We start from the raw sequence: 60,033 nt of genomic DNA, 5'->3' as shown, positions 1-60,033 counted from the left end.
GTAATAATTCGTATATGAGTATTGCAAAAGTCACTATTATAGCCGGTCAAAGTTGCATATTCATCCAAACAAATTCGGTAAGCATTTGCCATGTATGTATATGGCCTCCACTTTTGCATGCATATGCCAGTTAGGCGCATCATATGCCAACCAAATTTTAGGGCATATGATGTTGTATATACGCAAACATTAAATCGCATAACAAGCGTATATACATTTAAGTCATTTATTTTTACAGGCTCAGTTACATAGGTTTAAAGGAGCCGAACAATATATACAACATCATATGCCCTAAAATTTGGTTGGCATATAATGCGCCTAACTGGCATATGCATGCAAAAGTGGAGGCCATATACATACATGGCAAATGCTCGAGACCTTAGGGATAATCAAATGTCGAGACCTTAGGGATAATCGCGTGTAACCAACGACCGAACTCATGTTCGCTCCACATGCGCTGCCAACTTACGAGCGTGTTCTGACGAGGAATGTGGAAAAAATCATTATAAGCAATTGGCCTTTCAAAAAATGTGCCTTCTGAAGCGCCAACCTTAGCTAGCGAGTCCGCTTTCTCATTCCCCGGAATCGAGCAATGAGAGGGAACCCATACTAAGGTAATCTTGAATAATTTTTCGACCAATACACTCAAGAGATGTCTTATTCTTGTTAGGAAATAAGATGAGCGTTTATCAACTTTCATTGAGCGGATTGCCTCTATTGAACTGAGGCTGTCTGAAAAAATAAAATAATGGTCGATGGGCAATGCTTCATTTATTTTTTATTTATTTATGAAAGTTAACGTTAATAACTATTTTTGCTGCGAACGGATTTTAAAATTTGCATACCAATTGAATCGGAAATTTTCTAGGATTTGTATTATATGCTAAACGTTATAATCCTATAGTCTGTTTATGGTTTAAATTGATGAAAATTGAGGGGCTCAGAATGCAAGAGGTGTAAGTGGCTTGATCGTTTTCTCTTCATCAACTTTTTATTTAGTTAATAACTCAACTGCAAAAGCTTTCCAATTTAAGTTTGCTATAGAATCCGATAGATGAGGTTCTGACCTATTTTCCACGTTGGTAAATACAGCTGGGAATGTATTTGCAGCTAAGTTATGACCCAAAGAGAGAGTCGATGTAGAGAAATCGATCAAATCACTTACACCCCTTTCATTCTAAGCCCTAATTCTTGGAAGCAACCCCATTCCCCATTTGTTCTATCAATTTGTGCGCTTTCCCGAACAGAGCTGTCAATAATACCAGGGACAGACATACAGCTGTACTAGCGTTGTACGTGTACAGCGCTGTACAGGTACCCCCGTAGCATGACAGACATACTTTGGTTGTGCATTGTATCGCATGTCAAACTGAAAATCAGAAAATTGACCAATTTTCACCTCATATTTCAATTAAAAAGGTTTTTATTTAGCGTCTAAACTATCAAACACAACAAACAAGTTTCCAATCTGAGTTATTGACTCAAGAGAAAGTCAATGAAAAGAACCAAGTGTTTTGATTCGATTTGTTTATGCTACCCACCACTAACCGTCTATGGCGCTGCGCACAGTACAACTGTAGCCATGTACAGCGGTAAAATAGGTCGGTACAGGTACAGCGATTGTACCGAGTTGCTTGCATGGTTCTAGCGCTGTACATGGTGATAGACATACAATTTTCGAAGTACAACGGTAGTACAGCTGTATGTCTGTCATAAGTACAATTGTAACCATGTACAACGGTGAAACAGGTCGGTACAGATACAGCGATTGTACCGAGTTGCTTGCATGATTCTAGCGCTGTACATGGTGACAGACATACAATTTTCGAAGTACAACGCTAGTACAGTTGTATGTCTGTCATCAAGGCGTTGTACTATAGGTGGACCGCAATGTCAAAATTGCTGTTCGGCCATTGCTCGTGAAAAAACAAATTTGTTTACAAAACAAGTCGTATCTTTTGGTGACAAATGCATTCGTTGGCAAAATAGCTGCTCGCGCTTTATTGCCGAATCATAACAGTGCAGAAGGATGTTTTAGTATATCTTTTCGCCTTTCTTTCCAAGCAAAATGTACTTCTGTTTGGCTCCCATCGGCGGGGAAAAGAATACCTTCAGCTTAGGGCGATGGTGACAAAAAATAACGCTGATTGTGGCTCCACTGATTTCGCTCAGGGAGGAGGAGAATGCTGTGCATATACCGGGAAGGAGATCCGGAATAGGCCGTTACAAGTAATTGGCTAGAGCAAAAGGAGGTTGTGCACTATATTCCACGAATGTATATTTGTTTATTTTTTCCTTCAATTATTTTCCTTAGCGAGTTGACATTGAAATCATAACCACACACCTAAACAAAAAGTAAATAATTCTGAAAGTTACGTCTCACTACTCGTCTCACGTCATGTCCTGAAAGTGTCAAGAACGAAACACCTATAGTTCAGCATCTTGGTCTCTCATAAGTATAACGGGCAACTTCTGCAGCCGCTAGAATAGAAACAACGAAGCAGATTGGCGAAAAAAGAATATTGGAGAAATCAACTCCACCCTTACATAATAAGTAAACTGTCGCTAGCATATGAATATTGCATCTCATCTGAGGAAAATTCTCAGAATCTTTCTGTGTCCGAAACAACAAACGTCGCTTACTATACTCGTTTTGTGTTTCCCCTCGAGCTGTGAACGCTAGCGAATATTTCACTTGAAGTGCATCTGGCATTAAATTTAAAACCAAAAATTAAAACAAACATTTGAGCCATGGCAAAGCAGGCGAAAAAAGAGAAGAGTGCAAATTATTATAAGTCGCTTCTAGCCAGTGTTGGCTTTGTGTGTGTTGCTTGTTTTCGTTGCGCTAAACATAGAACTTGTTCATTTCCTGTACATGTGAATAGCACACCTTCGATACTTTTAGTTGCCATTCGTATTTGCTCTCGTGTGCATCGGCTCTGTTCTGAAGCAACAAGATCCTAGCTTTGTTGACGGTTTTGACCGTCGAAACGATTTTCCTAAACGGTCATTCTCGCGATGTTTCATTTTTATCGCTGCAACTGTGTGCATCTGTTAGATGCTTGTTGAATGACGATGCACGAAAGATGCCTCTCGTTAAATACTCAGTGCAATGCGTGCATTAATATAGAGAAACAAATTGCGACATACAACCAATTAGTGTATTGTTCTCGCAAAGGCAAGTGAGAATCGTTGCTTCTCGAGATGACTCTACAAAACCACGCAAGCCATTAAACCTTTCCAGGGTCACTGGAACTTTCGACTAAAGAGTTATTTATGAAATTTCGACGTATTCTAAAATAATATCCGAAATGATAAACCGACAAATAAAAAAAAACATTGTGTAGTCCTACGTCCTAAGCGGTCGTGTCTCGGGTACAACCCCTCGAATTTTTTGGAAAGCTTAGGCCCTCAGAAATGTTGTACTAAAAGGATTTTTCGATATTTGATTTCAGTGGAAAGCTACAGCAAAAAGTGTGGAGTCACCCCATGGAATATAGTATTGCTGTACGAACTTTTAAACCTGCTTCAGTGAGAAGCCACCGCCAGTTTTAATTACACCAACAGTAGCAAATATTCAACTTTAATTGCACCAACAGCTGCAAATATTCAACACTTTTCAAATATTCAACTAATAATTAATTTAAATGAAACTTATTTCTACAGACAAAACGCACACATGCAAATACAAGAGAAGGAAATAGAAATAGAAAATATTGAGAATCAAGAAGAGAATCAGGATTTGTTCGATATTATCCCATTAATATCGTACAGTCCAGAGACCATTATCTCGAGCATAGAGGATAACAACTCACACATCGTGCCGAATTCCACAAGTGGTGGAAAATGATGTACACAAAAACCGGCTAAAAGCCGGCCGGATAAAAGAGCTCAAAAAGAAGTGTTACGGATCCCACTGTGCACCGTGACGTATAAGTGAATCCACTTTCCATTCCCTCGTAGCAGCGATGAAATTGCGATGACTGTGGACGGCACACGAAAAAAAGTGACGTTTGGTTTTCATGTTAGGACATGTGAATTGGAATATTTTGAGAAAGCGAAAGTTCAAGTTAAAGCGTTGTTTAAATCTCTATTTTATTTGGTGGTAATATTTCGGAATAGTATTATTACTATTATCAGTAGTATTCCATCCGTGCAGTAAACGGAAAAGGAACAAATATCGAAGTGTTGACCGCATATCTGCTGAGGTCGTAGATCAGATACCGCGAGCCTGTAACGAAAAGAAGAAACACTATATATGTAAGCATTTATCACTATTACTTACCTGCAGGAATAACTCATACACAATAAAATTACAGCTTTGTAGCTGCTAAGTAGGCAACTAAAAGAGTGTGTTATTCTCGCCCGGGTCGCGGTAACATTCTACAAAGATACTGCATCTTCAGTTCTGGGTTTCGAAGAAATCGGTTCTCTAGCATGAAAAATCGCTTTAATGCCAAAGCTCGGCAACTGTCCAGTTCGGCTGCATTTTCCTTGAGCGGAAGTCTCACTACAAACCTTCCGCTAGCGTCACGGGAATGTGTTGATACGAAATGTTCTTCGCAGCGTTGTTCTTCGGATGAAAATGTAGTAGCATCTGCTAATTCTTCGACCTGCCAAAATTTCTGCATCGATTCGACTGATGCCACTTGCGAATATAGGGTATTTACGTTGCTGTTCACAGTTCCTGTGACCAGCCATCCCAGATGAGAGTCTCGTAAATCGGGGATGTTTTCTTCATTAGTGATGTGATCAGGCTTCAACAGAATGAAAAAAAGCTTGAAGAAGTTCGGATCTGCAAGCATGATGTTAGTCGGAATGTTCCATTCTTCGACGTTTATCAATACAGGTGGGATTTTTCCGGTTATTTCCGGCGTCACTAAGCATTCCAGTCTGGCGCGGTATTCGCTGCATCTCGATTGGAAGTCTACTTCCACTTTATCTCGTGCGATGGTTCTGAGGTTATTAATTCCAGTGATTTGTACACTGGCTCGTTATTTCGGAATGCCAAGTATGTTGGCCATTCGTTCGGTCAGGAAATTGACCTGAGACCCACTATCAAGCAAGACGCGGCATTGATGCGGTTGTTTATCTTTGTCCATAACCAGAACGACAGCGGTGAGAAGCAATACTGTTTTCGTAGTTCTGGCGTGGTTGCAGGAACAAGTGCTGAGCACGTGTGTTTCATTTGACTGCTTCGTTGTTAAATCTTCGTCGACAAGAGTTATCTTCGATGTGCAAGTTTCACTTTTAGAGTTGTAATTCACGTTCGACGTTACTTCGTCTTCGTGCAGCTGTGTATGATGACGTCTCTGGCATTTGCGACAGCTCCTTGGTGATGGACACTCCTTGGATCTGTGACCTTTCCGCAGGCAGCTGAAACACACGCCCGTAGAACGAGCCTTATCGATCTTCTCCGATGCGGACATGGCGTTAAGTTTGTTGCACAGGAAGTTGCGATGCTGTTCACTACAAAAATCACACTTGTCGGTAGGTGGCTCTTGAATTGACGTAGCTGCATAGGATCGATGACTCACTCCCTTAGTGGTAGTTTTTAGCTTCTTCGGATACGAAGGATAATGAGCATATTCGCACCTTTCTAACACTTGGCACTGGGATTTCAGGAAACTAATTGTTAAGTTGTAGTTCGGCAACTCCCCCGGCTTCATCGTCTGTTCCCACTGCTTGCGGGTGGCTTTGTTCAATGCTGACGTCAGGAGATAAATAACCTTTAATTCCGATACACCGATCAATTCTTGCTTCAAATATTCGAGACTCTCGACATGATTATTGCATTTGTCTAGTAGGTGTCGAAGTTCTATATGGGATTCGGTTTCCATTTTCGGCAATGTTAATAGACCGCGAATGTGCGTCTCCACTATAATACGTTTGTTTTCATAACGCTCGGTCAATATTCTCCAAGCGTGCTCGTAATTGGCCTCGTTGATGGTTTTTGCGTCCAACACTCCTGCAGCTTTATCGGTGAGGGCCTTATCCAAATGGTATAGCTTGATCGCGTCCGAATCTCGCGATTGAGCCATGACGTCCTGGAACATGGCCTTGAGCTTTGGCCACTTCGCGTAATCACCATCGAAAGTCGGGATAGGTGCTGTTGATGGACAATCACTTGCGGGCTTGCTGGCAATGGAACTTGTGGCTTCTCCATTCGTATGAGGAGTGACTCGACTATGGCAGACGTCTCATCGAACAGTTCCTCGAATAAAATATACTCCTCTTCCTGCCCATTCATTTCGTTTTCGGGAACGGCTGCAATAATCTGACTGTGAAACCCCAAAAATTCATCGTATGCAGACTGCAGTTTCCTTGAAAACACTTTTAACTGCGCCAGCGTCACAGGTGCCTCTTCATTTTCAACGGCATCGTGCATACGGGACACCTTCTGCATCACTTGATTCCGCTGCCGGAATAGAGGAACCAATTTTTCCATGGCTTTGCTATCACTCACTGTTGAATCGTCTTCAAACCCTTTAAATCCTTTCGATTCTTCACTACTTTTGTCCATTTGTTGACCGCTATTTGTGGGTGTATGACTCATCGGCATTTTTAATTTTCACTAAATTCTTCCGAGAAGCTTTGTTTTTCACCCAGCATCTTTCGCGCACTGTTCGGTTTTGACGTAGGACTACGTCTTTCATTTCTATACCGGGGTGTAAAATCAAAGTTTCGAAAACGAAAGCGTTACGCCGAAGACCGAGATTTTGAGTGTTAATAGCTCCTAAACAACTGAACGAAATGGTATGATAAACACTTCATTCGAAAGATAAAATGTCTACGCGTTCTATACTTGTTACTTTATGATCCAAAAACTTGTTTCAATAGTCTTAAATTTGCTTTCAAAATAGGCTATTGAAATCACCAATCGGTATATAAGCGAGCGCCGCTCGGAAATCCACTCAGTTCTAATTGAACAGCGATTGGAGCATGTTGTCGCTGTTGTGGTGAAGCTCTTCATTTATCATGAAAGCGCGGATGAACGGTGTCACCAAGAGCCTGTTTGTGCACCTTAGGCCAGAAGGGAATCCATCAGGAGGAGAGTGATGCTACAAACGGTTCCCCGGGATGATCTCGAAGCAGCCGCTACACACAAACACATACACGCACGGAATTCTTTCCGTTTGGATCGAGAAAGATCCGGAAAATAATCTGCCAGTTCCTCTAGGAATTTAGAAATACATTCATGTGAAAGTGTTTATTTGAATGTTTTCTATCCATGTAACACTGTGACCAAATATGTTTCAATCAAGTGCTATTAACAGATGGTTATCGAGTTAGCATTAACCACTGGTGGGCTTCCAGTATCGAGGAAAATGTGGAAATATCTAATCGTTACTGAAAATAATCTGCCAGTTCCTCTGGGAATTTAAACTTACATTCATATGAAAGAGTTTATTTTAATGTTTTCTATCCATGTAACACTGTGACCAAATACATTAGGTTTTGTGATTTTTCAATCAATCGCAATCAACAGGATAGCTTCTGAAGATTATTCTTCCCCATCAGTAGGATATTTCCGTATCCAATATTGGATGCATAAAACCTTGTGCCTCCAACGTAACGCTCTCGTTTTCGAAGTTCTCCAAATATTCATTCATTCAGAATGAATTCAGATTCAACTTCATACAAATGATCTCTAAATCAACGATAGTCCTACGTCACCCTTGCGGTTATACCATAGATATAACCCGCTTCCTGTTTTTTTTCGGTAATTTCTCCACACGTCCTCGGGAAATGTACTCGGAGGATCCAAATCCGGTTCGTTAGGACCAATGTTCAGTCCGGGAACAAAGACCGCAAGGTGGACTGTACTTTTCGGGATCCTCCAAGCTCGGAACCTGTCGGTTGAACGGTTGGAGCTCTCGTCGGCTGTTGGTGTTCGGATCCGGGTTCGTGTTCGTGTTCGGATGTGATCGGAAAGCCTTAAAAAAGGCTGATCTATAAACTCTTTCGTAATTTGAAATGTAGAGGAAAAGATGGCGAAAACTTTATAACTCTTTAATATATTTCTTTCTCCTTCTACACTTCTTCTATATGTGGTTCTGCTGCTGCTTTTTGTTCTTCTGCTTCTGCTGGTTTTTTCTGCTGCTGCTTGGGCTTTCCTCCTGATGTTGTCGTCGCGGTGGTCGGTAAAACACTGATGATTCTCGGGCAGCGCTCCTCGCTTTTATAGCGAGCGCGAATTGCGTTGTTGTTTTTTCTATGCTGCGTTGGTAGTTTCTGGGAAGCGTGGCAAATGATATTGATTTTTCTTCCGTGGGAACGGAACAGATATGGAACATTTACATAGGTAGAACTAACCTCAACGTGATACATAGCCTTTCGCCAGGGGATATTGATTCACGCAGTAAAAATTTTTCAAGTTCACCTTGCATCAAAGCCAATATATCAAACTGGGCAGGGCACATTCGGAGAAAATTAAAAAAATTATTTAGGATCTGTATCACGCAAAGTTGGAACGAGATTTAACCATGCTCCTTGTTCCCGTTACTCCCAAACAAGAAGCCTAACACACCAATTCTGGGTACTCTTGCGTTTCTACTTCGCCTTTTTTGTATTTCTGAAAATACGCGAATCAAAGTTTGTCGTCGATTCGTTTTTCCTTTCTGATTTCCTTTATCTGATTTTTAAAAACTTATTTGTGCAAAACAATAATAAATAATGAGCTGTCACTGGAGGACTTTGACAGAGTCGCCGACAGATTTGAGTTTGACAATTTCGCAAGTTTTCGTAATTCTTTGTCAATACTTTAAGCAAAAACATTTCGCAAATGAAAATTTCGCTCATTCTGAAGGGAGAACATTTCGCAAGAACCAATTTCGTGCCTGAAAAATCTCCTCATTTAAAACAAGCATTAGTTTCATCAACGTCGATCTGAAATCCCAACACAATGCATTTTTTCCCGATTTAAATCTAGGAAACTTTTCACAAGATATAAATAAATTCCTCGCAACGTTTCGTGTTCATTTCGGTGTGGAAACTACGCCAATACGAATAATCAATCTTGCCAACATATTTTATTGTGTCAAGCAAACTTTTCAGTAATTTTCGAAGAAATTCATAATAATCGGGTGGCATTTGTGTGACCAGACCAATTGCACCGCACACAACCCGTTGTCGGCGTCGTTCGCTCACCAATGTTCTGCATCACGAGTGAACCGGGGTGAAATACATTCACCATATCACCGAGATGGAATTGAGCAACCTCTGGCATTTGCTGTCGTTCTTCGTCCATTGTTGTGGTCCTTCAATTAAATATGTACAAATTTTTTTAGTATGATGAACAGAGCTACGGAAACCCTACTTATCCATCTTTTAAGTAAACAAATAGATTGTTGCTGTTATCCGCCCAGAGTGATGCCTTCCTAATATTTCTACTGGTGTCATCCAATTTGGTTGATAGTCACAAATCCTTATCATCAGTCCACTTATACAAACGTATGGTTGAACTGATGCTAGTTAATACTCGGCCGTTGAACTCAACGAGGGAATAGCACGTGCTCTTGATTTCCTTCTCGCTAGCTTAAGTGAAGTCATCATTCGCGTAGTGATAGATGATAATCCGTCCTACTTTGGGTTCCGGTTCCTCTGGATCCACCGAATCCAGACTTGAAAACTGTGCACAATATTTTTGATCAAATCTCAAATCAAAATAGAACAGAAGTGTAAAAATGTAAACATCTGTCATCGATGTCGAGAGTAAAGTTTATCCAAATACGGTCGTATTACAGAAAAGCTTTTTCTATAACGACGTATCGTGAACGATGAATGGATATACGGATACGGCCGTAAATGAAAATAAGAATATATCTCTAAATTTGAGTTTCTTCGATCGGTAAATTTGTTTTTTCATAAGAGAACGACAACAAAGACTTGATAACAAGATTTGGTTAGAGGGTGACACCCTAGCCACTCGTCCGGGTGTCACATAGTCACGGTACGCCTCTGGTGTTTTCACTGGTTTGGGCGAACTCAACTTTAGCTGCTCTATTACATTCATCAGCATATCCTGGTTGGGAATTTGGTCACTGTGCGAACTGGCCATTTACCAGGAGTCACCCAATGCGCGGCAACTGCCACCACGACTTACCTCAAGAACGCTGGCTTCGCAAAATGATGATTTCATTCGGTTATTGTCACCCACCACACGAACGATGTCAGCAACGAAATGGACTGGTTGGGAACCGAACGGAAAGCCGACGGTTGAGGGGTGCGTGGATGGTGTGTCGTTACTCACATATCAGTATGATGCATGTTGAGTAATTATATGATTGGCAGTTTAATGCCACACAGTCACCTACAAATAACCGGATAATATATTACCGCACAGTAAATTTCTTACCCGTACTACTAGCTGGTACAATTGAAATTACAGCCGATTCATCGATTCCAGCGGATGTATTGTTGCTATCAGCACGGTGAAATTTGAAATGATGACTGATTTTCTTTGCTGTTGCTAGAAATCACAATCATCAAAGCTACTAATACCGTGTAGTAAAATGTATCAATCGTTTGTAGCGATGCGTATTGCATCAGACATTCATTTTACATAGGTTGGTAATATGTACAGAAAATATTTACATTCTACTAATATTGGCATTGCTAAAGATGTGGTAGCTTCTTTTAGTAACAATTTTTATGGATGTATGGGCTGAGCCAAATCTCAAGACAACGCGAGTTGGTTTTTTTCGCAGCAAAAGTTTGGGAAGTTCTCCCCAAGGGCGTGACTTTAGTTTGTCAATAGGTGAGATTTGAAGTCGTGCCCTCAAATGTTATCGATTCGGATATCAAAAAGGAGCTGAAAGTAAGGTGGCTTCCAGAATGAAGCAAAAAACTTAGTTTTCTCACGTCACTTGCCTCGCGGAATAGAGGGGTCTATCTTCCTTCGCTTTTTTGCAAGTGATCTCACGTTTCATTCTGAAGCTTGTTTTTCATTCCTTCACATTGAAGACAAATTTACGCGGATTTTTGCGAACTTTTTGCGCTAACTAATCGGAACCAAGACGGGTCTATGGTACTAGGTGAGGCCGTTTCGTCACTAAGTAGGTTAGGGGAGCGGTATATGAAAACAGTACGGAAAATGCAGAAGGGGAATTATTTCCTTAAAGCGAGAAAGAGACAGACTGATCTCGAGCGAGCTTGGGCATAAGCTTATTGTGTTTTGTTTACAAACAAAACACAGTAGACTTCCAAGATGGCTGAAGAGTGGTTTTAGCAAGTTGGCCCACCTTAGGATATACTTCTACGCGTCTTGATCGGAACGAAGCGCGGGATCTCTTGCGAAAGAGCGAAAAAAGATAGAACTTTCCAAGCTTTTGCTACGAAAAAATATGAATTCGCATTGCTTTGGCAGTTGTCTCTGCCCACATCAGATTAGACTTTTCGCAAAAATTTTAGTTCAAATTGGTTCTCAAGAACCAATTTCGTACCTGAAAAATGCGAAAAAAAGTGCGAGATCAACAAAAATGTAATGGAAAAACCAGCCGGGTGACGTCTTTAGAGAATCCCCATAGAACTGACAGGAGCCAACATATTGGGTATCCCACTGACATTTTCCCTTTATTTTCATATGAATTGGGTATCCCACTGACAGTTCTGCTTGAGATTTTGCTAACGATCCTAGCATCAATCATAGCACCCGGCTGGGAAAAACCCAATGGCGATAATATTGCTTATTGCATATTACTAGTTGCTAGTTGTTTATTGCTCCGGCGTGCGAGCCGCCTGAAAATTGAATTCACTCCATTGCTGCCTATCTCTGAAATCAAGGCCACTAGTTTTGTTTGATATTTGCGAACTGGCACCACTACTCGGGTGTCAATCAACAGCTAGAAGACAGCAATGCGAATGAACGCCGCTTTGTATAAAAAGCAATTTTATTCATCAAATTACAGCAAAAGTTTTTGTAAAATTGTGGAACAACAGTATACGGCTTGTGCACTAGAAAGTGCTAGTAAGAATGACGACCGATGGTGAGAATAAAGTCAAAATAGAGCGACGCAATCAGGACGAAGAGGATGCTCTGTTGAGTCAAAACAGCTGTGGCGGAACCCCTGCGAAGGAAACCGGCGGCAAAGCACGAAGCCGCACAAAACTTATTTTTGAAAAAGACAAAACTAGTTTCATGCAGGATCTACAGGCATTCCATGAAAAATACGGGTAAATATAGCTGCGGAGGTAGAACGCTTATTTTTGTTTGATATGACCATTACGAATACATTTACCACAATGTATAAATTGCTGTGTTATGAATATATCTTTAGGAAGAAAATATGCTTATTTCGCACCAAGTAGTAAAATTGCAAAAACAAAATGTGATTAAGCAATGATTTCGACATATAATTTCTTAATGCAATTAAGATCGACGCCTCTCGAGAAAATAATAATAATAATAGTGTTTTAAGTAAATGGTAGAAGGTAATATTCTACATTCGTCAGACATCCATATTTCACCCCTTTACACATACAAAAATCCTATATGATTGTAGAAAAATAATAGAATGAGCATTTCGATTTTTTTCAATTCTATAAATTATATTAAAAATGTGATATGCACATTTAGGTCCATCTATTCCCTGTAATAACGATAAACCACTTAAACATTGTTCGTTATTCCTCGTTTGATTTGTAGCATGTGTATTGGAAAACTTCATGCACTCTAATGATGTTTTGTTGTTTTCCAGCACGCCCTTTCTTCATCCTCCAAGAATCAGCGGCCACGATGTCGACTTACATCGTTTGTATTCGGTGGTCATTGCTCGTGGAGGATGGCTAAAGGTCAATTCGCGTGAGGACTGGGATGAAGTGATTGATGATTTGAAGTTGCCCAAGCGCTGCGTCAATAACGAAATTGTTGTTAAGCAGATCTACATCCGATATCTTGATAAATACGAGAGAGTCAACTTCCACGGCGAGGAAAAGGATCCCATTGAAGAAGAGGATGACGAGAAACGACACAACAGAAGATGGTCGGTCAGAATGTTACATTCCGTGCCTGCAGTATACAATCATTCACAGCACAATGTTCCCGAATCGATGAGAGCATCGTCGAACTTATCTTGTGATTTGTACAAACCTAGCGAGTATGACAAATTGATACTCTCCTTATTGTCACCGTTGCCAAATGAGCAGGATTTTGCGATTAATGTTTGTACTTTGATGTCAAATGAGAGCAAACATACTTTGAAAGTGGATAAGTGTGCAAAATTAATATACGTCCTCTTGGCACACGCTGGCGTGTTCAATCACTACACATTGCGCGAGATGTTTGATGAGTATTACACGCACATTAGGAAGCATTCCTTGCAGCGATTTTGGAAAAATTGTTTATTGGAAAAGCCACATATATTGGAGCTGTCCTATGAGGACTGTTTTCTAAAGATGGAGCTGGACCCAACCGAACTTATCAAGAATATTTACAGCGAAGAAGCGGAAATGGATGATGATGATTGCGGTAAACTTAGTGTGGCATCTCTGAGAAGTTTTCTCAGTTTAGGAACAGGACTAGGCACAAATGATTACATTGGTCAAAGAATTCAGCAAATCGCCTCTATATTCAGAAATCTTAGCTTCAACGATGAGAACATGACGGTTTTAGCCAGGAACAATTATTTTCTGAAATTTCTGATAATGTGTGCTAATTCTCGTTGGGGAAATTTACATCACATGGGTTTAGATATGTTGGGAAACGTTGCAACAGAAATTGAAATCAATGATCCTCAAACGGATGAGGTCAGCAGATGTTTGATATCAACAATCTCAGATGGATTAGAAGGAGCCGATCGAGGTATCATTTTGAGCTGCTTGGAAATTTTGAGCAAAATAGCTCAGAAAGAAAGCAATGAAGACAATCTAAATCGCTTCCTGAATCAGAAGAATTACGATCAAATTTGTCTGTTTCTAACGTTGAGCGATATTATGCTATTGTTATATACATTAGAGTGTATTTACTCTTTGACATCGATCGGTGAAAAGCCTTGTAATGCGATAATGCACGTTACCGGTATCATAGACACGCTCGTTTCACTTGTAACTGTTGAGGCTCAAAGCTATGGACCAGACGCCTGTATTTTGATGAGGGTAGTGGAAACAATTCCTGGAAATCTGGCAGGCTATTACCCAACGAATCCAAGTTCAACCACAGCCAGTCATCCTCCGAGTCCTAACCCGACTCTGTTGACATTGCATTCTAAAGAGCAACCTTCCTTACCAACTCCCAATGTTCCAATGTTGCCAGAAATCCCAAAGATTCCTGTACCTACGAAACCGTTCGTTTCTCAATCGCAGCAATTGATAAACACCCAAAGCAGTATTCAAGTTACTAACGTGGCTCATCCAGCGGCATCTCAATCGCCACAAATACCAATTAACATAATCAGTCGCAATGATCCAAATCATACTCCTGCAACGCCACCGAGAATATCCAGCTCAGCAACACCGGTTCAATTGACCAGCGCTTCGTCGCCTGTCCCGACGGGAGGACCGATCACGGTTGCGGCGAAGCACGCACAGCAACAGCAGTCACAAGAGAACGAACAGTTTGCCTATGCCTGGCTGAAGGCAACCTTCGAAACAACTGCTTCGCTTGCAAGCAAAATAGAACAGAACGAGGTGTATAAACTGTATTTGGCTGCGAACACTAAAATTGGTCGTAAAGCTGTGGTGCCTCCGTCTCATTTTCCACGCTGTGTTAGAACGGTGTTCGGAGGAACGGTCGGGCCAACGCAAATCCGTATCGAACAGAATGGCACAGAAACGAACAACTTCTACTACGAGGGCATTAATCTGCGTGCGAAGTCAGTGGCAATGGTAAGTGTTGTTTACTTGGTTTGGAAGCGATCGTAGTTACATTTAATCGATATGCGCTTTATTCCCTCCAAATACCTGTTAAGAAGTAGGGGACGTGCGGGTAATACGGACAGTTATATGAACATGTGGTTGATTTGTATAGTTACATTTTGAATTTCCGATTTCTGTTAATGAGAACGCCTTCTACTTGTTATTCTATAATATTTAAACCGCCCTATAGCAACGAATATTGATCAAAAGTGGAAAAGGGAAACAAAAACCGAAAATCATATATGATTCCGCGTCTGGATGTAGTTTTAGCGGCTTCGGTATTAACCATTTCGAGTGGTTTAATATCAAAAATCAATTCGCTGATGGTTATATTTCGGATTGTGAGATAATAGAGGAGCGATATTAGGTATGTACGGAAAAGTAAATTCATTTGTGAGTGGAAATTCAAATTCTTAGAGTAATTGTACTGGTGGGATGGGATGAGTGAGATGGACTGTGAAAAGTCTGTTTTATCTATTACTAATGGCGGGTTTACATTAGGGAGATCTATAGCTATAGATGGATTTATTCACGTGAAAATAAGTGTAAACGGGTGAGAATAAATATGATACACTTATTCGAGGTATATATAATTTGAATAAATTCAGCATATGTAAACGCTTGTGAATTTCTCACTGGTGAGAAATCACTAAAGTTGGATGCAGTTCTACTTTAGGTGAATAAATTCACCGAAAATATGAATATATTCATTATAGAAGTTCACGCTAGTGTAAACGGTTGATGCGATTTCTATAAATCTCATCATATTTCTTCACATGAATATATCACTGGTCTAAACCCACCCTAAGGAGTGCCTCGCGTCTATAAACGGAAATCAAATCGCCAAAGGTGGACTATTTAGAAGCTGACTGGAACCAAAAGCAAAATAGTTGAGAGCGCTGTCCTGGTGGAAAACAACACCATTCCTATTATAGATTTAGCGATTTCTGCTGGCCCCGGTAGAAACTATCCAGTATCGGTTCGCTAGTGTTGTCGTCTCCCTTGACCCCCTATCCAAGCTCGAGCAAAAATTTCAAAAAAATTTCTATTATAGATTTCTTGCCGCTTCTGGTCAATCGCCTGTTTCAAACGGTCAAGCTGCTCACAGTAGAAATCCGAGTTGAGGGTCTGGCCATAGTTGAGCAGTTCATAGTGGATGATTCCCTTCCAATCCCACCAAACACACAGCAAAACCTTCCTGGCCGTCAATCCGGGCTTGGCGATGGTTTGGGCCGGCTCACCGCGCTTCGACCACGACTTTTTTCGCTTTAGGTTGTCGTACGTGATCCACTTTTCATCACCAGCCACCATCTTCAAAAATGGATCGAGTTCATTCCGTTTCAGCAGTGCATCGCAGGTGTTGATTCGGTCTAAAAGATTTTTTTGCGTCAACTCGTGTGGCACCCATACATCCAGCTTTTTTTGGAATCCAATCTTCTGCTAATGGTTCCAAACGGTTTTATGGTCTATACCCAGTTACTGGCCAATCGAGCGAGTGCTCACATGCCGGTCTGCTTGGATGATTTCAACGATTTTATCGGTTTCCACGACGATTGGCCTACCAGTACGGGGTGTATCTTCGACAGCCACCACACCAGTACGAAATCGATCAAACCAACGTTGTGCTGTGCGAATCGTTACAGTATCGGGTCTATAAACTACACGATTTTTTTCGGCCGACTTCGTTGCAGTTTTACCTCGTTTTACCTCGAAATTCGTAAAATATGGCGAATTTCTTGCTTGGGGACTCCATCTTTGACGCGCTATAACTTGAGACTGAAAAGGACAATCACAACACTGTTGAAACGACACTTGTTGCACAGATTGTCGTCTTTAAATAGCCGTATAGTATGACCCGATGCGATAAGTACAACACAAGATATGTTTAAGTGTTGCCATATACAGTAATCGTTCGCTAACTGGTCCTGGTTTAACTGGTCTGCTGTTTAACTGGGCGAACGTTAACTGGTCCTTGGACCAGTTAAAAAGCAGAATTTCGTAAACAATCGACGCCATATTCAAATGGAAGATTTGCTGTGAGGGGCATTCGAATGTAATTTTAAATGTCATGAAAATTGACATTATTTTCGCACGACAAAAACATTGATTAAACTACAGAAAAATAATTTACTCAAATCATATGTCATACCTGTTGTCGCACTCAATGCGAAACTTCCATTGGAATCCTTTTGTTTATCCAATTACAGGAACAATGCGAAACAAACAATTCATTGAAGTTTCCCTCGATTTTATTTGACGTTTAACATGCCGGACCAGTTAAAACGCGAATGTCGATAAGTGGTCTTCCCTTTTCGCCCAGTTAGTGAATGTTTACTGTATTGACAATATACGACATTTCTTCTTCCCCAACCCAATATTATAAAATTCCGGATTTTTTAATTTCTGTTTTAATGCATCGTAACATTCGGTTGGAGCGAATTTCATGATTTTGCATTAGACAATCTGAAAAATGTGTTTTAAAAGCGTAAAATAAGTCTTTTAAACTCGTCCAAGATTGTGTGGAGAGTCTTTTATCGTTGATTCGTGCAAAATAACGGCGCTCAATTCCATTGCAATTCAGAAACAACTTGAAAATTGTGACTCTTTCGCAATACATGCCCGTAGTACCAAATGCTTCGTATACAGCCGATACACAAGAACATCTTGTTGGATTGATGGACTTGCTATCAAAGCGGTGAGAAGAATATTCAGCCCAGAATTTGATGGACAGTGAAACAGCATCGACATCATATCGAATATCATCTTCATCTAATTTTAGTAAGAATTTGGATGACATGAATATTGAATTCGACTATGGGTACTCCGTCGATGAAGCAAAAACTTTCCTCGACAGAACAGAACAAAATTCGTTGTTCTATATAGCTGGTTACATCAGCGGGAAAGAACAGTGTAAGCAGTGTAACAAGCAAGGATGGAAAACAAGGGAGCATGATGTGATTTACGATTAATCGCAAACTGCACACATCGCAATCTGTGCAAACTGCGACTAACTATTAATCCTCACCCATCATAACCAAATGATTTTCTCTCGGTAACTCTGAGTTGACCAAAGCATTGCTAGACTGAAACTAGTTCGAATAATTGAGTTACTCTCCTTCCTCGTTTTGTTTTCAACTCCTAACAAGAATTTGCTCCATGGGAATGAGTGTCTCTATGACGTACGATTCTCGCTCTCTCGTCCGGGCGTTCAATTTTCCTTTCCGAGCGCGTTTACTTCGATGAAACTGGGTAAAATAAAAAATGCGCTACAGCAGATAGGACGACTTTAATGTTTCATGTTTCACAGAGGATTTCTCAGATGGTGTTCAAATTAATCTACAAGAGACTACAAACAATAATCCCCCTCAAATCACTAATTTTATGAGTTAATGTAAACGCGTTATTGGCCAAGGCTATTACGATATCGAACACGTGGTCTTGCGAGATATATTTTTCCGTCTGCCCAAATACAGACCACTTTTTTCGGGGCCGAGTAAACTGGTGTCTAGAAAAGACCTTGATTACCTTGAATTAATGAAAAAAACATAAATTAGCGCAAATATGTCAACATGTGTTTTTTTGTGTAAGCACGTAAATATTTGCTCATATTTTTTTCGGATTGTGGCACTCTACATAATTTGTATGCAGATAGACTATCCACAGTTTGTGGGGGGATGCAATACTCATACAACTCAAATGGATAATGATTATCTGCTATCACAAAGCTGAGAAATTTTTTGACGTTTTGTTTTACTATTGATTCATTCAAAAAAAAAAGCTTTATTTTTAAATGTTTTCTTATCCTGAGACTGGCTCACCATATTGCACTGCTTCTAAAACCGTAGGCTAACTTCAAGGATATTTTTTATTCATTTTCGGAGAATAATCAATAGAGTGCCGTGTTATTAAACATCAGAATAATAGCAAAAACAATATTACGATCATAAGGTGTTGGACAGGTTATTCCAGACGACATTGGAATATATTCCATCTGATCATCTTTAGAAAGGTTAATGACCTTCAAAGGATAAATTTATCTTGAGCACATTGAATTGATGTTCATGACTTCCTGTCGGACGTTTATTCGCTCTGATAGTAATTGTGTGGTCCTCACAAAGCATATATTCCAATGCCGTCAGTTCACTGAAATTATTCGCATACCGTTTGATGATAAGGTAGGATGTTGATAATCATTTGCTGCGATACCTATTGTTCCAACAGTATTCATTCGACAATATGAAGACTGAATACCTGAAATTAACCAGATTCAACCATGCAAATCTGCGGTCAAAGCAGTATGTACACTTGAGAGATGCAACAAGTTTGAAGGGATATAAAAAACATTAATCGTTCGATAAATCTACTGCCACATATGTCGGAAGTCCACGATACATGAATATCATACGTCCATACTAGTTCATTACATTAATTCGCAACGAAGAACATAACCACACAGAATTGAATTAATCAAATATGTGATCCGTTTTATCTACAAAATAAAAAAGGGTCTGAAATTCAATCGAATTCGAAAGGTATTTCATGAAGTTACTAATTGAATTACTATTGGAAAAAATATTTGGAGAGAAATGTGAATGTTCAGAATTATTGGAACGATTTTGGGCGGGATGAGATTCGCCCAAATCTGCTGGTAATAAAATTAATCAATTGCATCCATTACCCGTCTGCTGTTTATCGGGCGGGAGACGACAGCAAAATAAAATCGACACGAGACTGAGTCAGCCACTCACTGCGGTCTGTGCAATAGAGAATTAAAAATCCCTCGATGAGTGTCGTAAGATTTCAGTTGATCGTCTCTTGTTACACTTTCCGATCAAGAACTCATCATCCGCTCTATGGAATGGGATTAATCGTTTGTGGCTTGCACTCACGATAAAACTTGAGTAGTAGAAGTAATGCTTCGAGAGTGCAAGCAGTGGGGATTCCGCTCTTATATTGCTTTTTTGAGATCTTGGTAGCTCACAGTTCCAAGTATTCTCTCTGTGTACATATGAAGAATAAAAGAGCCTCGCCTGCTGGGGGTGATTTAAAAACATCCGACTAGAGGGATATACTTATTCATTGATCGTTGAATGTGATTTTTTACCATCCCTGGTAACAAGAGATTGCTAGTCAGCAAAACACAACCTGTATTGTATCAACCTTCTCTATTTTCATATTTACGAACTAGAGCTAACAACTCTCCCATCTGCATAGTGAATGATGAGACTTTCGATTTCTTCTTAGGGTGGGTTTAGACTAGTGATATATTCATGTGAAGAAATATGATGAGATTTATAGAAATCGCATCAACCGTTTACACTAGCGTGAACTTCTATAATGAATATATGCATATTTTCGGTGAATTTATTCACCTGAAGTAGAACTGCATCCAACTTAAGTGATTTCTCACCAGTGAGAAATTCACAAGCGTTTACATATGCTCAATTTATTCAAGTTATATATACCTCGAATAAGTGTATCATATTTATTCTCACCCGTTTACACCTATTTTCACGTGAATAAATCCATCTATAGCTATAGATCTCCCTAATGTAAACCCGCCATTAGCAATGAAAATTATATTCCGAAATATGAAATCGCATTAGGGACCTAACGAAGCTAAATTGACAAATGAGTGTTTTACCGTTCACTTTATTCCATTGTGAAAAAACATATACATAAACTTGTATATAATTTCTTCACATTTCCTTTAAACTAAATATCGTAATATTCATTAAATTCGCTATTTCTAAATTAAATTCAAATCCAACGCTATTTATTTTTATTGGTAAAATATTGTGTGGTATTTGGAAGAAAATGAAGTAATCGGTCTTTTTTTGTATCTTTGATATGTATTTTATCGCTCTACATAGGGACTGTGTCAGTTAATTCCCATTCTCATGTTTTGTTTTGTTTGTTTTAAGGTGCCAGTAGGGGCTTATTGACAGGAGCAAAGAGTTGATTTTATGATCTGCGCAAGTTATGAAAGTGAAAGTGAAAAAAGGAAATCGAATGTTGATCACGAATGGAATCATTAGGGTTTGGGTTATTTTCTTAAGGAATATAACATAACAAAAAGTTTTTTTTGACATACAACTACGTCTTTCATTGAGGGTGAAAAATCACGAAACAGGTCACGTTTTTATGAAATAAAGTTAACGTTAATAACTATTTTTGTCGTGAACGGATTCTGGCGGTTTACATTCCTATTTCCTCATACATTTGTTATGTCCATTTGAGTGCTTTCCCGAACAGAGCTGTCAATAACGAGCAACTTTTCGACGAACAACGAAGCGGAAATCATAAGATGTAAGGTCTCCATGAACAAAGGAAAAGAAGAAGAACGAAGGAGAATATTTGCCTAGAGTATAAACAGTGGATCTCACAGAGGAAAAATTTCATTCTTCGTGAGAAAATGACTGAACAACATCGTTGCTGGGCGAGCTGTACGGCGAGGGGTCGAATGCGTTTCTCAAGGCAATGGGGGTGGAAGAGTAATATGATGGATAAAGTAAAGTTTTCCAAGGGCATTTTTGAAGGTTAGAGACGAATGAACTGAAGAAGTTTGAAGTCTCAAGCAAGGAAGGAAGGTATCGTTCTGTATTCAAAGCAATGAATATCGCTTGTTCTTCCTTGTTTCGTGTCATCACATGTCTTCGTTTACTTCGTTACTTACAAATTACTCACTCGCTGATGTCTCTAGCATTGCAATCGTTGCATTGAACTGACGCAATTGCATTAATGTATTGAGCTACACAATTGTGTGGGGAATCTTCAAGCTCACCAAGAAAATAAATGTTCTGGAATTTTGTCAGTGATTTGGTGATTTGAGAAGAGCGCACAACGGAGATAAGTGTTTGTATATTTAGATGCTTCAAGCCATCGATATATAGATAGTTGTGTGCGTATGTGCGTGCTTCATTACCCGTACGTAAAAATAGTGCATCTTCGATTCGAAACCACATTTGTAATAATAAATATAAACGAGGAGGGGAGATAGCGGGAGAGAATTATTTACGCTAGGGTATTAGTAATGAATCTCTGCTGAGGCAAATATTCAGCTTTTGTCCAAGCAGTTAACATTGTTTGTTTTCTGTCATCATAAAGGCTTCGTTGGTGCCTTTGACATTGCATCAATGCATTGAACTGACGCTATGGTGAAACAGGCGTTGAGGTTGTGCACCAAAAAAATATTTGGGGAGTACCAAGTTATTCAAAAAGTTATAAGTGATTAATTTACTTGGGTTCGCGTGCAGATAGAGTTTATTTCGGTTATTTAGTCATCAAGACCGTAAATGTCGTTCTGGATTTTTGTATGTGATTTGGTTTCGCTTGCCAGTAGCAAAACTTTCTCCACTGAGGATGAAAGCTGCGCTTATTTCGAGCATGTATTGTTCTGCGAGCACAAGAATGAATCAACAAACAATTATCGTCAAATGATTCCACAATATAAAAAAAAAATTCAGGGCGACCAAACTGGTAGAACGATTATTTCATATTTTCATAATATATTTCCATTATTTCATAATTATAAAATAATATCCGCAGTTATAAACAAGCGACTTGAATTAAACTACAGCGTAGTTCTACGTCAACAATACGGTCGTGTCTTGAACACAACCTCCTATAATTTTTCTAAGTTGTGTTAGGGTCACAATTAAAAAATGTTTTTCTACTCTAACTTCTATATTTCAAATTCTACGTGCAAACTGTTTTCAGAAAACTTTTAGAGATTACAACGACAAACATTTTTCGATGCAGAACATGTCAGTATTTCAACTTTACTCAAAGTTATTGATTTCTCAAAATCTCATCATTTGTTTGTCTTTCTTTCTGGGGCAAACATAAAAAATGTTTATTGGCGGCATTAGAAAGAGCATATTTGACTCTACATAATGTGGTATTTTCAAAACTATGTTATTTTTTGTATTTGAGTAATTTAATGTTGAAAACATGAATTAATTATTAATTAATAATTATTAATTATTATTAATTAATAATAATGAAGGTCCCGCCTCATTCCCCTACATAGGTTTGAGTTGGTCGATTATCTAGTTGATAATTAATTAATTCATAACAAGTTTTACAAATAAAAACGAACTGATTTAATTTGCAGATATGAAATCACCTCTTTGTGATATCGGTATTTCACTTAGCTTCGTCTATTCATAAGTTTCTTCGGACATGTTTGTAAGAAGTCACAGCAAATCTTTCAGTTCAGTCAAATCTCAAGAAGAAACGCTTGCTGTCCCGTCAAGCTATCCCATAGCATCTTCTGAGTTCACTGTAACCTGACTGCCAAAATTGTCAGACTATTAACTCTTCAGATTAATCGAACATTTGACCCGTTGGATGAATTTCAGGTTGTAGCCTATCCCTTCATTCTGACGGTTGTCTGCTTGATCCTTCAGAAATAGCTATTGAGCCTTCTTTACTTGACAACAGTCTCGTTCCCTCGATCTTAAACGAACCCCAATCATAGTTGTACTTTTTTTTTAACGAAACTAACATATCCAATTCCACAATAAGAACAAACTCTACCATGTTCCAATCGTTATCACAATTCAGATTTCTCATGGCTGCATTATCGCGCGCGTGCTCAAACTTATGTAGACTACTTTCTATTTTTTTTCTCTTTTCATTTCTATAAACATACAAAAAATCCTTCATTATCATTGGGACGAAGATGGCAGTTCATTCTTTCATACACATACACAAACACAATTCGTTGAAAACAACTTCGTTCATTACAATTTAACCATTTATATTACATTTTTTATATGTGAAATACACTGTCGTTTAAAATCCACTAATGTGGTTGCTCTTTTAATGTGCCTAGGCATCGAATTGAAATAAGTTACACCTTTAAAAAATAGGGAGTTCTGTGTGATGGAGCGCTCATTTCAATGTTGTCAAAAATAGGGCGACCAAAATTTTTGGTGAAATCAAAAATCTAACTTTCTTATCTCTATAGTTAGGGTTACTCATAGTTCGACAATGTTGTAGCCACATTTATTTTAATAAATTTTATAGAACAAGAAAGTGTTTCTTTTAATATAACTGATTTAGCACTTTTTCTCTAAGTTGCATTCGGGCAACCATGGAAAACGGTTTTTTTGGTTTAACTTTCATATTTCAAATGCTACATCAAAAATGTCTTCGAACGACTTTAGAGCTTACCAAGCCAAACATTTTGCGATGCATATCAACAATATCTGAATCCTACTCAATGACAAAATGTCAATGTCAATGTCATTTCAAAAAGTCATGATTTCAATTTGAGATTACTCAAATACAAAAAATAACATAGTTTTGAAAATCTCACATTATGTAGAGTCAAATATGCTCTTTCAAATGCGGCCAATAAATATGTTTTATGTTGGCCCCAGGAAGAACGATAAACGAATGAAGAGGGAGTATTTTTGGAGAACAAATATCAATAACTTTTAGTAGAGTTGAGATATTGACAAGTTCTGCATCGAAAAATGTTTGTTTTAATAAGTTCTAGAAGTCTCCTGAAGACAGTTTGCATTTAGAATTTAGAATATAAAAGTTAGAACAAAAAATCAGTTATTTCATAGTGACCCTAACGCAACTTAGAAAAAAGCGCTATATTGGTTATTTTAATAGATAGAAAAGTGTTGTTCCACAAAGTTGCTTAAAACAACATTGCCGAACTATATTTAGTATATCTATAAAGAAAAGAAAGTATTTTTTTTATTTCATCGAAAATTTTGGTCATCCTATTTTTGACAACAAAAAAATTAGCGCTCTATCCTATGCAACAACTTTGTCGAATACCGTTTTTGTCTAGAAAACAACTGTCAAGATGAAAATTTCCATCAAAATGCGCGCAACCATTGTGCATTGAAGACAATTAATATGGAATAATAGCTGACGAGGCGCGACCAGCCTATTCTAATGTGGGTATTGCAACAATGTCTCCACGCGTGTGCCAGATTGGGAAGGTTTTCGCTCGCTTATACTCTGTCTGCAATCGATAACGACCAAATAGGAGAAGGGGGGGGGGCATAGTGGTCACCCTAAGTAATAAGCTCATTTTCGGCGTCCACATACCGCTTCAATTCGCGTTCTTCGAAGAATATTATAGTTCAACTCATTGTTGTTCAAGATAGCAAACGGCTTTTACTATAAAAAATTAAAATAGTACATTTTTCTTCATTAGGAAAAAGATGAGAAATCGAACATTTATTTTGCTTGGAGGTAAAATGGTCACCTAGTGGGGGCAAAGTGGTCACTCTAACATATCAAGCTAAATGGGTTAGATTTATGCGTTTTGTCGTTCAAATTTGTTCAAATCATACTTGATATATGAAATAAGCTTGGTCTATTGACCATTCTCATGCGTACGAAAATGTAGTAAGAAACACATAACGTTCCGCATAATGAGGCTTGATTTAGTTGTAGTGGCATATTTTCCTAGGGCCAAAGCCACAAAAGAAACCTCTTCAAGAGCAAAATGTGATGAGGTTTATCAGCTTTAGTAAACAGAACATTGTAAGTAGTTATTCACCTACGATCACTTTGACCCCAAAGTGATTTCTATGCTGATTAATCGCTGAGATCAAACAAAATATCTGGTCACCTATCCTATCATATGTGAACAGTGATCCAAACTGATGATTTTGTGAATATACCGGATTGAAAAAACTAAATTTCACGAGAAATTCCTTAGATACCATGAGGTTAGAACTACGACCGAATTGCTACCGAGAAAGTAATTTCTGTTTTTATTTATATTTTGACATGCGACAGCTCTACTGAAGTACAGGGTGACTCAAAAGTCATTAAATTATTCAAACATAATGTGATTGTCAATACGGCATCTATAGTCAATAGTTATACTACCAAACAAGCAGGTGACCACTTTGCCCCCCATAACCAATTTGTCCCCACTACCCCTAGCTGACGTTGGAAACTTCTTGGAAAGGGCAGTAACAAGGGAGCTTGTGCTACTCACAAACACATTTGTCTCCTTACTTCTGCGAAACGCAAGGTGCGTTTAAGTATTTAATTTTTCCAAATTTTTCGTTTTTTCTTCCTGTCATTAGGTTTTATATAAAGATTTCCGGGAATATTCCAAAATATTTCACATAAATTCAAACAAGATTCACAAATAATTAATCGTTCTAAATCTCATCTATTTCCTCGTTCTTACACAAACTTCTGCATTACGCAATTGTTTTCACCAGAATGCATCAGTAGAAAACACCACTGGTAATCTTACTATCAGCAAACAACCAAGGTCAACGCAACAAGGCGAAAGCAAAACAAATTTGATATCGAAAACTGATCCATCAAAACTTAACCAGCAAACATCCCTAGATAATAAACCGCCTCCGAAAACATCCCTTAGTAATAGTAATTCAAATCTAACAACTGCGAGCACAAAGCCTATGGTAAGAAAAGTTCTCACGCTTCACGTATTGTTATATCATCTAACCAAATAAATAATTCCAAAAATATCTGATTCGTCGATTCTTGCATCTAATTATCAACAGCAACAATCTAAGGTACAGCCAACCAAACCGTTGCTCCATAAAAATCCCCTTCAATTAGTCGGTGGTGGAATTGGCGCAACCTCTCTCACGAGCGGATCTTGCAAACAGATTATAACGAGCCAAGTCGGAGGCAAAACTGTGGTAATTAACCATTATAGATTGGTGTTACGAAAGAATTATTTGTCACTTTTGTTGAAATCTATCTTCTGTTACCAATAGAGGAGTTCACCGTTTTCTGTTTGCATCTCTATGACCATGTAGTGAAATTATGATTTATGAGATTAATGCATATGTGTACTGTCAAATTTCAAGTCTATGGTTGAGCCAGCTACATTATTACATTTTATGTTTATATATTATTCCTAGATGCGATTTTGTAAGTTTTGATTTGAACATTATCGAATTTTTCTATTTTCCAGCAAAATCAACAAGCCCAAATACTGCAGCAGGTTTTGACGTCTAGCTCGGGTGAACAAAAAGGCAACATCATTGTTGTCAATCAAACAACTATCTCACCCCAACCCTTGGGGTCTGTAGCTGCATCACCAGTACCTTCGCAGCAAACAACGGGCACTACGACGATTATGAACCAATCGGGTACAATCTCTTCAACTACGACGAATCCGTCAGCGTTGATCAAGAGCCTGCTCGCCAACAAGGTAACAACGGTGACGAGTAGTAGCGAATCGGCTGCTATCAGCACCACCGGCAGCATCGTCGTTCCGTCAACCAGTAGTTTTTCGTCTACTACCACTAGCAACACTAGCATCAACCCTTCTACCTCTTCTACTAGCAATTGTTTGATTGCATCGAATGTTAATGTGCATCAGGTAACTCTTACTTAGAGATAAACAAAAAATAACATTTTTACTTAGAGAATCCTTGTGTGCATGAGTGTGTGTGTCGTTTTCGAGTGTTCAAATTCAAACTGTAGAAGTAAATAACGAATGGATTTTTTTACTAACTACTTAAATTGATTGAAATTTGAATTGTTACTAAAACATGGCATGGTTTTGTGAAGCTTTCTCAAATAAGTTTTTACAACCTACGCAGCAATTTGCACAAATTGACATTGTCAATTGTTGGTTTTGCAGTATTTCAGCGATTAACAATTAAAAAACACTCGATTTTTCTCTCTCCATGGAACTCATTGCGTTGAAATAACGACAAGAAAGCCAGAGGTTCATGGCTTGGAAGAATTACCCTTGCAGTTGAAAAAAGATCATTGAATATTATGTGATTGATGCATTAATCATTACTTACTTACCTTTGTTAGAAGCTCAGATTCTTTGTGTGGACACCGACTGGACAACATCGTTGCTGGACGGGCTGGATGGCGAGGGATCGAGTGCCTTTCTCAAGGCAAGAGGGCGGAGGTGGTAGCGCTGGAGTAAAGTAGAGTAGAGTTTTCAAAGGGCCTTTCTCAAGGCTAGAGACGAATGAACTGCAAAAGTTTAAAGTCTCTATAATACAATACCTTCCTTCCTTTGTTAGAAGCTATAAACCTGAGCGGTCTGCAGCTTCCGCCTTGACCCGTGTCCAGGTCAAATTTGGGTACACTTCTCATCTCGTTTGTGATACTAGGTTGACTAATTCATCGAGAACTCCCTTGCGTCTCAGGGCTTTTCAGAGGTTATCGTGTGTTAGCGCATAAACCGGGCTAACTGCGGTTGGAATGGTTCTGGCTAAGCACACTGTGGAAGTTAAAAACACAAGAGGTTATAGTCCAAATTTTCTCTTTATTTCACTAATTACGCATCACTTGGTAAGTCACTTCCACGTTGATGGTAAGGAAAAAACTGGCAAAGATGGATGATCTGTTCTGCGTTCCCTTTGCATTTGTCAGAAAGTTGGTGGGGTTTTTGTCCTGTCGGCTTCGCTCGGCTCGATCGGGTGCTGTTCGTTGTTATGTTGCTGCTACATTCATCTCGCTCTCGCACGTGACTAGGTGATGCGATGGAATGGAATAGACAATAATTGCTTCGGGTGATGATCGGAAAATGTGTATTGTAGATAAATGGAGGTTTCAATTTATATCGTCCTGACATGTCAGAACACGTTTTGCGCTCGCTGCGCGTGGCGCGAACATTCTCCCGGGGCGAAATGTGACTAGTCCTTCTCTTCATTTATTTGTAATTACTCGTTGTCCAGAATAGAAAGATGAAATAATTTGCTTGTTACACGGCGAAACACTCCGGATGCAGTTTTTACATCTGCTACTTCAACTACTGTTTCATTATCTGGGTATACAGCTATGATTTTTCCCAACATCTATGTTTGGACACGTGTGTTGTTTTCAGCTATGATGACTATCATGCTCGGCTGTATGTGTGGACGTTTCTTCAAGCATTTTACACGAGTTTGTAGTTTGGAGGAATATTCCGTGGACCATCGCTTCCAAGAATGGTCCCGTAACAGGATGAGATATTGCCAACGAGATAACCGATTTGATTGGATGTCTAAATAAGAAGGTCTAGGTACTGGTCCCAACGGTTTTTTAGGATGAAGATGGGCTGGAGTTATTGACTCATATACCTCATTCGAAGCATCGGCAAACCCTATACGAGTGGAGTTTCGTTCAACTATGCATGTAGGCATGTGGAGTTCATTAATCTCCGGAAATGAGTCTCGAAACATAATCCATTCTCGAAGCAAGTTAGTATCAAATTTGTCTTCCCAATCAATTTTGGAGGTCCATATGTGCTGCATCAGTGTTTCAGCAAGGACCAGTATAGAGGAAACAAGTCCTAACGGATCAAACAATCTAGCGATTTTTGACAAAATGTACCTGTTAGTGACAAGCTTGTCATAACGGACATCACGGGCATTAGGAACTTCAAACCAGAAGCTATCAGGAATGGGATCCCACAATATTCCGAGCGTTCGAACTGATCGATACACAGAAGATTCATCGAATGTAGTGTAGGGTTCTCGATCTTTCACTTCCGTTAGAGCTCGGTTGCTGCTTGGATCGCTTACAGTTTCTCTGAATGGAAGGTGCACAACGAATTTCCCGGTTTCACGATGTGTTCGCTGGAAGTGCTCTTCAACTTCTTGATTTTCAAGATCTTCAGTTACTACGTTCGAATGTATTTCAGGTTGTTGCTGGCTGTTGTTGTAGGCACCTGTGACCACCCATCCAAACACAGTCTCTTGTAGTAATGGTAGATCATCACGAAGGCGAAATTTTCCCTGCATTATTACATCGAAGAAAAATTCAGCTCCAATTAATAAGTCTATTCCATCGGGAGTATCGAAGCTTGGATCAGCCAGTTGCAATCCAGATGGAATACCCCAGTTGGTAACATCGATCCTTGCAGATGGCACTGATCCAGTCACACGAGCTGCAATAAGACATTCCATCACTTTTTTTAAGTTGCTGTAGTTAGATTTAACTGTTACACATGTCCTTTTATTAATGACAGTTTTGGAGCCCCCGATACCAACAACAGGAATATTGGTAGGATGCATAGTTAGATCAAGAGTTCTCGCTACAGATTCGGTCAGGAAGTTGACCTGCGAACCAGAATCCAGTAATGCTCTATGCATATGGGGGTTACCATATCTGTCGAGAATGTTTACAGTAGCCGTCAGAAGTAAAGCTTGCTTTGTCACCTTCGAGATGCTGAAACAAGAAGTATTTACTTGGTTGAACTGTGATTCCGGTTCTAGTGATATATCGATATTTTCAGGATATGAGATCGGTTGGTGCACAGTAAGGGGTGGAGTAGTGAATTGGTTCAGGTGAAGTAAGGTATGGTGTTTTTTGGAACATTTGCTGCACGTTCGTTCGGATGAACATGCATGAACACGATGGCCTTTGCGCAGACAATTATAGCAAGCATATATCGATTTTACCTTTGCAATTCTCTCATGGATACTCATTTTTCTAAGTACTGGACACTTATAATTGAGATGTATTTCAGAGCACAAATCACATGCGACTCCAGATGGCGATGTAGCTGCGTTGGATGATCTTATGTCCTTTAACGGCATCGAAAATTTCTGCTGCATCGGCTTATCGATGGGTACGAAAGATGTAGCTTCACATCTTTCCAAAATTAAATAATGATTTTGCAGGAAACCAATTGTATTTTTATAGTTGGGCAGTTCTTCTTTGTTTAAAGTTTTCTCCCAGCTTTCACGCGTATCTCTATCTAGTGCGGAAGTCAAAATATTAACAACAAGAAGTTCTGAGATACCGAGAAGTTCCTGACCCATGAAGCGCAGACCTTCGACATGACGCGTACATTCGTCGATGAGATCTCGCAATTCTTTGGATGATTTCCTGGTCATATGATTGAGATTCTTGATACTCTGGATATGTGTATCTACTATGAGGCGTTTGTTATCGAATCTATTTTCTAGAATGCGCCACGCATGCTCGTAATTATTATCTCTGATGGTGGACGCATCGATGACACCACTGGCATCACCAATCAGAGCCTTTTCCAAATGGTACAACTTTATAGCATTTGATTCGGTGGAGGTACTCATAAGATCCTGAAACATAGCCTTGAATTTAGGCCAATTTCGGTATTGGCCATCAAATGTTGGCAAGGGAACACGGAGTGCTTGTTGATGAATTATCACTGGAGGCTGATTCCTACCTGTGGGGTTCTGCAGACCACCTGGATCTGTGACATGAGCTTGCAGAAGCTCCTCGATAGTGGTTGACACTAAATTGAAACGGTTCTCAAAATCACTGTAGATTTCTTCTTGAATATCAATCGCTTCATCGGGAATAATAGCCATTACCTTGCTGTGGAAACCGCTGAACTCCGAGTATGCCGCATCGATATTTTTAGTGAACGTTTTCAGCTGCGCCAAACTGACTTGGTTCCCTGCAGCCATAAGCGCATTCTGAACACGGACAATCTTCTGATTCACTTGGTCACGTTGACGAAATAGAGACGATAATAGCCTTTGGCTGCCAGAATCAATAGCAACCTCCCATTCAGCAAAACCTTTAAAACTTGCAGAATCATCCGCACTCTCTGTAATTATCGGCACTGTTTTAGAGCCTTCAGCACTGGTGGACCAAATGTTAGCGCATAAACCGGGCTAACTGCGGTTGGAATGGTTCTGGCTAAGCACACTGTGGAAGTTAAAAACACAAGAGGTTATAGTCCAAATTTTCTCTTTATTTCACTAATTACGCATCACTTGGTAAGTCACTTCTACGTTGATGGTAAGGAAAAAACTGGCAAAGATGGATGATCTGTTCTGCGTTCCCTTTGCATTTGTCAGAAAGTTGGTGGGGTTTTTGTCCTGTCGGCTTCGCTCGGCTCGATCGGGTGCTGTTCGTTGTTATGTTGCTGCTACATTCATCTCGCTCTCGCACGTGACTAGGTGATGCGATGGAATGGAATAGACAATAATTGCTTCGGGTGATGATCGGAAAATGTGTATTGTAGACAAATGGAGGTTTCAATTTATATCGTCCTGACATGTCAGAACACGTTTTGCGCTCGCTGCGCGTGGCGCGAACATCGTGGTAGAGGCGGTCGAAAGCTTTCTCATAATCGATGAGCACCAGATAAAGGGACTCTTGTAATACATTAATCTGCTCGATAATGATGCGCAGCGTAGCAATGTGGTCCTTACAGGCTCTACCAGCTCTACCAGCTCTAAATCTCGACTGCTGTCTTTCACAGGCATCTTGGTACTCATCCTTGCTCCGTTTAGGTATAGTAAAACATCATAGAGGAGGCGGAAGTTACCGGTTGTAGCGGCTCTCTCCCCCTTGTTAGGAAGAAATTCAGCTCACGATCGCTTGTCCCGTCGACACGAGCGCTTTACATCCAGGTCGAGGGAGCGATACCGACGACGAGCTGCATCTGTTCCTGTGCTGGTTCTTTATCGCTCTATCGCGGCTTTGGTGTCCCTTCTATCGTCTATCTTCTTCCAGGTGTCCTCCGAGATCCATACTTCCCTCCGGGTGCGCAGTTCACCCAGATTATTCTCGTTGGTTGCGATGAAGGCTTTATTGACGGCGGTCCACTGGTCCTTGACTCTGCCCCCAGCAGGAACATCCTCGGCTCGGGTCGCAAGTTCTCTCATCTATCCTAGACCGTGGCGTACCATGACGCGCTCAAAGTCTATGATGTCAGAACCTATCTTCGAGTTGAATTCGCCCATCCGTCTACGACGGCATTTAGCTGGCTGTAGTAGCTCTGCTTCTCCTGTGACTCGGCAGCGTAGTAGGGCTTCGCATCCGTGTTCTGAATCTGGTTCCGATCATCCTGTTGCTTATAGACTCCCACTTCAAGAGTGCCGCGTGGGCCCGCACACTGATCCAATTCCACAGTGGTGTGGAGTGTTGTCACCACGTATGCCAGAGTACAGTAGTACCTGTCCCGAAGGTAGCCGGTGTTCGGCCAACGGACTTCACTTAGCCCCAGCTTCATGCGTCTCGCCTCGCTTACTAATTGGGCCAGCTTACCCTACTGCGCCAGGGTCAAAACATTCCATGTTCCTATTCGTGCCCGGTGTTTCATGGTCAAAGTCGTTGCAGTTAAATCAGTCCGCATTGTTCTAACTTGGGTTTCCGTAATAGATTGTTGATTTCGGGTGCAATGGATTAGCCCAAGGACCCTGTCCTCCGCGACTGGTTTGACATCTTAGCTATAGCTTCGGGGGAAAAGCATTTCGTATTCAGCCAGACAGACGCTGCTTGAGTCGCACATCTATAGTGAACAGTCGCTCGGAGTTGATTGTAGTCCATTTAGTGCCACTCAGTCCGCACCATGAGGGGGTGAACTACCTTACGGGCTACAGGCTAAATTAATCATTACAATATATTATATTGTGACCACTAATATATGAAATAGTTCTATGTTACGACTATATGCTCTTTAGGATCTCGTTATTGGTTATTGGTAAGTTTACTTCTGTTATGTATAGAGTTCAGAATATTCAAATTCTATTAGACCTTGTTAAAAAGGTAATAAGGATTTTTCTTGGACCAATATTTTGGATGTGAGAATAATATTCGTCCCATTCTTCTAAAAATAGTCACATTAGCCTGTTTAAGAAATTAAAGGATAAATTAATCAAATCATGCTGCATCTGCAGCTCTATCTTCACCCATCATTTAGGTATTTTGCGGATTTCTTACCAGAAAATGCAAGCTTTGAGACATTCTTATTATTATCTAAATATTGATAACTTCATAAGAAGAAAGCAAGTTATTCAGCAAGGAATGACACACATTGCGGTCGACAGTTGATGCAGCACATAAGGGTGAACGAACTTAATGAGAAAAATGCGAATGGATGGCACTATCCTCAGGGATCCATCAGATAGAGCAAACACGCTCGGGGAGTAATTTTCGGGATTGTTCCAAATCTCAGGACTCGAGCTCATCCGGCGACAGAGAGTGGGCACCAGTTCTTCTTTGACCTTCTGTAAATCCAAGATTCTGGACAGGATGGCATACAGACGTCTGATAAACTTTCTCTCCAAAAACAGAAAATTGGATTATCGGCAGTTCAACTTCCACTCGGGTAGGGTACCAAAACGTACCAACAGAAACGGTCAGAAAATTGAGATGGTAGAACTATATACTCGTACGTGGTAAGGGTGAATGTCACTATGCTTTGTTGGGAAGAGAATAAGAAGGAAATAAATTCAGCGAGAGCGTGTGGTTGTGACGAGCGCGCGCCGGTGATGGAGCTATCTTTTTGTACGCAATTCTATCGAAATTACGAGAAAATACCATTTTTTATTTTATTTTGAGAAAACTACTCACTTTTCTCTAGTCAAATCTTCACCTTGCGTATTTGAGCTGAAGCAAAATGGTCCACAATTGTGTCTAAATCAAGGTCTGCTAGCGATTCTTTCTCGATCGACAGAATTGCCAAGCCATTGAGTCGGTTTTGGTTCGTTTTAGAACGCAGATAATTTTTAATCAATTTAAGCATGCTGAAACTGCGTTTGTACGATACGCGATCTGTGCCATTTTTACTTGAGTATAAACCAGACTAGCTGGCTCTATCATTCCAGAACAAAAATGGCTCAGTCTGGTCACGGTGCGAGGGAGGGAGAACATGCCTTTCATTATTATTCTCATTATTTCAGATATTAGGCCGTATGAATAAAAACAAAATTCACCTTTACTTTACTTCATTCGAGCAGTCGAGCAGTGAGATTAAGTTTTTACTACGTTTGGTATGAATAAAAGAAACAACAAAGTTATTTACTTTTCAAAAATGGATGTTTAGCTGATTTCGTATGAATAAAACAGCATTCATGAAGTATTTACTTCGTTATTATCAAGTATGCTCATGAGCATACTTTGGATCTGAAAACACTATCATTCGTTTTGATGTCATATCCGATTTATGTTTAATGCTGCTATCTTGCGCTTGAAGTTAAACAAGTTAACGATCCGCATTGATGGCATTGTGCTTCGTTTACTAGTTTGGGGGAGCGTAAAAAAATTGATTGATTTTCAGGCGGAATGAACACGTTTTTAAAATTTAAATTATGAATGAAAAATAACCTTTACGTAGCAATTTGGCATTCTGTTTAAATGAAAAACACTTTTGTTTGCAAGTGGTGAAAAAATCTTGTACGAATATTGTTTTTGAAGACAACTTTATATTATAATGAAAAGTTTCAGTAATGATGTTGGAAATGTATAGACAAAGGGTTAAATAAAAGTCGGAAAAAAAGTGTTTTAAGTGATTAAATAACATGATGTGAACATTTTCATTCAAATTTTAACATTTGAAAACTGGCTTCGTGTCTTCTAATATGATAGGTATTACACTAACGAGATAGGAAACTATGGTCCCTAATTGAAAGTCGCCACCAGACGTCGACACTATTCCTTTTTCATCGCGATTTCACGCGTTGTCCAAAAAAAAAAAACGTTTTGAAACGAAACCTAAACAATCAGTTGATAGATGTTTGACAAAGTAAAAACTATGTTCGAATTCGAAAATCAAATTAGTAAAGTAAACTTTTATTCATACGGATTCAAGTAAATACTAGCAAAGTTTACTTTACTTGGAAACGGGCAGAATAAGTAAATACTTTTTTTTTATTCATACGACCTATTATCTAGCAGCAGTGTCCAACATTTTCGAAGACGAAACATAAAAATCGACTCTTCTCTCAGTCGCTTCGCTTCGAGTACGACTCCTTCGGTATTCGCCGTCAACATGACTAGTTCATCAGTCATCCTCGCTCTTAACGCACATTTCTAGTCAATTCAATTTTAGCAAATGGTCATTCTAATTCACTTGACGAATGAATACAAATCTGCATCTTCATTCAACCTGACTTCAATCCACCGCTACTACTCCACCCTGACATGTACACCCAGTTTTTTTACGTGGGGGATAAAAACCGTAAAAACCGCGTTAATTCGAAAATCCGCTAAAAAAAACCATGTCACCTAATGATAGATATCAAATGGGAGTATTCTTATGTATAACGGAAGTAAAAAGTTAAGTGTTGCTCGCTTCCGAAAACCCGTAGTTTTTTCCTGCAATTTTGTTGGTTACTGGTAGCTATAGTTCGGTTTCCCTCACGAATGAGGTCATCTGCTGTTGCTAGAAGATTCCCTAGTAATTTGTACACTCTTCTGCCGATGCACGTGCAGTACCACTGTTGGACCGTCCAGAGCTAAGTAGACAGGAAAAGACATTCACCAATCGCTGCCCGTAAAAACTCCGTCCCGTTGTACCGCCCGAAAAGCTCCCCGTTACCCAACACCTAAAATCCACGTAAGAATCGTGATTAGGTGATAACCGTAATTTGCTCAGAGGGAACATGAGAGAAAAATGTGAGGTGGGGGGGGGGTAGATGTGATATTACACTGGTCTTTTTTTACGCGTAAAAAAACCTGGGACCGCGTAAAAAAAACCTGGGTGTACCTCCTTGCCCGCTTACACAATTTTATTTTAATGTTCATATAAAGGGAAACGAAAACTTGATTTCTGATGCAAAAAAGTAGTTACACCATTAATGGACGGCCACCGTGAACTCAAACATCGATACATGCATAACATAAATAGAATACCAGATGTATTACTCCCTGCTTTTTTCGGTCTGGGATTTACTTCAATATGCAGTGATGTCTATTTGAAGGTAAAGAATGAAATGAGCACGGAGCGTCTCTAGAACAGTTAGAGACAAGAGGGCCCGTATTAATTTTGATTTATTTTGACGGATAACTAGAAGAAACAAATATACAGGGTTTTCCAACTTTAAATTCCGAAAGTAAATTGTAATAAAACACACTTAGAATTCGAATTTCGATTAAACTTTTATTTCAAATTAAAGTTTTGTTTATGCCATTATGTGTAAAATACAACATCATTCAAATGTCCCCCTAGGGCTTCCTCGCACACCTTGATCCGGAACAGGTAATTTTCGATGACTTTTCGGCACATATAGGGCGGTATCTCGGTCATAAATTTGCGGAGAGTTAGCATAGACACGGTCCTTCGCATAACCCCACAAAAAAAAGTCTAGCCGGTTCAAATCGCATGAACTACACGGCCAATTGGCATCACCAAAACGCGAAATTATGCGTCCCTCAAATTTCGTTTGCAATATGACCATGTTCGGTCGTGTTGTGTGGCACGTGGCGCCGTCCTGCTGAAACCACATGTCATCCGTATCCATATCTTCAATTTGTGGCAAAAAAAATCGGTTAACATGCGGTCATAGCGCTCACCATTCACAGTTACCGTCTCGCATTCCTCATTTTCAAAGAAATACGGCCCGATGACTCCACCAGACCATAATGCGCACCAAACAGTGCCTTTTTGTGGATGCAATGGCCTCTCAACAATCACGTGTGGATTTTCTGACCCCATATAAGGAAATTTTGGGTGTTCACATAGCCACCGAGTTCGAAATGTGCCTCATCGCTGAAGAAAATTTGATGCGAAAATTCAGCATTTTGCTGCTGTTGTTCGTTCACCCAATCGACGTATGGCCGACGCATTCCATTGTCACCACGCTCTAATTTTTGTACCAATTGGACTTTATATGGATGTAGGTGCAAGTCCAAATGCAAAATTCGCCACAATGATGTGTTTGACAAGCCCAATTGCTGAGCACGCCGTGGAATCGAAACAATCGGGTCATCCTCCACACTGGCAGCAACAGCAGCAATATTTTCGGCCGAACGCACATTACGATGATGCACAGGTTTCACAATATCCGCTACGGATCCAGTTTGTTCGAATTTACGCACTACATTAGCGATTGTGTGCTCTGTAGGCCGTCCATGACGACCAAAATCCGTCCGACTAACGATATGACGCTTTGGTTGACAGCTATGTCAAACGGTTGTCAGCGCAGGGCTGTATACTTTCGGAAGCCCGAAATGGAAAACCCTGTAATACGTGGAAATTTGGCTATTGAAAACTCTTGGATTTTGCCATCGTAGCCAGCCACCTACGTTGCTGGCTACGGTCCCGACACAGACACAGTAGTATTGCAGGTAGCGAAGCGGCCTCCCGGTTGGCTGGAATTGGGACAATTTCCTACAGAGAGGTGGCACTTCGACACGGGCACACTGAAAAAAGTCAATTCCTGCGGAGTGTAAAAGGTTCCATCACCAGTTTCGAAGATGCCGAGACAATGAGAGCAGCAACTACTGTTCAGGCTAAAGACTGAATACAAATGCAGCATTCACAACTCCGTCGAGTATTTCTTGTGCGTCTGCTCGAAGTATGAGAACCAGAGAAACATGTACGGGATCAATGGGAGTGTACAGAACGTCCTGAGTGAGGATCCGTCTAGAGTTGGGGGATTATATTGTTGCGTGAAAGATGTAGAGTTATTTCATAAAATTTTACATATCAACTGTTAGCGCATAAACCGGGCTAACTGCGGGATGGTTCCGGCTAAGTGAACTGTGGAAATAAAATAAAAACAGAAGTGGTTGAAGTCCAAATTTATATTTTTTTATATTTTTTATATTTCACTAAATACGTCACGTTCACGTTGATGGTAAGGATAGTACTGGCCTGATAATATTCTGCGCTCGTTTTGTAATTCATCGAAAGTTGGTGGGTGTTTGTCATGTCGGCTTCGCTCGGATGCTGTTCGTTTGTAATATCCTTATTCCACTTATATCGCTCTCGCACATTGCTGGGTGATGCGATAGAGCGGAATGGATAAGTCTTGCTCCACCTGGTCCAACAACCTCACTCGCTGGGCTCCTTTTCTTGTTGTCCCTACCGAATTGGATGCAAATATCATCTATGTCCGGCATTCTAACAACATGTCCCGTCCAGCCTGGGCGATATTCTGAATACTGAGTGCTCGCTCTACGTGCTAGTTCGTAATTCATCCTCTTTCTCCACACTCCGTTTACTTGTACACCGCAGTATATTTTTCTAAGTACTTGGCGTTCAAAAACATGTCCTTGCTTACATGTCCTCATCGAGCATCGCGTGTGCCTGTAGAGGACTACCGGTCGTATAAAAGATATGAATCGTTTGTTCGAGAAACCCCATAAATCCGCGTTTCCAATTATCACCACGGGTGGCGATGCGATAGATATACAATTCCATTCATTGTTCACCGATGTCGTAAGAAGCATGCACAACTCAACTTAATCGGAATGTTTGGATTGCGCTTCTTGCTCATAAGCGATTGGCATAATGGGCCCCATTTTTTCTACTAGTACTGGTACAGACGTGTTCTTGAATTTGTCATATGTTGAGGGTGTTTTATTTGGCATAGAAATCTTTATCAAGTACTAATAAAAAGATGGCGAAGTTCCTCTAGAAACGTTAGTGTCATTAAATAGAAGTATAGTATAATGAAACAACATTTTGATAATCACTTCAATCTGTCGAAAATTATATAATTCGAGTCGAGCAAAATTTAGCTCTTTAGCTCTATTCAGCCGTTATGGATGTCGAGGATAAGGCCCAATGTGTACGTGTGATGCAAAAACAGACAATCGAGCCTCGGATTTGAAATTGCGAATAAAATTGCACCGACGTCTTTAAATCTCAGCACACTATCGATCATTCGAAGTGATTTTGCTCTAAAACATCCCATCAACCAAAAAGCGCTGTGTGTGTCAGCACTACGAAAAAAGTTATTGATTTTTCGTTAGGAAGCTAGACTATGTGAACTGCTTTTACTGTATACACTGTTAGCGGCCCAACAGTGTGTTTGATGAAGTTGAAAAAGCTCATTACAATTCATTTCGAATTAGTTCTTTATAGGATATTGTTTTCATTTTTGTAGGTTGCACAACGTCAACAACTTTTGAAGCAGAAACAGAAAGGCACAGGATCTGCGATACAGTTGCCAAACAGTTCAGTTGTGGTCACATCGAACAATCCGAACAATTTAACAAACATAAAAGTAGGAAATTCGACTATCTCAATCAAGCCGGGAACACTCCCGACCAACACGGTTATAACGGCTACCAACCCTCATGAGAATGAGTCAGTTCAAATGAATCCGCCTCCGCTAGCGCCACTTAGCAGCCAAATGGCTGGTGGGGCAATTATCAAACCAATAACCACCAATAAAATGTTGACGGATTTGCTAGACAAAAAGACACACGATCCGCAGGTTTTCGCTATTGGTGAAACTACAGTGAAGCGTAAAAGCGATATCGATGCTGCTGAACCACCAACCAAGAAACTGGATTTGATGGGCACTGAAGAGGTTAAAGTAACGCCGAAAGCTGCAGATTTGTATGCCGAACTGGCAGGATCAATTTTGGAAGGGGAAGAACTGGAAGATGTTGAAATGAAAATGACTAAGGAGCAACCGAAGATTATACCACAAGCAGCACAAGCCACTCAACAACAAGTCATAACCATGCCAGTTCCAATGCAGCGACAGATTATTATGACACCAAACAATCCATCTGGAATGTTGCTATCGCCAGGAGGCAGTGGTGGTCAACAATTGACAGCACAAACAACTGCAACCATCAAAACAGATACTGGTTATCAAACGGTACCCGTTATTTTGCAACACAATCAGAGTCCGATTCAGATACAAAAATCTGCCCCAATAATTCAACCAACCGTGATAACAAATTCTCAACAACCAACGCAATACATTTTAGCAACAAACCCACAAGGTCAAACTTATGTAGTGGCTCAGCAGCCTCAGTCACAGTCTCAACTCCAGCAGACGGTTCTACTAACCCAAAATCCACAGCATGGAAATCAACAAAAAACAATCATTATTCTTCAACAGCAGCCGACACAGAATACAGTTTCTCAAATCCAAGGCCAGCAGATTGTGCAAGCCCAGCCACAAACTTCCCAAAAATTATTCGTTAACCAGCAAGGGCAACAGATAATCATGACTCAAGTGCCGCGCCAGGTACCGCATCAGGTAATTGTTAGCCATTCGACAACCAATACCTCTAGCTCAGTAGCTGTCAATCGGCAGACATTGCTGGCGTCTTCAAGTGGCCAAATTGTTGAAAAGAAACCTATTTATTTCACTACAAATCAACAGGGAAATACAATTAGCATTGAAGGGCCAACTCAGCAAATTGTGAAGTCGAATCAACCTGCGGCACAAATTATGCAAACACAAATAGGACAGCATCAACACAGTACCAGTCAACAGATACAGCAAATTATTCAACAAGGTGGATCGCAAACGATTCAAATCATCCAGCAACCACAACAGCAACAACAAGTACATTCTCAACAACCTCAACAGATACTGATCCAACCGCAAGCGGTTTCACAACAGCAGCAACAGCAGCAAATTGTTATTCAATCACAACCAACACAACAATTACAGCCACATATTATATCACAGCAAATAATTCAGCCAGCAACAGGACAGCAAGTCATTCAGAAGGTTATACAGCAAAAACCTGCGCCACAGTCAACGCAGCAGCAACAACAAGTAATTGTTCACAAGCAACCAGTTTCCGTGCAACAGAGTCAGCAGTCTTCATCAGCGATCACTGTCACTAAACAGTCTATTATTGTACAACAACCAACAGTCACTGGGTCACCACAAAAGCAAATGATTCAGGTACTTCAGCAGAAGATCGCATCCCCACAAACGCAATCACAAATGATGACGCCCACACATAAAACAGCTATCCAAACCCAAGCAGCAATGATGACTGCTGTCAAATCTCAAACTGCTGTTGAATCAACAGCGGCGACAACTATCACTCCTCCTGTGTCTTCGTCAATGTTCACAAAAACTACTATGAATGTTTCGAAGCCTACAACTTCCACCCAGTCCTCTATTGCCTTTAGTTCTACGCCAGTTTCTACAATACAATCAATAACTTCTGTCGCTTCAACAACTTCTGTGCCAACCACAGTTCAACCTAGCTCAAACCAAGCTAGTTCAAATGCATTCAATTCAACCACAACAACCACAACGATTCCCGTAGCGGGATCGAACTGCTCTATTCAAATGATACCAGCGATGGACCCGGTCAAGGTGGTCGACGAAGATGTTGAACTAAGCTGGCCTTGGATTTGCGATTGGCGCGGATGTCCACGAAAGAAGTTCGCTTCGGCTAACGAAGTATACATGCATGCGTGTGCCGTACATTGTCCGGACACTGTTGACTCTGCCGCCGATATTTACTGTCAATGGGGTCCCGGACCGAATTTGTGCGATAATTTGCCCCGGAAGCGCTTCTCGTTGATGACCCATATCTTCGATCGGCATTGCACCAGCGAGGTAAGAATAAATTTCGATCCACTGGCAATTTTCTATATAATTATCTCATCTTAAAAAAACAGTCCTTCAAATCTGCGGTCCAACGACGTTTGGTGAACGTCACAGCAGGCACGCAGCAGCCCCAGCAGGCATATCCTGTGACGTTAGTTCGACAGCCAGCTGCGACCCCTCCCGGATCATCGGCATCGTCGACCGCGTCGGAAAGCTCCAGCAGTCCATCGTCAGTTCAGCCACCGATTCAACATGGTTCCGGACAGCCTTCCAATGCAGGGCCGGCTGCTTTGCACGCCATGAAACGACATGCAGTTGATTGGATGAACGCAAAAGAGTTTCAGGTATTTTCATAAATTCACAACCAATGATGAATCGCGAAGTAAAATGTTGAAAACTGTTTCATTTCAGGATGATATTGAAGGACCCGTTACAAAAAGTATTCGACTAACATCGGCATTGATTCTAAGAAATCTCGTTGTCTACAATAATACAGCAAGGAGGTAACACATATTACAGAAATTCTTGAAATTGAAGATATTAATATGTTTATCATTTTGTAGGAATCTACGCGCATACGAACCACATCTTGCCGGAGTGGCTATAAACAATGTGGAAGCAAGTCGCACTATTGCTCAAGTATTATTTGAGATGAATGATACGAGACCCAACTTCTAAGAAATGTAATTACTTTTATTGTTTTTTTTTTCATTTCAATTTGTGGATGTATCAACTTTATTTCCCTATTTAAATAGTATCATTACGTATTGTTAAAGCACGTTCGTCCATACACAAGCAGAATAAGGTCGGAATGATTACAATATTTTTGAAAACTGCAACTGGATTAAAGAACAGTGAAATATAGTACATTTATCAATAGCAATGAAAATGCAAGAATTTAATTGAATCCATTCTCGCCATATAATTTCCTTCCTTCCAGCATTACTTTTCAGGTTATCGTGATTTTTGTCCTTTCCGTTTATTTTGATTTGGAGGTCACTCAAGCTGGAACCGAGTAACCGAATTTATCTTATAGATTCATTAGCTAACCCGGCATACTTCGTCCCGCCCAAAATTTATTTTTGTTATCACATCCACGTTTTCTTACTAAGCGCACGTTCATGGGTCCAATCGCAGAACTGTCCATTTATTGATCTTCTCATCGACCCCGTTGAATTTAACTTTTACTATAAAATTCCTAGTATTTCTAACAAGACTCATCATTATAATATCAGATTATTTTGAGACACAATTCTCGTTCAAAATTTTTCAACCACTTGCGAATAACATGTTTCTCCGTTAAATGGAATAAATGTTTTATACAGGAAATATGATAGAATAAAGACAGCCCCAAATGGTTAAATTCCTTCCTCGAGTTTTGCTCCTATCAACACATCCGGCGTCCCTTTTTTTATAGATAGAAGAAGATATAGGAGTGCGTTTCATCACATTAAAATCCATTTCCAGATTCGAACAAAGATCAATTTCCCTAGCTCGAGTAATGTAGAAATTTTCATTCGTCGTTTCATTTGCTTAATTAATTCCCGAGTAAAGGTAATATTATATTATCAGGCACGTAGAGTAACCGGCACGGCACGTTTCATGCAAGACAAATATTGTTGCGTGTGTTTCAAATGTGTATTCGTACATATAGCGGAACGGCTCCGGGCATACACAGCACGTTTCAGACAAATGCATGAAGGAATTCTCGAAAAGAATATTTTGCCGGTGCCGGGCACGAACTACATGGGCGAGTGGCACCATACATACAAATCAAACGTCGAAGTTCGTGGTATGGGTGCGTTCGTCGCTCTTCGTTACGACATCGGTTCAATCACCAGTAGCATTTCTTCGCTCCGTCTGCGCTGCCGGTCCGTACAGAGAAGTTGCCATGCCTGATGATATGAATACATCGTGTATTTGTCTGCCGGTGTCGATACGTGCCGTTTACGCTACGTGCTGGATAATATAAAACGGCCTTAAAGGTAATATTATATTATCAGGCACGTAGCGTAACCGGCACGGCACGTTTCATGCAAGACAAATATTACTGCGTGTGTTTCAAATGTGTATGCGTATATATAGCGGAACGGCTCCGGACATACACAGCACGTTTCAGACAAATGCATGAAGGAATTCTTGAAAAGAATATTCTGCCGGTGCCGGGCACGAACTACACGGGCGAGTAGCACCATACATACAAATCAAACGTCGACGTTCGTGGTGTGGGTGCGTTCGTCGCTCTTCGGTACGACATCGGTTCAATCACCAGTAGCATTTCTCCGCTCCGCGTGCTCTGCCGGTCCGTACAGAGAAGTTGCTATGCCCGATGATATTTTTTTTTTTTCTGTATTATAGTGACTTTCAACGCTTCTGGCTGGTTCGTCACTTTTACCTTCCATTTTGGAAGAATGTCGGGAGTGAGAATTGAACTCGTGATCTTGAGCGTGAGAAGTATGGATGTTACCTCCACGCCAGATCGGCTCCACGCCTGATGATATGAATACATCATGTATTTGTCTGCCGGTGTCGGTACGTGCCGTTTACGCTACGTGCTGGATAATATAAAACGGCCTTAATGTAAAAGTTTGTTTTGTGTTTTATTTGTATGGCAGCCCCCCCTTAGAGAGTCTCAAACTCAAACTATCACGAAAACATCTCCCGGCCCCAAAAATCCCTACATACCAATTTTCATGTTGATCGGTTCAGTAGTTTCCGAGTCCAAAAGAATCAGACAGACAGACAGAAATACATTTATATATATATATATATATATATATATATATATATATATATATATATATATATATATATATATATATATATATATATATAGATAGATATGGTGAACTACACACTATCGCCATTTCAGCATAAGATAATTTCTCTTGGTTCCACCGTCTAGTCGGATCGTACAGTAAGGCGTGATAGACAAATTACGTAACGCTAAAAATGCGGATTTTGGACCTCTCCTCTCACCTTTGTAACAATAAGTAACACAAGACAAGCCCTCCTCCCCTTTCAGTTACGTAACGCTAACCTAGTTTGTACACAACGTCAAATTCGTTTGAAAAACAAATGAAACACAAATTTCTACATTACTCGAGCTAGCGAGATTGATCTTTGTTCGAAACTGGAAATGGATTTTAATGTGATGAAACGCACTCCTATATCTTCTTCTATCTATAAAAAAAGGAGCAGAACTCGAGGAAGGAATTTAACCATTTGAGGCTGTCTTTATTCTATCATATTTTCTGTATAAAACATTTATTCCAACGGAGAAACATGTTATTCGTAAGTGGTTGAAAAATTTTGAACGAGAATTGTGTCTCAAAATAATCTGATATTATAATGATGAGTTTTGTTAGACATACTAGGAATTTTATAGTAAAAGTTAAATTCAACGGGGTCGATGAGAAGATCAATAAATGGACAGTTCTGCGATTGTACCCATGAACGTGGGCTTAGTAAGAAAACGTGGATGTGATAACAAAAAATAAATTTTGGGCGGGACGAAGTTTGCCGGGTTAGCTAGTATCAACATAAAAAATCAGACATTTGCCAGGTCGGAATCAAATGTCTATACAGAAGTTCCTTATATGCAAGTAGTGACTTCGGAAGAACTTTCGACTGGTTCATAGAATTTCTAACAGAGATGGAAAATCAATGCTCATATTTGTTGGGATTGGTGCTTTCAAATCATCTGGCTTTTAACTAAGAGGAACATGGGCTGGTTTAAATTGATGTTGATTTACACCAGGTGTGGTGATTCCAATTCGGATCAGGTATAAGATTCGGAGATTTGGGTTTATTCAATTCACAATCACTGAACACGTCCTACACTTTCGGAACTATATATTAATCTACAGTTCTTTTTACAATTCATCTCAAAGCCTACTACTATTTTATAACAAACTAGCTGACCCGGCAAACTTTGTCCCGCCCAAAATTTATTTTTCGTTATCACATTCACGTTTTCTTATTAAGCAATCGTCCATGGGTACAATCGCAGAACTGTTCATTGATTGATCTTCTAATCTACCCTTTAAAATTACGTTTTACTATAAAATTCCTAGTACTTCTACCAAAACTCGTCATTATAATATCAAATTATTTTCAGACATAATTCTCGTTCAAGATTTTTCAACCACTTACAAATAACATTTTTCTCCGTTACTTGGAATAAATGTTTGATACAAAAACTATGATAAACTAAATTTGGCTCGATTTGCTTGATTGGTTCTCGAGTTATGCAGAAATTTGTATTTCATTTGCATGGTAGCCTCCCCTTAAAGAGGGAGGAGGAGTGTCGAACCACCATAGAAACGTTTATCGATCCCTAAAACCTAAAATCCGAAATGCCAAGTTTGATTCCATTTGCTTGATTAGTTCTGGAGTTATTCTGGCCCCCTCCCCCTCTTTAGAGAGGGGGAGGAGTGTCAATCCATCCAAGAAACATTTAATGCACCCTAAAACCTCCGCATGCCAAATTTGGCTCTATTTGCTTGATTAGTTCTTGAGTTATGGAGAAATTTATGCCTCATTTGTATGGCAGCCCCCTCTTAGGGAGGGGGAGGAGTGTCTATTGACCATAGAAACGTTCCGTGCCCCCAAAACCTTCACATGCCGAATTTGGCTTCATTTGATTGATTAGTTTTCGAGTCATGCAGAAATGTATGCTTCATTTGTATGGCAGTTCATCCACCACATCATTAGTATTCATTACCAGTGTAAACTAAAGGATCAAAACCAGTGTTGTAAGTCATTTTCGTCAGCGCTAAATCCTGTAAATCCTGCAAAGTCCTCCTTGTCTATTGATTTGTCTTTTCAGGATCCTTTTCATTTATTCGTTCCTCTGCCTAAGTTCCAGGTACGTTAACGATCTTCTTCAGGTGAGCGACGTTTCTTTGATATGTTCTTCCAGAATCTGGCAATCCGAGATCGGTCCCTGACCGATCAACTACCATAAATTTGGTTTTATAGAATGCTGTTGTTAATTCGTTTCTTGGTGTTAGTTCCTTCATGAGTACTTTATCCCCTTCGCTGGTAGTAGAACTCTTCGCATGACGTCGCATATCTTCTCGCTCCTTTCCTTTATGTTTGCTCAAAAATCTTGATCTCTGTAGACAGATGCAGGTGGAGTTGTTTTAATATCTTCTCTTCTTCTTCTCTAACGTTCCTAGAGGAACTTTGACGTCTCAGCGTAGTATTACTTGCGTCATTTTTATTAGTACTCAGTTGAGATTTCTATGCCAAATAACACGCCTTGAATGCATTCTGAGTGACAAGGTCTAGAATACGCGTGACCACAGTGCAAGACCCCAGCATGTTAGGTTTGACGCTAACCACTCGGTCACGGGAGCACATTTTGTCTCAATATCATCTAGGGCAGATAACTTACATCTGATTGACACAATTCTGTTGGTGTTTTACCAGTTGTGGAATGGGCTGTCGTGTAATACATGATTATGTAGTTTTTAAAATCTGTTCTCCAGCCTTTGCCTAGTCCGTAACTAATCTGCAGTCTTCTCAGCAGTGACAGTGTTTTGTCATTCCACCAAACCGTTTTCCTGCGGCCAGTATGGAGTTGAATGGTTTTGACTAATATCATGAATTTTACAATATTCCTCAAATTCTTTGCCAATAAATTGTTTAGCATTGTCCAGCGTGATGGTTTTTGGATATCCTAAGCGGGTAAAAATCTTGATTAGGCGCTCTACAGTTTCAGAAGCAGTGATGCGATTCATGATTTCAACTTCCTTATATCTACTAAAATAATTACCAGTAGATGTTCACCAATTTATTTCCTCGGATCATAATATCTTCTATAAAACCTAGATAATTTTGGAAAGGTTCAAACTGTTTTGTTACTGGGGTTTTCCAGTTTCCAGCACGAAGACATTCTCTTACTGCAGAAATCTCTGGATCATCACGTGAAGCTCCCTCAATTTCGTTAACATCTATCACCACAGATTCTTGAATTGCCAAAATCCCGAACTTGTTGTCCTTTTCGAAGTCATCAGCACCTTCCGAACAAACCAACCGAGATGAAGAGTTTGCTATACTTCCCCTTAATTCGCGGTACTTCACTGTGAATTTTAACGATTGTAGTCTCAAGACCCATCGTTCGATTCTTGCGCACGGTGTGGATGATGGGTCGAAAATAACTTCAAGTGGCTTATGATCAATCTCCAGTTCGAATTTCCTACCAATTAAATATCCAAAGTAATTTTCTACTGCCCATACCAAGGCCAAAGCCTCTTTCTCCGTTTGGCAGTAACGTTTTTCAGTATCAGTTAAGCTTTTACTAGTATAGCTGAATTTTCTGATCAGTTGGTCGTATTCCCTCAGAAGAAATAACATGACCAAGAAACTCGAGTTTTTGGATTTTAAACACACATTTATCTTGGTTCAGCATAATGTTATTATTTTTTTAGTACGTTTTGTACCGCGGGACCCTGGACTTGCACTGGGACAATATCACGACAGGGTTAATGAAACGCGCACGGTACAATAAATAAAAACAAACTTTATTCACGACATGACTAAACGATACATTTCACTATGGACGATAAACAATGACTCTGTCCACAACAATAACAATGTAAACAACAACAAGTGACAACCACATTAAAAACATATATATGCGCATCTCCAGCATCGCTCAGTGACAGTCATGCTGTCGCACGCGAGCCCTGCGGTCTGAGCTGCGTCGGATGAATAACGTATCCGAGCGCGGCAAAATAAGGTTGTCCACAACATCTCCCCTCTTAATAGAGGTGGTACGGATCAAACCTTACTGGCGGTCTTCGTAGTCGTGAAGAGCGCCTAGGGATGTCTACAGCTAGTTCTACTTCGACAGCGGACTCGAACTCTGTCGATGTTGGCGTTGTTGTTGTTGATGATGACGATGCTGATGACGGGACGAACGCCGAGACCTCATGACGTGGCGTAGACGTTGCAAGAGTCGGCCCGGAACCTACCATGGTTCTCTCAGCACTGGAGACAGGCTCTGGTGAAGATGGACCTGGTGATTGGCTTGGGAGATCCCAGGCATCCAGCAAAATGTCCAGCGGCAGCGAATGTTGGTTTAAGGTGGCATGTACAGTGGGTTGCTTCGGTATCGCGCCAGCAGCAAGGCGACTCCGAAGTTGGTTGATATGCGAGCGTAGCATTCGGCGATCTTCGACCCACACGTTGTACATAACGTCTCCGATCTTCTCGACGACGACACCAGGAGCCCACTTCCAACCGGTACGACCATGTAGTTTGGCGTACACGGTCTCGTTTCGGTTGAAGGACCTCGGTTGCTTGCGGTCATCGTCGGTTGGCACTGGGACACGTACCGGTGGTGGACGCAGAAGCTCGAGACACGTTCGGATTTTGCGACCAAACATGATCTCAGATGGCGACTTCTGATCCGGCAGAGCACGACTGGGCGTGCTTCGGTACGTCAGCAAGAAGACATCCAGTGCTTCTTCAATGGATCCTCTCCCCTCTCGAATTTTCTTGACGGCTCGCTTGAAGGTATCCACAAATCGTTCCGCCTGGCCATTTGATTGTGGATGAAACGGTGCTGTCGTGAGGTGCTCGATGCCATTGGAAGCGCAGAAATCGGCGAATTCGGCGCTGGTAAACTGGGTACCGTTGTCACTGACCAAGGTTACGGGCATACCCAGCCGCGCGAACAACCCACGCAAGATGCTGATGGTCGCAGTAGAGGTGATGCGGGTCGTTCGGATGATCTCGGGCCACTTAGAGAACGAATCGATAGCGAGCAGGTAGTAGTCGCCTTCGATTGGACCGGCGAAGTCGACGTGGACGCGTTGCCACGGAGCGGTCGATTTGGGCCACGGCACCGGTGGAGAGTGAGGAGGTGATCGAGCTACAGACGCACACTGCTGGCATGCCTTGACGAAGCTGACGATGTCGGCATCCAACGTAGGCCAGTACACGTAGCTCCTAGCGATGGCTTTCATTCGCTGCATGCCCGGATGGCCACGGTGCAGCTGTTCGAGGCACCGTTTCCGATGCAGCGACGGAATGACGAGTCGTTCGGCAAACAAAATACACCCATCCACCACAGAGAGCGATTCCTGCCTTGATTGGAACCGGCGAAGTTCTGACCCATCGAGTGTTGACTGGGGCCAGCCGTTCTGAACGTAGCGGTGGACTTGACGGAGCAGCGGATCTGCTTGGGTGCTTTGCGCAACGACTCTGAAATTGAGAGGCAACACTTTAACCGTATTAGTTACTACTGACCTAATATCCTCTTCCAGATTGAGACTCGCGATGACATAGTCCTCTTCAGGCTTGATGTGCTGGTCGATCAACCGGGAGAGCAGGTCTGCGTTGCCGAACTTCTCAGTGGACACGTACTCGATCTCAAAGTCGTAGAGCAGCAAGTTGAGGGCGAAGCGTTGCAGGCGGTTCGCAGTGTACACTGGAATTCCCTTCTTAGAGCCGAAGATACGAAGCAGCGGGCGATGATCGGTTTGCAAACGGAAGTGCCGTCCGAAGAGCATTTTGTGGAACTTCGTGACGGCGAAGATGATGGCCAGACCTTCGCGATCGGGCTGACTGTAGCCCTGTTCTGCCTTCGTGAGCGCCCTGGATGCATGTTGGACCACCTTGATGGTTCCATCTGGGAACCTATGGCTAATGGTAGCCCCAAGTCCAACGGATGAAGCGTCAGCAGAAACGATGATTTCCCGCTTCGGATCGTAGTGTGTGAGGAGAAGATCCGACGAGAGAATCTGCTTGAACCGGTCGAACGCTTTCTGGCACTCCGGACTCCAGCTGAACTTCGTCTCCACCTTGAGGAGATTGTCGAGCGGGTAGCGTAGCATGCGCATGTTGGGGACGAACTTGCCGTAGAAGTTGATGGCCCCCAAAAACGATCGCACACCGGATACATCGGCTGGAGGCGGCAGCTTGGTGATCGCCTCGATTTTCGCAGGATCTGGTCGCAACCCGCGACTGTCGACGATGTGCCCCAAGTATCGGATTTGCTGCTTGCGAAACGAACACTTGTCAACACGAATCGTGAATCCGAAATCTTGGATTCGCTTCAGGACACCCCGTAGATTGAGGTCGTGCTCCTCTTCATTTTTTCCGCCGACGATGACGTCATCGAGGTAGCCAGAAGTGCCCTTCAGTCCGGCTAACATTGTGTCGATGAGCTGCTGAAATGCGCCAGGCGCGATCTTCAAACCTGGCGGCAGGCGGTTGTAGAGGTAGAGACCACGATGCGTATTGATCGTCAGCAAACTACGGTACTGCTCGTCAACTTCCACCTGTAAGAAGGCGTCGGACAAATCTATCTGGCTGAAGATTTTACACTTAGCCAGCTTGGCGAAGATGTCATCCGGAAGTGGAAGTGGATACTGCTGTGATTGGAGAGCTGCATTCAGACCCGTTGAGTAGTCTCCGCAAATCCTGATGGAGCCATTGGACTTGCGGACTACAACGATCGGAGCGGCCCACTCGGAATAATCGACCGGGGTGATGATGTCCAATTTCTCTAACCGGTCGAGCTCGCGATCAACGGTATCATACATAGCGTAAGCTACCGGACGCTTCGGACAGAAGACGGGTCGAACGTTTTCTTTCAACTCCAACTTCACTTTTGTTCTGGTGCACAAGCCGAGCTTCTCGCTGAAGACCTCTGGAAAAGACGACTTGAGTGCACCTGTCGACACTGGCGTTCCAGACACGTGGCAGCAGAAGGTGTCCATAGGGACGACCCAAAGGTTGAAACTGTCGACCAAATCGGATCCGAGTAACTGCAGCTGCTTCTCGGTTACACGGATGAGCTCACGTCGTGTACTGCTTCCGATGGTGACGTCGCACTCGAACTCCCCATCGAGCGATAGTATGCTGCCAGATGCCGTCTTCGCCTTCACCGTTGCTGACGATAACGCAGGACTGCCAATGCTCCGCCAAATCTCCCTGCAAATGACGGTGATGTCTGAGGCGGTGTCGAGTTGCAGGCGAATTTTTGTTCCAGAAAAGCCCACGGAGACATATCTGCGTCGTTGCTGCACACTGCACACATCGACGACCACCACCTTGGCGGACACTGGTTGCTTCCTGCGCCTCCTTCCAGTTTTTCGGGGTTTGGCACTGGCACAGTACCCCTCACGATGCCCGAACTGGCCACATTCGGAACACTTGTGGCTCTTGTATCTACAGTCCCGAACGTAGTGGAATCCACCGCAAAACCAACATGGCGAATTTGGTTTCCTGTCGGTGTCACTGGAAGGATGTTTCGGTGACTCACGGTCACGCTTTTCGTACCGCTTCCCACCAAACTTTCGTATCGATTGTACTTGGTCGTACGTGGACGGAGATTCGATCATGGCGCTGTCATGCTTCAGGTTGTACAGCCGCTGGCATTCCTCCGAAAGCTGCTCCAGCGTCACATCGTTCCTCTCTTCGATTTTCGTGAGGAGGCGGGCGCGAATCTCGACGTCGTTCTCCGATTTCAAACCACACACGTAGACCAAGCACTTGAATTGCTCCTCCGAGAGCTTACCCAGCTCAAACTCCACGCAAGCTTTGTTCACTGCTGCATCATTTGCAAAATTTGCACGAACACATCGCTACCGACCTGTGCTTGCGGTTGGTGGGGCGGGAAAGGCGCGTACTGCTGTTGCTGGGCGGCAGAGACGGGAATAAACTGCTGCTGATAGTGGACCGCCGGCACGGGGATAATCGGCTGGTTTTGTTGCCGTTGATTGTTTATCACACAACACTATTCTATTCTGCCCGTCGTCGTTGCTCGCCATCGCACTTTCACTCCACTTTCTTTTCTTACACGCGGGGGGCGAAATGTTCAGTGTGTTTTTCCGACGGTGAAAAACAACACACACTCGCGATTACTCGTCGCCACTTTTGTACCGCGGGACCCTGGACTTGCACTGGGACAATATCACGACAGGGTTAATGAAACGCGCACGGTACAATAAATAAAAACAAACTTTATTCACGATATGACTAAACGATACATTTCACTATGGACGATAAACAATGACTCTGTCCACAACAATAACAATGTAAACAACAACAAGTGACAACCACATTAAAAACATATATATGCGCATCTCCAGCATCGCTCAGTGACAGTCATGCTGTCGCACGCGAGCCCTGCGGTCTGAGCTGCGTCGGATGAATAACGTATCCGAGCGCGGCAAAATAGGGTTGTCCACAACAGTACGGAAAGACCTTTGGTTAGGACAATTGTACACACCGCCACGATAGTCGACTAAGGCCTACCTGCATGAATTATGCATCTTGTGACGAAATGTGCGAATAAAAACAGTATAGAGAGGGAAAAATAAAAACAAAAAAGCAAACAGGTGCATTGAGTTAGCGTGGAAACACACTAGACGGCTCTACCGCGCGATTTTCACAATGACAAGTCGCAGCAGGAGCTCGATGTAAAACACATTCAGCGGCTTTCGACGGTTTCACTATCTGCCGTTATTATATGTTTATAGACGGATGCAAGACGATTCTATGGTACAAGGTACAACTGTTTGGACAGTAAGCGGGTTAGAGGGGCGGTATATAAAGACAGAATGCTGGGAAACGGAAGAGGGGATGTTTACCTGAGCGAGAGGGAGAGAGAACTTGATCACAAACGTCTGAAATATTGCATTTCTCGACAATTTGTATGGAATACGATTATCCGCAGCTACATGACCGCAGAGTGGATTTCACGTATTGGCTCACCTGAGAGTACATTTATTATTGGCTTGCTTTATTTTCACCTTTCAAAAGCGCATAAACACTAATACTCTCAAAAAACCGTTGCGGCGCATCATCTCCATCGAGCCACCGCAGCGAATGGGGAACCGTACAACAGTGATTTTGGAACCGTACACACCCGCCCCGCCTTGTGTGTTTTATATCATACACATTCCATTATCGAGGCTCCGCGGCGGTCTGTCATTGCAAAATCCGCGCGGGAGAGCCGTCCAGTGTGTTCCTACGCTTAGAATTTTTTTTTTTAAGTGTATTGATTACGAAAAAAGGAGAAATTTACAGAGAATTCGTTAGAATTTCTAAAAGGAATTTATTGGTAATATTAGGCTGTCAAAAAAGTCCTGCGGTATTTCCGCGAGGTGTCGTTGTAAGCGCGTAGTTCTAGTTGTATTCATTGTATCGAGTCATACTATAGCTTGTTGGAAAGGTATTTTTGCGCGCACAGTGTTTTGTTTGGTTAAGTCGTTCGTGAGTTATAGTGTCGCAAATATGGAGCAAAATAAAGAGAAAATCCGACATATTTTACAGTACTACTATGACAAAGGCAAAAATGCATCTCAAGCTGCCAATAAAATTTGTGCAGTTTATGGACCCGATACAGTTTCCATTTCCACCGCACAAAGATGGTTTCAACGTTTTCGTTCTGGTGTAGAGGTCGTCGAAGATGCGCCACGCTCCGGAAGGCCTGTCGTCGAAAATTGCGACAAAATCGCTGAATTAGCCGAGAAAGACCGGCATAGTAGCAACCGTAGCATCGGCCAAGAGCTGGGGATAAATCATCAAACCGTTATTAACCATTTGAAGAAGCTTGGATTCACAAAGAAGCTCGATGTATGGGTGCCACACACGTTGACGCAAAAAAACATCTTTGACGGTATCGACGCATGTGAATCGCTGTTGAATCGCAACAAAATCGACCCGTTTCTGAAGCGGATGGTGACTGGCGATGAAAAGTGGGTCACTTACGACAACGTGAAGCGCAAACGGTGGTGGCCGAAGCCCGCTGAAGCGGCTCAGACGGTGGCCAAGCCCTCATTAACGGCCAGGAAGGTTCTGCTGTGTGTTTGGTGGGATTGTCAAGGAATAATCTATTATGAGCTGCTTCCCTATGGCCAAACGCTCAATTCGGACCTGTACTGCCAACAACTGGACCGCTTGAAGGTAGCACTCATGAAGAAGAGGCCATCTTTGATAAACAGTGGCAGCATTGTCTTCCATCAGGACAACGCAAGGCCACACACTTCTTTGGTGACGCGCCAGAAGCTCCGGGAGCTCGGATGGGAGGTTCTTTTGCATCCGCCGTATAGTCCGGACCTTGCACCAAGTGACTACCACCTGTTTTTGTCCATGGCGAACGAGCTAGGTAGTCAGAAGTTAACCACAAAAGAGGCCTGTGAAAATTGGCTATCCAAGTTTTTTGCCAATAAGGAAGCAAGCTTCTATAACAGGGGTGTTATGAAGTTGGCATCTCGTTGGGAACAAGTCATCGAACAAAACGGCGCATATTTGACCTAAAACAGATGATTGTAACTAATTTTATGAACAAATGAAAATTCAAAAAAAAAAATACCACAGGACTTTTTTGACAGCCTAATATTTAAAAATTGTATAATTGAATTGAATGATGTTGACCAATCGATGTTTTGATAGCCGCTGATAGCCAAATAACCGCTGGATCTTGAGAGACCTGAAAAGAGAAAATAATTGTAAAATTAATGAAGAAACTGTAAAATGTAAGTAGAACCTGAAAAGGAAAGAAATTAATTAAATAAATGAAATTTCAGTTCCAAGCTGCGAAACACGAAAATTGCTGCTGTGAAAATTAGTTTGTTGTGACGACCCGAACAGCAATAGTATGCTATTCTTCGGTGACATTTTAACACCCGACCAAAATTTGCTCCATAGTTTTTTGGAACATTTCTGGAGCGCAAGAAATGCCAAACATAAGCCTTTTAAATCTATACAATCCTTTGTGGCATATTAAGGTTATATTGTAACGTGATTGTTCAGCTAACTCACTCTGGTGAAACTCATCTTTGATGTCAAGCCGACTGAAGTATTTGGCTGACTTAAAACTTAGAAGGAAGCTTTCAAAGTGGTCATCATATGATGTTCCCTCATGATAGCCTGATTGGCTCGCCGCATATCCACGCAGAGACGAAGATCTCCATGACACAGGTTCGATGATATCTGCTACGAGTAATTGATCCAGTTTCTCTTCGATTCGACTCAGGAGTGCAATCGGAGGACGTCTTACTCTCTTAGCTATTGAAGCAACGTCTCTGTTGATCGGAATAATCAGCTGAATATTTTTTCAACTTCGGAAAACGTCTCGCTCCAACTGACACAATACTGTTTATGGACAAATTTGGTTCTTCCAGTCCAATTTTTAACACGCCAAGGTGCTTTGTCCTTTCCCAACAGTGGTTGAGAACCGACCGACGACGTACAAAAAATGTGTTTGCTCCGCTGATCGTGTTCATTTCCACCAACAGATGCTGTCTCAAGAACACGTGACACAACTAAGGGTTTCGTATTACGGCCATACGCACGCAAAATCGTGTTTGAGACCTGCTTCGGCTTCCAGCTTTTAACTCCGTGGTCATGAATTCTTTGCCAAGTGTCGTCATTGATTATGTTCTTGCTGCTACCTGAATCGATTAACATCTTAATAAGTACATCTTCAACGTTAATCCAGGGGAATTCATTTCCATCACCAATATTATAAATAAAGCTCTATTTACTATTTTCATTCTCCGTTGATGATATCGCTCGTACATTATCTGTTTTTACTCTTTTACATGCTGGATATAAAATTGGATCTTCATACCTGCGTTTCGTCGTTGACCGACACACTCGAGCGAAATGTTCAAACTTAAGACATTTTTCGCATTGCTTATTATGAGCTGGACACAGTTGATAATTTCCGAAATGGTCCTTTTATCCACATCGATAACAACATCCATTCGTTGGCTTACCACTTCCATATATACGATTCACATTGTCTTGACTCATACGTTCAACTGTCATTACATCACCGATACCATTTCCGGCAATTGCTTAATCGATTCAAACGAAGTCACAATCCTGGATACTTGCGACAGCGTAGGCGTTTCTTCATGAAGTGTTCGTTCTCTCAACTTTGCCGGTGCGTTGTAGATGATTTTGTCGATAACATGCAAATCTCGATTTTCTGCTTCTGTATTTCCAAAATCGCATCTTTTCGCTTTATCGGTACATCACATCAAAAACATGGTCAATGGCTGACTTGTTCCATCCGGGGCTACCGTTGGAACCATCTTACAAAACTCGTTCCGTTCGAACGAATCATGCTGTTTCGGAGAGAAATGTCCATCTAGCTTTTCAATAGCCGTTTTAAGGTGAAGGTAGAAGCTAGCCACAAATGACTGCCACAATGGCGCTCATTTCTTTCATCTCCTCCCCTCACCCCTCGCCCGAAAATCAATAATTTTGCAACACAGTGTGAAGAAAATGATCGTTTTCGCACACTTCCCATCAAGTAATATCAACCAAACTCTAATCGATTACTCACAAGATATTAAATTCTCATCTGCTGTCGCACTGTATAGTGAAAAACGTCAGAAAACTCGAGCTAATGCTCTGGAAGTTAAATTTTAATTTTTCTATTTTCGGCAATGGTTTTGTTTGTTGTGGTGAAAGCATCGTTATTTTTTCGACGCAGATGCCAGACAACATCATCGAAACAGCTATAAAAATCACTCAATAAAATGTTATTCCTGAATCATAGCGTTTCATGTCATGAAAGTCAGTAGAATAAAATTGTGTTGATATCAATACAATTATTATTTTTTACGTTAATTGGGTCTATAATGTAAGTGTTAGCAACTTTAACATTGGTTAAGCAAATTGTATTGCAGAGCTCGGAACACTGGTACGGCTGCCTATGCTTTCAAAAACAGTAAACGGAAAAGTATTACATTCAATCAAAATGTATCGGCCAACGAAGAGAAGGGTTAAGGCTCTCCAACGTGAATATGTGAAAACAATACGATCAACGAAGGAAAATATTAAGGAATTATCAACATCGAGTTACTATGCGAAAAAACTTGTTAATACCAAAAGAGCCTCAATTCGCTTGTGTCATAAACTAGCTCATGTTACGCTCGCGTAGATTCAGAATTTTACTTCATATACAAATGCACCTTCTATACATATTAGGCTGTCAAAAAAGTCCTGCGGTATTTTTTTTTAATTTTCATTTGTTCATAAAATTAGTTACAATCATCTGTTTTAAGTCAAATATGCGTCGTTTTGTTCGATGACTTGTTCCCAACGAGATGCCAACTTCATAATACCCCTGTTATTGAAACTCGCTTCCTTATTGGCAAAAAACTCGGATAGCCAATTTTCACAGGCCTCTTTTGTGGCTAACTTCTGACTACCTAGCTCGTTCGCCATGGACAAAAACAGGTGGTAGTCACTTGGTGCAAGGTCCGGACTATACGGCGGATGCAAAAGAACCTCCCATCCGAGCTCCCGGAGCTTCTGGCGCGTCACCAAAGAAGTGTGTGGCCTTGCGTTGTCCTGATGGAAGACAATGCGGCCTCTGTTTATCAAAGATGGCCTCTTCTTCATGAGTGCTACCTTCAAGCGGTCCAGTTGTTGGCAGGGAAGGTTGGTAGGGAAGCAGCTCATAATAGATTATTCCTTGACAATCCCACCAAACACACAGCAGAACCTTCCTGGCCGTTAATGAGGGCTTGGCCACCGTCTGAGCCGCTTCAGCGGGCTTCGGCCACGACCGTTTGTGCTTCACGTTATCGTAAGTGACCCACTTTTTATCGCCAGTCACCATCCGCTTCAGAAACGGGTCGATTTTGTTGCGATTCACATGCGTCGATACGGTCAAAGATGTTTTTTGCGTCAACGTGTGTGGCACCCATACATCGAGCTACTTTGTGAATCCAAGCTTCTTCAAATGGTTAATAACGGTTTGATGACTTATCCCCAGCTCTTGGCAGATGCTACGGCTGCTACTATGCCGGTATTTCTCGGTTAATTCAATGATTTGTCGCAATTTTTGACGACAGGCCTTCCGGAGCGTGGAGCATCTTCGACGACCTCTACACCAGAACGAAAACGTTGAAACCATCGTTGTGCGGTGGAAATGGAAACTGTATCGGGTCCATAAACTGCACAAATTTTAATGGCAGCTTGAGATGCATTTTTGCCTTTGTCATAGTAGTACTGTAAAATATGTCGGATTTTCTCTTTATTTTGCTCCATATTTGCGACACTATAACTCACGAACGACTTAACCAAACAAAACACTGTGCGCGCAAAAATACCTTTCCAACAAGCTCTAGTATGACTCGATACAATGAATACAACTAGAACTACGCGCTTACAACGAGAGCTCGCGGAAATACCGCGGGACTTTTTTGACAGCCTAATATTTGCAATTGTTCATCGGAACATATCGTTCATACATTTTACTTTAGTATTGAATTGTTATTTTTTTTTCAAATGTATTCAAATACTCGTGTCAATGAAGGCCACACAGTCTGATAAATGAAACGATCTATTTACGTGTGCTTGCTAGCAAACACTATTACCCCATTTTTACACGTGGTTTTACCTATACTACTACAATGGCTTCCTTCCACCTTCACCTTAAAAGGGTATAATCCCTTTTCAGCATCTTCTTCAACGTCTGCGCCATCGATCGAGTAAAACAAGTCCTGCAATTCGAGTCCACCTTTCGCCAGTAAAACTGCCAGTCAATTTGGTAGCATTTTTCTCTTTACTAGCAGCGACGATTGCTTCGAATTTTTTTCTTCAGGCTCCTTGGTTTTGAAGTCTGTGTGGAGAAAAGCGTATTTCGCTGTAACTGTGGTTGCTCATTTTGATCGGTACAATTTGAGAAGCACAGAGCAGGCCAATCAAATAAAATTGCAACAAACATCCATTGGAGATCACGCTAGAGGAGGGTACAGTAGAAGTGAACCTCTACGACTTGTCCGAGGGCATGACAAAAAAAATGCTGATCTTCTTTTTTTTCTGTCACATGGAACAATGGACCCTGTTATGTAAATCGGGTCGATAAGAATCGACCATCACTATCACGAACAGTTCGAGCAAAATTTCGTATTTTGTAATTCGAGATAATCTTATCGGGTCTAGTTCTTGTGTTGCAATTTGCATATATTGGGTTGGGGAAAAATAAATGTCGTATTTCTGA

General features: G+C 41.2%; 2 protein-coding genes across 7 annotated transcripts; one reads left to right on the top strand and one right to left on the bottom strand.

Moving 5' to 3' along the window:
* Window positions 1-11,810: 11,810 nt before the first annotated feature.
* On the top strand, window positions 11,811-42,930 carry LOC129765512 (AT-rich interactive domain-containing protein 2). Of its 6 annotated transcripts, none has more exons than XM_055765904.1 (10): window positions 11,812-12,174; window positions 12,699-14,823; window positions 26,067-26,273; window positions 26,376-26,516; window positions 26,795-27,205; window positions 39,609-40,721; window positions 40,848-42,050; window positions 42,113-42,385; window positions 42,453-42,544; window positions 42,605-42,930. In XM_055765904.1, exons 1-10 carry the CDS (start codon window positions 11,975-11,977, stop codon window positions 42,717-42,719), a joined length of 5,880 nt encoding a protein of 1,959 aa, XP_055621879.1. In that variant the 5' UTR covers window positions 11,812-11,974; the 3' UTR covers window positions 42,720-42,930. The 6 variants fall into 6 exon arrangements, with proteins under 6 accessions (XP_055621880.1, XP_055621879.1, XP_055621878.1 ...); XM_055765903.1 differs by having other exon boundaries at window positions 39,609-42,050; window positions 42,605-42,724; window positions 42,797-42,930; XM_055765905.1 differs by having other exon boundaries at window positions 11,811-12,174; window positions 26,795-27,034; window positions 39,609-42,050.
* A 5,815-nt stretch (window positions 42,931-48,745) lies between these two features.
* LOC129768492 (uncharacterized protein K02A2.6-like) lies at window positions 48,746-52,585 on the bottom strand. Its single transcript, XM_055770181.1, has one exon. It carries the CDS (start codon window positions 52,400-52,402, stop codon window positions 48,812-48,814), a length of 3,591 nt encoding a protein of 1,196 aa, XP_055626156.1. The 5' UTR covers window positions 52,403-52,585; the 3' UTR covers window positions 48,746-48,811.
* Window positions 52,586-60,033: the final 7,448 nt, after the last annotated feature.

This window comes from Toxorhynchites rutilus, chromosome 2, assembly GCF_029784135.1.
Source record: "Toxorhynchites rutilus septentrionalis strain SRP chromosome 2, ASM2978413v1, whole genome shotgun sequence".
NCBI lineage: Eukaryota > Metazoa > Arthropoda > Insecta > Diptera > Culicidae > Toxorhynchites > Toxorhynchites rutilus.
This window is presented reverse-complemented; position numbering and strand designations above follow the sequence as displayed.

Excerpts from the sequence above, each read along its gene's own strand:
- LOC129768492 (XM_055770181.1), bottom strand. The coding sequence starts at position 52,402 with ATGATCGAATCTCCGTCCACGTACGACCAAGTACAATCGATACGAAAG.
- LOC129765512 (XM_055765903.1), top strand. The coding sequence starts at position 11,975 with ATGACGACCGATGGTGAGAATAAAGTCAAAATAGAGCGACGCAATCAG. Across the intron at positions 12,175-12,698 it reads GCATTCCATGAAAAATACGG|CACGCCCTTTCTTCATCCTC; the intron begins GTAAATATAGCT and ends GTTGTTTTCCAG. Across the intron at positions 26,274-26,375 it reads CTGCGAGCACAAAGCCTATG|CAACAATCTAAGGTACAGCC; the intron begins GTAAGAAAAGTT and ends AATTATCAACAG.